Below are 72,089 nucleotides of genomic sequence, written 5' to 3'. Positions count from 1 at the left end.
GTGGTAAGGCGACGGCCGTGGGATTGCTGCGAGGCGGGACTCCTGCATAACAGAAAAAACATTTTTTTATTAGTATTTTCTTAATTATACATGACAAATATATATATTTTTCATTTTTTTTTTTTTATTATAAAATAGATACTTACATATAATCTCGATCTCCTCAAAAAATTCTCGAAGACGGAAAATATCCGTCCACCACACCTCATTTAGATACGCCCATTCGCGGTCCTCCTCCCTATCTCCCCACAATTCATCCAAGTTTTGGCGATTCCGTCGCCGCAACATTCGAACTTTTTTCATTTTCGACACATTTATAAAGCCATGGATTTCGATGAATCCATTTATCGACTCGTTGTCGCCTGGGAATTCCTCTCTCATGTTCTAAAATTAACAAATTTATTAGATTCATTAGATAAAAATTGAATAATATAATCAAATAATAAAAAACTTACCGACAACGCACACGTTAAAAACAGAGCCCTTATGATGCTGACAATAAATGAGACCTTCCATGATTTTGGTTTCCTGTAATCTAATACTCTTTGCAGTTCTAAGAAGGGCATATTTCCAATTAATTCTGTTATTAGGGTCTCTAAAAAGTTGGAGCCCAATATGCCTCCTAATTCAAATGGCATTTTTCACTTTTATTCACAACACTTTATTCTAGCACTTACACTGGCACTTCGCTCGGCGACTGTTCGAGACTTTTTGATGTGGAGACAGACTCTCTCCAACCCCCATCCCTCTCAAAATTATCGCAATTCTTCCTTAAAAAATATTAAGGAAAATGTTTCGCTCTCGTTTACGACCGATTTTCTGCTAGAGTACAAAACTGCCGAACGTTGGCGTCGATACGTTGCATTCTTCCTTAAAAAAATATTAAGAAAAAATGTTTCGCTCTCGTTTACGATCGATTTTCCGCGAGGGTACAAAGCTGCCGAACGTCAACGCTTTTACATTTGCACCCCTATAAATAACATTTGACGTGTTCGTCGCAGCGTCGGCCCTAAAATCTTCATTCCTTTCCTAAAGATAAAATGTCCATAAAATGAAAAACATAGTTTTATGGCTTCAGGTAGCCATAAATCACAAAGATAATCAGTTGCCGAACATGCTTAGACCCCCCCCTTCTTTGCCGAAACATCCCCTCCACCCGCGTGACGTCAGCCCCGCACCATCGAGTACCCCCACCCCGCGTGACGTCATATCCCTCGCCCCGGAGAACGCCCCGCACCCCCCTCAGAGGACCCGGGTTAGAATCGGCATAGTATATCTACTTTGGGTCTTTTATAATACATTATATATATATATATATATATATATATATATAAATTATATTTTTCTATAAATTATATTTTTCTATAAATATTCTGATTTATTATGTAAAAACGCGCGCGTCAGATCTTTTATATTCGCGCGGTATCAGTAGTATGTATGTACCGCAGCACCGACGAGTCGGTGACCGCAGTAATCCGTGTGTGTAATGCGTTGATATGATCTACTGCACGACTCCTCGCCGCGCGTAACAACGAAGCAGCGTATACAAGAAGTCACGTTAGAACGTGTCGTAACTGTGTAAAGTGAAAACGTGAAAAGTTTCCACATTATATATATATTTAGTTTTTTTTTTAGTTTTAGTGTGTTAGTTTTAGTTTCTTGTCCACACAATGGGAAAGAAATATAACGCAAAACGTTTGCCTCTCACTAAACGTAGAGTTTCCTTCAAGAAAGGCTGAATGCTAAGGTTAGTATATTTCTTTGGAATAAAAAACATGAGATAATACAAATACATATTCATATATAAACATATATTCATATAATTCATATTCATATATATTTACATTCATATAAATACATATTCATATATATTCATATTCATATAAATACATATTCATATATATACATATTCATATATATTTATATATACAGGGTGTCCCATAATTCGCGAACCACCCGTCAGGTAGAGCATGTTGAACTGAATAGAAAAGTCCTCTACCATTTTGCAATTTTCGCAATAATTAATGAGAAATAAATTAAAGAAGATCAGCCAATTCGCGTGACGACGGCGAGAAAAGACAGCCCAGTTTCATATCGTTACTAAGCATGCGGCGAAAAGAAACAGTATAATGTTACACGGTTGCTAGGCGCGCGATGAAGCGGGGAGGAGCGCATTACAAAAGACAGTAACTACATACGAGTAGCGCTAACTCTGGACCCCCGAATGGGCTGTCTCTTCTCGCTGCACGCTTATCATCGCTCGAATTGGCTGATTTTCTTTAATTTATTTCTCATTAATTATTGAGAAAATCGCAAAATGGTAGAGGACTTTTTTACTCAGTTTAACCTACTCTACCTGCAACTGATGGGTGGTTCGCGAATTATGGGACACCCTGTATATGGATATATATATATATATATATATATGGATATATATATATGTATATGAATATGTATATATATGAATATGTATATATATGAATATGTATATATATGAATATGAATATACAATATGAATATGAATTATATATGAATATGAATTATATATGAATATGAATATATATGAATATGTATATATATGAATATGTATATATATGAATATGTATATATATGAATATGTATATATATGAATATGTATATATATGAATATGTATATATATGAATATGAATATATATGAATATGAATTATATATGAATATGAATTATATATGAATATGAATATATATGAATATGTATATATATGGATATGTATATATATGAATATGAATATATATGAATATGAATATATATGAATATGTATATATGTATATACATATTCATATATATTTATATTCATATAAATACATATTCATATAAATACATATTCATATATATTCATATTCATATAAATACATATTCATATAAATACATATTCATATAAATACATATTCATATATATTTACATTCATATAAATACATATTCATATAAATACATATTCATATATATTTACATTCATTAAATACATATTCATATATATTCATATTCAAATATATACAGATTCATATATAAACATATTCATATATAAACATTTATATAAATACATATTCATATATATTTACATTCATATATATTTACATTCATATATATTTATATTCATATATATATATAGATATTCATATATATACACATTCATATATATACATATTCATATATATACATATTCATATATATTTATATATATATGGATATATATATATATATATGAAAGCTGTCTAAGTGTCGATAAGTGCCGGATACATGAGAAAGGGCCCCACTGGATGGCACCACTTAATGAGAGAGAGAAGGGGAGAAGGAGCAGATAGAGAGGGCTAGAATACTAGAATACTCCAATCCTCGATTGGAGTTATTAGAGTTATAAATTAAAGGTACAACAATTTGCATTAAAACAATCGTCAAAGATTAATTAAGTGAAATCCTCCACCTCCATCGCAAACTGTGCGACGAGAGAATTTAGGGAAGCACGAACATTTAATTGTCGATTCTCTATATTTTAGGTTAGTATAACACATGTTAGTATAACAATTTTATAATTTAATAAAAGAAAAGTCTCTATATTTTAGACGAATCCACGGGTGTTTTGCTTTCCGAAAGAACCATCAACATATTATAAATCGACAATTAGCACGTTTGTGAAAAGCAGCGCTAAACAGATAATACGGCAATGGAAAGATTAAGGTTCGAGTTGGAGGTTGTCGCGGCCGATGATCCGAAAAATAACGTGATTGCAATTAAATCAATCACTAATGAAGAAAACGTAAGCTTTAGTATACCAGATTGTTTGCAGTCGATGAGATATCATCAGCATCTCGCAAGTCTACCAGATTTCAAAAAAGTAAAGAAGACACTTTTAAAGCGTGGACAAACACGAAAAGTATGGTTTAATTTAGATAAAAATGTGCTAGGCATTTATAAAGATACTGGTAGAAATATGGTTATAGAAGATTATATTTTGGAAGAGATCCCTGACCTCAAACAACAACAACAAAGTACATCACAGAGATTAGATGAAAATTTAATAAAAATTTTAGAAAAACTAGTAGAGAAAGAAGAAAGTCAACAAAAACTAAAGAGCAATCCAAACTTAAGCAAGGTTTCGGAAAAGTTTGTAATTGAAAAGTTTAATGGCAAGAATGTAAGTGTAAATCAATGGATATCAACATATGAAAGTGAATGTGACAGATTGAATATTAAAAGAGATATTGAAAAGATTGAAATTTTAAGATTATTTTTGGAAGATACATGCAAAGACTGGTACAGCTCTATGTTGATTAAACATACATTAGACTCAGTGTGGGACACTTGGAAAGAAATTTTCCTAGAAACCTTTGCAGACAAAGGGTGGTCTCCAATAATTCATGCATTGAATTATAGATTTTTAAATGGCTCATCTTTAGATTATGCATTAAAAAAAGAACGTTTACTACTAGAAACAAACAAAAACATAGATAAGTTAACTCTAATAAATTTGATTGCAGCAGGACTGCCACCATTTGTAAGAGAAAAAATTGATAGACAAGAATTAAAAAATTCAGAAGATTTATTCAACGAAATCAGAAGATATGAAAAGATAGCAAATAAAAAGACAATTTATGAAAATAAATATATAAAAGGAAATATAAAATTAGACACAAAGAGGTATGACAAAAAACCATGTAGAATTTGTGAAGAAAAAGGCAAAAATAATCGTTACCACCCAGAAGAGCAGTGCTGGTACAAAGAAGAAAAAAAAAAATCTGAAAATAAAACTTTATCTACAAACTCAATATTGGAAGTGGAACTAAACACAGAGGACCAAAAAAACTTGAAGTCCCACCATTAATCATGGTAAATGTGCTGCTAAATAATACATTGGAAACCAAAGGAGTATATGACCCCGGTTCAAACGTTACAGTCGTAAACTCTAGAATAATAAAAATAAAGAACAAAAGGAAAAACATACATAATAGCACATTAAAATCGATTAATGGTAAGGGAAAAACTGATGGGATAGTAATGCTTAAAGCTAAAATATTGGATGAAGAAAAGGATATATATGCATTTATCCTAGAAAATGAAAATTTTGAACACGACCTTATATTGGGGTTAGACACAATAAAAAAATTTAAATTAACCCATGATACAAATTTAAAAATTAAGAAAAACATACATACAAATACAAGTAAAGAAGAATATGAAGTAAACTTCAATGAAGGAATTGAGACTGATAAATTTACAATTGATACTGAACAATTAAACTCAGATCAAAAAAAACAAATAAACACCATATTAAAAGAATATAAACAGATTTTTACAAAAGATAAATTCGATGTTGGAAAAGTGAAAAATTATGAAGCATTCATTGACTTACAAACAGATAAATATTGTTATAAAAGACCATACAGATGTTCAATACCGGATAAAATTGAAATAGAAAAACAGATCTCAAAATTATTAAAACATCAATTGATTGAGGAATCATACAGCCCTTTCGCAGCGCCAGTAACTTTAGCATATAAAAGAGATGAAGGGAAAAGAAGTCGGCTATGCATAGATTTCAGAGAATTGAATAAAATAATAGTTCCTCAATCACAGCCTTTCCCTCTAATAGAAGACTTAATGATTGAAACTATAAATTGTAAATATTTTACGACACTGGATGTAAATTCAGCTTTTTGGTCCATTCCATTAAGAGTACGAGATAGACCCAAAACAGGATTTGTGACACAAGAGGGCCATTACCAGTGGACATGTCTACCTTTTGGACTAAAAACATCTCCAGCAATCTTCCAACGAATTTTAAGGAACATCATAAAGAAACATAACTTAGCAAAATTTGCTGTAAACTACATTGATGATATACTAATTTTTTCAAGAACATTCGCTGAACATATAGAACATATAAAAAAATTATTAGATGCGATTCAAGAAGAAGGGCTCAGACTAAAATTCACAAAGTGTAGATTTGCATCAAACTCGGTAAAATACTTAGGACACTTAATAAAAGATAATACGATTACACCGTTGAAAGATAACTTACGATCAATTAAGGATTTTCCAACTCCACAAAGTAGAAAACAAATAAGACAATTTCTAGGAAAAATTAATTTTCATAGTAAATATATTCCAAATGTTACAACAATACTTGATCCTCTACACAATCTACTCCGGAAAAATACAAAATTTTATTGGTCAGAAGAATGCCAGAGTGCATTTCAGGAAATTAAAGGGTATTTATGTTCAAAACCAGTTCTTGCAATTTTTGATCCAAAATTACCAATCTTAATCTACACAGACGCCAGCATAAATGGTTTGGGAGCGGTTTTAAAACAGACCCAATTAAACGGAGAACAGAAACCAGTAGCTTACTTTTCAAAAAAACTAAACGAATCACAAAAAAAGAAAAAAGCTATATTTTTAGAATGCTTAGCTATTAAAGAAAGTCTGAAGTTCTGGCAACATTGGTTAATCGGAAATTTCTTCACTGTATACACAGATCACAAACCACTAGAAAACTTAAATGTTAAAAATAGAACTGATGATGAACTGGGAGATATGACTCATTATTTATCACAATACAACTTTGTAATAAAATACAACCCAGGAAAGACAAATACAGAAACGGACTGTCTCAGCAGAAATCCAGTTTTTGAAACCTACGAAAACAATGAAGAAAACCTAAAAACAGCAAATAATATTAGTCTACAAGATATAAAAACGGATCAAAAACACAATAAACAAATAAAAGAAAGCGAGAAGAATTTAACTATGGAACATGGCGTTTATTACAAAGAGAACAAAAAAAAGAAGAAAAAAATAATTTTAAGTGAAGAATATAGTAAAACATTAATAAAAAAAACTCATGAAAATTACTGTCACATAGGGATAAATCAGATGGAAGCCAAAATAAAACCTTTCTACACAGCACCAAACATATCGAAAAATATTAGACTAATATGTAAAAACTGTGAAATTTGCATAAAAAACAAAACGAGATTAAATAGAAAATATGGTCGAATGTCACAATTAGGTCCAGCTGAAAAACCATTTCAAATAATGTCTTTGGATACGATTGGTGGGTTTGGTGGACAGAGATCAACTAAGAGATATTTACACCTGTTAGTTGACCATTTCACGAGATTTGCATACATCTTATGCTCAAAAAGCCAAAACGCTCAAGATTTCATCAAACTAATAGAGAAAGTCTCTAAAAATAATACGATTGAGATACTGCTTTCGGATCAATACCCAGGTTTAAATTCCAAAGATTTTAAGCATTACCTCAGAGAACGAAATATACAATTGATCTTTACAGCAGTGGATGCACCTTTTACAAATGGATTAAATGAAAGACTAAACCAAACATTGGTAAATAAAATACGTTGTAAAGTGAATGAAAAAGAGAACAAATCAGCATGGTCCAGATTAGCAGAAGAATGTACAAAGAAATATAATGAGACAGACCATTCAGTCACAGGATTTTCACCAAAATACCTGCTAAATGGAGAATCTACTGACTTGCTGCCACCGGAATTAAAAGAGAAAAATAAAAAAATATAAAAGACCTGAAACAAGATAGAGAAATAGCTTTGCTCAGAACAAAAAAATCACATAACTACAATAAATCTCTATTTGATAAAAACAGAATGCAATATGATTTTGAAAAAGGAGACATGGTTTATATAGTCAATGGAAATAAACTGAATAGAAAAAAAATGGATGAAATCAGGATTGGTCCCTTCGAGATAGAAGAAAAGATATCACATTCAATTTATAAGATAAATACTGGCCATGGAAAAAGGTCAATTGGATTATATCACGTCACAAAACTCATTCCGATGTCTATGGATTTCCAGTGATTGATACTTAATTTGCACCTCCAGATGAAAATTAAGCATCCTAAGGGGGGGAGATGAAAGCTGTCTAAGTGTCGATAAGTGCCGGATACATGAGAAAGGGCCCCACTGGATGGCACCACTTAATGAGAGAGAGAAGGGGAGAAGGAGCAGATAGAGAGGGCTAGAATACTAGAATACTCCAATCCTCGATTGGAGTTATTAGAGTTATAAATTAAAGATACAACAATTTGCATTAAAACAATCGTCAAAGATTAATTAAGTGAAATCCTCCACCTCCATCGCAAACTGTGCGACGAGAGAATTTAGGGAAGCACGAACATTTAATTGTCGATTCTCTATATTTTAGGTTAGTATAACACATGTTAGTATAACAATTTTATAATTTAATAAAAGAAAAGTCTCTATATTTTAGACGAATCCACGGGTGTTTTGCTTTCCGAAAGAACCATCAACATATTATATATATATATATATATATATATATATATATATATACGAATGTAAGCGTATTACATATAACTATCTTATTTGCAATACTTCGTACATAATTCTTAATGTAATTATTAATATATTTAAATTAATATCTTTATAAATATGTTTATATATCGTAGTTCGACTGCTAGACATGAATAGTCTAGTGATAATAATATTGAATTAACGTTTAAATATTGAAAAAGGGAAAAGAGCATAAATCGTTTTATTAAGCTATTTGAATTTTCCCGCTGTAATCGAAGAGAGCTTTCTCTCCAAATTCTCTCTCGTTCCATTATGGCCGCCTTGTCGTCTGCTAGTTTTGACAGGCGCGATGTTGTGTGTTCCTTCGATTGTTGTCGGCAGTATTTAGATGCGATTTATTCGTATTACCGCGTTGAGATTAAATGTGATTATAGTGGAATCTCGTGTAAAATATAAGTTAAAGGTCAGTGGCAAGGAAGAAGATAGATAAAATAAAATAATAATTAAAGAAAAAAAAAGAAAATAGTGACGGACGGCGACGGGCGTTAAGACGAGACGCTGGCCGTTACACACTTATCCTCGCTGATATGGTAATGGATGATCTTGAGACACAATGTTTAGAGTCGTTAAGTTTCACGGTACCTATATATTATAGATATGTAGACGATATATTCGCCATAGTACCGCGTAAAAAATTGAGTGAGATATTAGCGACTTTCAATAATTACCACCAACGCCTGAAGTTCACGTATGAAATTGAGGTTGATTCGTCCATCAGTTTTCTAAATACAACGATCACTCGCGTGGATAATATACTTATTACTAATTGGTACAGGAAACCTACTTCGTCTGGAAGATATATTAACTTTTTCTCTAACCATCCTCTAAAATATAAGATCAATACTATTTATAATCTTGTAGATCATGCAATTTTATCATCACATGATAGATTCCACCATAGTAATATTGATTTAGTATACGATATTTTACTTAACAATTGTTTCCCCAAACACATTATTAAACGACACATACAAAAAAGAATTAATTTTTTAAAAAATCGCAATCACAATAACGATATAGATTTGAACCAAGGGAAATTCGATAGGACGTCCTTTTTGTCACTCCCATATGTTAAAGATACGAGTCAAGATTTATGTCGAGTTTTACGTGGAGTTGGTTTGAACGTCGTTTATAAAATTAATAAAAAACTAAATATGTTAATAAAACGCGGCAAAGACAATTTACATAAAGATGACCGAACGAATGTGGTATACAAATTAGATTGTAAAGATTGTAATGCATCATATATTGGACAAACTAAAAGACATTTAAGGACTCGTACGAATGAACATTTTAAAAATATTAAATTACATGAAACAAATCACTCTGTTATAAGTAAACACAAAATAAATTATGGATATGAATTTGATTGGACTAAACTCAATATATTACATAATGAGAAACATGTGCGTAAAAGAGAAATTGCGGAAATGTTCTACATCAAAAAATTTAAGAATACAATTAATCTTCAAAAGGACACTGAGAGCTTAAATAATATTTATGATAAAATAATAAAGGTCGTGTAATAAGTTTTCTAATATTGTTAGTTATTGACAAGGTTTCTTACTGACTTAACGTTCTCGCCTTTAATATTGACAACATGTGTGAGCGAATCTTTTATTTGAACATGCTTGTCTAAGATTCACATTTATAACGTATGTACTCTTTTTATATCTAACTTATTCTATGCATATTACTATCTTTAAACCGTTTAGATTTATAAGTTTAATTTTCAATTGTATTATTTTAGTGTATACTTGAAAAGGACCACAACCATATGGTCGAAACGTCGTAACTTTTAATAAAGTGTAAAAAATTTGTGCTAGTTTGGTCGATTATTTTCAATATTGATCTTTTGAAAATGTATTAAAGTAATAAAAGACAACTAAAATGACGAGAAGTAAAAACTTACTAAAATAAAATCAATTAATTTCAAACTAGCATGCATATCCTTAAGTAGAGTTCTATGTAGAGTATTATTTTACTGTTATTTATATTATTTTTTATTATTTTACTTTTTATTCATGTATATAGATACAAAATTGAGCATGGAATCTTGATGTTCCTGGTAATGATTTGAATGCTATATGATAATTTATAATTTCAATTTGTTGTTTTTTGTGATTCCAGAGTTGTATCTGTCTGCAAATATATACCTAAACAAAGAAAACATTGATTAGTTCTATGCTCATAAAAAATGAATCATACCTGGATAAAAAATAGTGCAATGAGATGCTTAAAAAGATTTGAAACCGCAACGTTGACGTTACGTGTCTGGTACTTAGTCGCTGGACCACGCGCTCTTCGAAAAAACGTTCTATTCCGTTTGCTTATGACGCGCTTAAAATTTTCATTTTCGGTTTTCTCGCAAACGCTTGAGAAGCGCATCTTATCCTTTTACCCAATATTACTCGACATCAATACCTATCGCTACAACGAGTTTCGTTCAAATCGATTGGTATCACGTCGTAGCCTCCCCTTGTGAGTTCGAGAGTGAGATCGTGACAATCGGAAGATACCATCGAATTCTCGGAGACGATGAGTTTATCGTGAAAACTCCATACGCTATCGTTTGCTATCTGCGAATTATTTTCGTCCTCCATCGCCAGCGTGATAGGACTTACGTTTTGATGTAGAGCCGCTTTAATAATCGTATTGATTTTCGTGACTGCAGTCGCAGCGAGAAGAGGCTTTTGAAAGTGCATCTTGTTAAACCGCGGGTCAAGAATGGTTGATATCGCGAGCAGCTCGCGAGACTCATAATCTTTAAATCGACGATGTGATTCCGCTAAAAGTTTTTTTTGGAACAGTTGTCCTATTTCAGTGCACGGATTGCGTGTACTAATAGCGATCATCATACAACGGATAATCGGAATTATCAAACTCGATGTGACGTATGTGTCTCCGCTACACTCGGTTATTACATTTTCTATAGGTTTTAAAACTAATACTATTGTTCGAGAATAGCCACGATTGCGACCCTCGCCGCGATAACACGACGAGCGATCGATTATCCGATCGATGGCGACATCCATGGGCGCCTAACGCGAATTATTCTGTGTAACGACTTCTTGTTCCGCCCACCAGCGCGATATGTCATCCGGCGGGCGCGTGGCGTCAAGTAATTGGTCCGCGAACCTAATTCCACGTAGGAAAGGCGAGTACCACGAATTCATCTGCCGCGTGCTTCCGGAAAAGAAACCGGCCGGCAGATCTCGATCATACAGCACCGTGTAAACATGTCCTGGCACGGTCTTACGTTCGTGTGCGCTCACGGCTCGGCCGTTTTTTAAACGATTAACAATATTAGGCGCCGCGAATATTATGAAACTAGGTGAACGATAATCGAGAGCGGATAGTTCTTCGAATTATGTGCATCTAAACGATAGTTGCGCTCGGTTGTGAGATCGATCTCGCGATATAGTGATTGCAACGCGCGAGCATCTTTCTCGAGACGCGTTTACACCATCTTTAATTCGACAAAAAACTAATCTTGTCACGTCAATAAATGACTCATTGTCATTGCATAAATTTAGAATAAATCTGTGATGGTTGTGCAATAAATGATTTTGTTATTACAACAAAAAAAACCAAGAAAGGATTCGTAACCAGTGGTGCTTACTTTCCGGCTGATTCAACTTCCTACGACACACGCAAGCTTTTCAACACCGAACGCACTTGGATCGTCCGAGTCTTATTCATTCAAAATCCTCTTGAAATTCATACTCAAACATAATTTTGGTCCTTCGAGCTGGATCACCGGTCAGTGAGGCACCCGGTACTCTGCATGTGGGGATAATCTTCACATCTCTATCTCTCTCTCTCTCTCTCTCTCTCTCTCTCTCTCTCTCTCTCTCTCTCTCTCTCTCTCTCTCATCTCTTTCTCATATCGCGACGTGGCGCGGCGAAGCCTCTGGAAGAGGATACACGCCGGCCATTTTGAGAAGAGTTCCGATCGTGCCTGGAAGCGAAATCTAAAGGCTCAACACTTCAAGCTGACTACAAAATGGAGGAACTTCTTGAACAGCAACGAGTTTATGCGTTCGATCGAGCGCGCTGTAGTGAACTTTAAGAAGATTGGAAAAACGAAAGCATCTATTCCAATCATCAAACAGCGCATCTCTGTGCTAAAAGCATCGTTCGCGCAATGCGAGTTGAATCATGCTAAGCTTCTCGCGCCTTCCACTCCAGAATTTCGCGCAGCCGAAAAATACTTCACCGAGGATCATTTTCTGGACTGCGAAGAAGCCTTCTTCGAAGCCTTGGACTACATGATGGACCGCCAAGCGCAATTAACACCTACCGACACGAGACCTCTCAACGCTTCAGATCGCAGCAGCTCGTCGTCACACGGAGGCAGAATCACCCCGTCTCTCCCAAAGATAAGTCTTCCGAAGTTTAGCGGCGAATTTATCGAATGGGGAACCTTTCGCGATCATTTCAATTCAGTTGTCACAGAAAACCCGGATTTATCGGATGTTACGCGCATGCACTACTTATTATCGTGCTTAAAGGGCGAAGCTAGCGATCTCGTAAAAACGCTGCCAATAACCGCTAATTTTCAAGTCGCTTGGACAACTCTTTTCACGCGTTATGATAATCGCAGGAGAATCGTTTACGAACATGTCCACGCGTTACATTCGTTGCCGACCATTCATTCGGAATCTGCGCCCGAATTAACCGTGTTGCGAGATAAAGCATCCATGGCGATACAGGCGTTGCGGAATCTCGGTCGACCAGTCGAACAAACGGATGATTTTCTTGTCTATCTAATTTCTCAACGACTAGATAAGGCGACGAGAAGAGCGTGGGAATTACATTTAGGCGACACCACAGAATGTCCGACCTACGAAGCTCTCGAAAAATTCCTTGCCGCTCGAATTCGCGCTTTCGAGAATATTCTACCGACTATAGCAGTTCATAAAAAACCGACCAATAAATCAGTAGTACAGAGTCACACTGCTAACACTTTCAAATGCCTGGATTGCAAACAAAATCACTCGCTGACCTCCTGTACAGAATTCAAAAGTAAATCGGTTCAACAGCGACGCGAGTTAGTTAATAAATTACATCGCTGCTTTAATTGCCTTAGTCAAAACCATGTACGAAAAGACTGTCAAAGTAAATATTTCTGTAGAGTATGTCAAAAGTCTCATCACTCTCTACTTCATGAAGACTCGGGTACATCAACAGCTTATACGAACAATATAAAAACTTCCGAGTCAAAACCCGCGGAAATTGCTCAACTTTCGTCTCATTTACTCTCACAATCACACGTGATAAAAACGGGTGTTTTGCTTGCAACCGCATGGATACGAGTAAGTTCGCCGGACGGACGGTTCAGTATCTTTCGCGCCATGCTCGACCAAAGTTCCGCGATGACGCTTGTCACAGAACGTCTAGCTCAATGCTTACGTCTGAAGAAACAACGTGTTTCAGTCGCGATATCCGGCGTCGATGGCGCATCCATAGCTGCCCAGTATGCAGTACATGTAAACGTCGCGTCGCGAAGCGGGCAAGGACCGTCGTATTCCACTGCCGCTCTCGTGTTGAAGTCGCTTTCAACTTATATTCCGCCGCGCTCAAGTAATCTTAATTCGTTAGAGTATTTACAAGGCTTGGAGCTCGCGGATAAATCTCCGTCAAGTCATGATAAGATTGATATACTTATCGGTGCAGATCTTTACGGATTTCTCTTGCGTGATGGTGTGCGACGTCGCGCGTCTACTGAACCAATCGCACAACACACCATCTTTGGTTGGATTCTGTCCGGAGTCATCTCTGCCGAATCTCAATCTATTCAGCCGTCAATTACAATTCAGCATTGTTGTACGAATGCCGAATTGATCACTACACTACGGCAGTTCTGGGAGATCGAGAAAGCGCCAGTACGCACGCACCTCTCTGAGGAGGAGATGCGGTGCGAGGAACATTTCCAACAGACCTATAGGCGGGACGACTCCGGCCGATATATCGTTCGACTCCCCTTTAAGAGCGCTCCTCCGATCGACATTGGAGACTCAAAATATTCAGCCCTGTGTCTGTTTCGCAAAACCGAACACCGTTTAACCGCAAATCTTATTCAAGCAGACGAATATAATGCTTTCTTACACGAATATCCGAATCTCGGGCATATGACGCGAGTAGTACCAACCGAATCATTGCCGCCACAAATCGTATACATACCACATCACGCGGTATTCCGAGACGCGAGTTCGACCAGCCGTCTACGCGTAGTCTTCAACGCGTCTCACAAAACGTCAAACGGTCGATCACTAAACGATCATCTAATGGTAGGCCCGAAACTGCAGAAGGATATTGTAGCGGTGCTGTTGCGGTGGCGTCTGTATCGATACTGTTACACCGCAGATATCGCTAAAATGTACAGACAAATTCGAGTCGATACACGCGATGTCGACTATCAAAGAATCTTTTGGAGACCTACGCCTGATAATGATGTTTGCGAATACAGTCTTCAGACAGTAACGTACGGAACTGCCTGTGCGCCATACATGGCTTTGCGCGTTCTCGATCAACTGTCTCGGGACGATGGCAAAGACTTCCCATTAGCAGCTCCTGTTCTGAGTGAAAACGTTTACGTAGACGACTGTCTGTTCGGAGCTGATGATCCGCTACTCGCAAGGCAAACTAGAGATCAACTAATAAAATTGCTCGGTAGAGCCAGTTTTCATTTACGAAAATGGGCGAGTAATTGTGAATCACTAGTTAACGACATAAATCCTGCTGATCACGGGTTAGCAAGCGACTTTTCGCGGAGGATGAAAACCTTAAAATTCTCGGCATCACGTGGAATCCGGAAAGCGATTCATTTCGTTTCCAAACTACGCCGTCGCATCAGCCCGTTACGACAAAGCGGACAATTCTCTCACTGATTGCGCGAATGTATGATCCGTTAGGTTGGATCACTCCAATCATCATAACAGCTAAGATTCTCATACAAAATTTGTGGTTGCACGGTTGTTTATGGGATGACGCATTGCCCGAGGAATTACAATTACAATGGGACAAATACTATCGCGAGATTCCATTATTACGCTCCATCTGCATTCCTCGTTGGGTAGGACGAGGCTGAAACCCTCCACTGCGAGATACACGGCTTTTCGGACGCCTCGACATTAGCATACGGAGCTGTCGTATATCGGGTGTTAAAAAAGTGGCGGATACGCTGTATAGGGGTGAATTCCTGAGGTTATTTGGAGACGATTTTTCTTCAACGAAAATGTCGAGAGAAGTCATCATTTTTTGCAAGCTCCCAATTTTTGCCATCATATATCTTGGTAACTAAGCCTTAAATTAAAATTCTATTAAATTAAAGTCGACTTGAAATTAATTGAAGAATGTAGTTTTGTTAATATTTTAATTCCACAATACTTAGTTTACGAAAAGCCCTTTATTTTCAATTACTTATAACTCGAAAATTATTGGTGCCTCGACATTTTCACTGAGGAAAAATCGTCTCCAAATAACCTCAGGAATTCACCCCAATACAGCGTATCCGCCACTTTTTTAACACCCTGTATATCCGAATTTGCAATCTCGATGGAACAATCCGCATAGCACTGTTGCTCGCTAAATCAAAAGTTGCTCCTCTTAAACCAATGAGCATCCCACGGTTGGAACTGCAAGCGACTCTGCTCTTGGTCAAGTGTATCAACGTCGTGCAGGAATCAATCTCAATCACGACTACTTCGGTTCATTGCTGGACGGATTCAACCGTCGCTCTTACGTGGATACGCCACCATCCTTCAAAGTGGAAGTCATTTGTCGCCAATCGCGTTTGCGAGGTACAAACACGGCTGTCTCAAGCTATCTGGCATCACGTTCCGACGACGATGAACCCCGCCGACTTAGCTTCGAGGACAATCCGCCGCGAAATTCGGAAGGTGTGCGCTTTGGTGGAACGGACCAGACTGGCTGCTGCTGTCGCCTGAGCATTGGCCGATGACGACGAAAAAACTATTTTTTGAAACAGCGGTCGAAGAAAAATCTTCAATATCACATCATGTAGTTTCCACCCTCAATTGGGATCTCTCTCAGCGGTATTCAGCATGGAAAAAATTATTGCGAGTTACCGCATATGTGATCCGGTTTTGTGATCTGTTAAGATTAGCAAACAAGGAAGTCAAAATTAACCTGCCAGTCCCTTGCACTTTCAGCTCATGAAATAAATCGCTCGTTCGTCTACTGGATACGCTTCATTCAGACGACGCTATTTCCCGACGAACAACGGCAGTTGCAAAATAAATCTGCGATATCAAACCGCAGCAAGTTGTCGGCCCTTAATCCTTTTCTCGATCAGGACGGATTAATCCGAGTCGGTGGTCGCTTAAAGCATTCGAAGTTGCCGGAACTCGCAAAACATCCGATCGTCACATCCTCTCGTTAAGCTCATTATTAAAGAGATTCATTCGCAAGCTCAACATTCAGGCCCTACTCTAACGTTACATTTGTTGCGCGAAACTTATTGGTTATTGCGTGCACGACAACTTGTTCGCTCGGTTCTGCATACGTGCGTTACGTGCGCTCGATACAAAGCAGAAACGGCGACCGAATTGATGGCCGATCTCCCACAATTTCGCGTCCGTCCCTCATTACGCGCATTCATACATTGCGGAGTGGATTACGCAGGACCTTTGCTTATCCGTTATGCACCGGGACGAGGACATAAAGGTCACAAGGCCTATATCGCGTTATTTATCTGTATGGTGACTCGAGCAATACACCTCGAACTAGTCAGTGATTGTTCCTCCGCGGCATTTCTTGCGACGTATAATCGTTTTTGCGCGCGACGCGGAGTACCAAGTTTCATGTACTCGGACAACGCAACAAATTTTCGAAGTGCTCAACGCGAGCTTGCGCTGGCTTGGCAAGCGACCACGACGGATCCGAATATAATAACGAGAATGTCTGAAGCTGGAATAATCTGGCACTTTCTGCCTCCGTCTGCTCCGCACTTTGGCGGCTTGTGGGAGGCAGGAGTGCGCAGCTTAAAACACCATCTCAAACGAGTTGTCGGTTCGCACACTTTGACTTTTGAAGAAATGACCACTCTGCTCTGTAAAATCGAAGCTTGTTTGAACTCGCGTCCGATCGCTCCGATCTCGGATGATATATAAGATTACTCAGCATTGACGCCGGGTCATTTTCTGATTGGTTCTGCGATAAATGCCATTCCTGAGCCTACGCTCTTCGATGAGAAAGACAATCGGTTAACACGATGGCAGTTATTAAGTAAGTTACGCGACCAATTTTGGAATTCGTGGCTCAATGATTATTTGCATTCATTACAGCAGAGACCGAAGTGGCGAACCGTACACGTTGCTAGCGCGGATCGGAAAAATTGTCTTAATTCGGAATCCTTTAGCTCCGCCAAGCCAGTGGGAGCTCGGTCGAATGACCGAGTGTCACCCGGGACCAGACGGTTATATTAGAGTGGTGACTGTCAAAACCGCAAAATCTGTTTACAAACGCCCGATTACTAAGTTGTGTTTTCTGCCAGTCGAGATCAACGAACAAAGCGACCCTATCTCGGACGAGAGCCCGAATGTCAGTGAAACTTCGGCGTAAATAATCACTATAGCCTTGCTACTGCGTTCCGAAACTTCAACTCTCAGTGTCAAATGAGTTTGTTGTGCTTCAAGTTATCAATACTAGATTTAATAGTCTAACTTTTCCTTAGTATTTCATTCTAAAATAAGTGCTTATTGAGTTCCGTTTCTCTCTTTTTTTTAATGTAATTAGTTTATAAGACAATTAACTCTAAGATCTGTTATATCTCTTCACCTCTTTAATGTTATAAGATTTCTCCGCCAGTGTGTCATGGCGGGCGGCGCAACATTGATATCAAATCAAATCGCGAGTTCAGTTCCTGTAGTTTTGTTTTTGTCGGATGAAAATCCGAAGCGGGCGGTTATGTTCGAGAATAGCCACGATTGCGACCCTCGCCGCGATAACACGACGAGCGATCGATTATCCGATCGATGGCGACATCCATGGGCGCCTAACGCGAATTATTCTCTGTAACGACTTCTTGTTCCGCCCACCAGCGCGATGTCATCCGGCGGGCGCGTGGCGTCAAGTAATTCCGCGAACCTAATTCCACGTAGGAAAGGCGAATACCACGAATTCACCTGCCGCGTGCTTCCGGAAAAGAAACCGGCCGGCAGATCTCGATCATACAGCACCGTGTAAACACGTCCTGGCACGGTCTTACGTTCGTGTGCGCTCACGGCTCGGCCGTTTTTTAAACGATTAACAATATTAGGCGCTGCGAGTATTACGATACTAGGTGAGCGATAATCGAGAGCGGATAGTTCTTCGAATTATGTGCATCTAAACGATAGTTGCGCTCGGTTGTGAGATCGATCTCGCGATATAGTGATTGCAACGCGCGAGCATCTTTCTCGAGACGCGTTTACACCGTCTTTAATTCGACAAAAAACTAATCTTGTCACGTCAATAAATGACTCATTGTCATTGCATAAATTTAGAAAAATCTGTGATGGTTGTGCAATAAATGATTTTGTTATTACAACAAAAAAAACCAAGAAAGGATTCGTAACCAGTGGTGCTTACTTTCCGGCTGATTCAACTTCCTACGACACACGCAAGTTTTTCAACACCGAACACACTTGGATCGTCCGAGTCTTATTCACTCAAAATCCTCTTGAAATTCATACTCAAACTATATCCCGCAATAAATCGAGTTCTTTGCGCGTAAGCATTTCTATGGGCCCTTTGCACTTAAGAGAGATCGGGTATACATACTCGTGGAGTTCCAGAAATCGCTCGATCATAATTAGAGTGGAATTCCACCTCGTGGGAACGTCTTGTTTAAACTTAAGAAGTGTTGCTTCCGTTTTTCCGTCTCGTTTTTGCAGACGCCGCAATTCGTCCGAAACGACAACGCTGCGTTTCATTAGCGTTACAATGGACTTTACTTTCGCGATTGCTTGTTCGACCCCAAGCGTAGCATTTATTGCATCGGGTACAATATGCGATACGGCGTGAGTAAAACACTCAATATGTTTGGAAGCACCGAAACAATCTATTGTTGCTTTTTTAATATTCGCGCCGTTGTCAGTCACCAGATCGCTGTCACGGTTTCTCAATTAATCCCGAAGGACTGAATTCCTTGCATAAGAATTTCCGAAATGTAATGTGCTGTGTGGCTTTCTTCTAATGGCAATACGCCCAAACATCCACTTTTCATTTTATTATCATGTAAGTAGTGCACCGTTATCCCTAAATACCCACGATTTGAAATATCCGACCAGATATCACATGTGAGAGTTAATGAAGTAACTTGAGCAATCTCGCGTTTGAACATGCCATGCAGATATTCGTACTTATCATCCATATAACGAGTGATAGTGCGTCTTGATGGGATCTTATATCGCGGAGCTATCGTCTTCATGAGAGTGCGGAATCCTTCGTTTTCCACGGTAGAGAGAGGACAGTGGTCCGTAGCGAGCACATATAGTATGGCGTTAGTTATATTGTTGAACGATGTTCCTCCATCTGGCAATTAAAAATATATATATAAAATAATTATATATATAAAATATAAAATATAATTAATAAGGGTAGAGTAAGGCTTTATTGACGAGCAGTAGTAGTTGAAGATTAAATTAAATGTATTCTAATAGATTTGATACATAATATACAAATATTCAAGACGAATTTGATACATAATATACAAATATTCAAGACGAATTTGATACATAATATACAAATATTCAAAACGATACGTTTCGACACTCACTTGTGTCTTTTCAATCGTTGGAAAAAATTTAATGTGTTACAATTTGTTCATGTTCTTCGTATTATTTAGCGGTTGTAGTCGGAAATTATTTAGTCAATCTATATATAGATTTCCATATATTAAGAGTCTCTTTGAACATCTTATTAAAGCATTCAAACAAACAGAATATTCACCAGGTTACAAATGTTTTAATAAATTAAACAGGTTCATTAAATTACACAAAGACCTAACAGAACATATCTAATAATAATATTATATACAAAATAAAATTTGATCAATAAGAATTACTTAAGGCTCTTCCGTATTAAATACAAATATAAGTAATAGGCCTTAAAATTTGATTGTTTTATATTTCTTTTATGTTTGTTTATTCTTGTGTTTAATTTTCTCTTCGTTTGACCTACATATGAGACGTCGCAATCATTGCAATTTATTTTGTATATAATATTATTATTAGATATATGTTCTGTTGGGTCTTTGTGTAATTTAATGAACCTGTTTAATTTATTAAAACATTTGTAACCTGGTGAATATTCTGTTTGTTTAAATGCTTTAATAATATGTTCAGAGAGACTCTTAATATATGGAAATCTATATATAGATTGACTAAATAATTTCCGACTACAACCGCTAAATAATACTAAGAACATGAACAAATTGTAACACATTAAATTTTTTCCAACGATTGAAAAGACACAAGTGAGTGTCGAAACGTATTGTCTTGAATATTTGTATATTATGTATCAAATCTATTAGAATATTTAATTTAATCTTCAACTACTACTGCTCGTCAATAAAGCCTTACTGTACCCTTATTAATTTTACCAATTTGTTACGAGCAATATTTACAATTATAAAATATTATATAAAATATATATATATAAATAATAAAACTGTGTGTGTGCGTGCATGCGTGCGTGCGTGTGTGTGTGCGTGTGTGTGTGTGTGTGAAAGATCACAATAATTATAGTGGTAACTATTAGCGTTTTCGAATGGACTGGATTAAACCATCTTGCATTGGATTAATAACATCATTGACCAATCAACTATTCCTCAGAAGAATAGAATGACTGTGATTAGTCAATGACGTTATTAACTCAACTCAAAACGGATCAACCCAGTCTACTCGTAAACGCTAATGGTCAATCACTTGAACTCAACTATGTATATATCATTACCTGCGAATGAGTGGACTCGTCGAAAGACAATATCGATTTTTTGATCGCTGCCGACTAACTGAACCTGAGAAAAATTTAATTTATTAAAATGTATGGATGATTGTAAAATTCGTCCAATCTCAAATGGATTTATGTACTTACAGGCTTTAGAACATTCTTTTGCATCTCTGTGTCTCTGTCTGCGTTTTCTGAAGGATCATCTTTACTTTCCGATAATTTCTTTCTTTTACTTGCCACGATGTCTAAATAGGAAATGGTCTTTTGCTTGCTTCCAGTGGCAATGAGTGAGTTGTTGAGTTGCCTTATTGTAGGGTGCTTTCGAGCCAGATGCTACGTTAAATTTGTAGTGTTTCCACTGTGTTTAAGAATCTTCATACAGATTAGACATTGAGCAGTTGTTGCGTCTTTTTTTTTAAAACTATCCCAAACATGACTTTTCAATTTAGAGCGATTCTTAAGTACGTCCTCCCTGTGAACAGTACATATTGGTAAGTATATCGAAGTGGTATCCAAATATATATTATATATATATATATATATATACATTTTTACTTACGACATCGTAATGCAAGTTGCAGTTTTGATTGTGGACGTGCTGGGCTCAGTAGACAATGACGTTACTGAAGATGAAGGAGCTATCGAACTTTGGGCAGAAAGAGCTATAGGATATAATAATAGACATAGATTCACGGAAATGAACGATTATATTTAATTATACTTCATAATATGAATTACCGTTTACAGATGTTCGTAAGGGTCCGTGAAGAGATCTAGTTTCGTTTCGAAAATGCTGCTTAATGTCAGTCTGTGCGAATGCAGTCAATTTTGTTTTATCAGTCTTGGTATTTTTATATTTATTTTTAATATTTGATGACTTCTTCGAGCAATCTGATGGTGGCATGTCCATTACAGACGATTGTGGTGACAACTGAAATATCCAACTTGACGAATTCATTTTGTGTGCTTGAGGTAGGAGGATCCGCTATTGTACAAAATATATATGCATTATTAATACATTCCCTTATAATTTAATTTTGGACGAGTTTTTTAATTCATCGATTGATAATCGCATGATGATGCAGCAAAATGCTGCATTTGTGCATCATGCAATTGATCAATCGATGAATTAAACTCGCTCTTTTTATATGAATCTTGAGAATACAAACCATTGACATTGGTATCCGGAAAAGCCTCAAGTTCTTTTAAGAGTATCATACCCTGAGATATTTGGTTTTCTTCCAAATGTAACAATGACAAGTCGATAGACTCACTGGAAGAGAAACATGAACAAATATTACGTCATGCAGCATTACGATTCTCAATTCTCAGAAAATCGACACAATAACATTACATACAAATTCACGTCGTCCTTTGACCGTGAAATAATATTGATGTTTTCATCCGGATTCTTTATCGCGCCCGATGTGATTAAAGCTCGAATTTAATTCACTGTGTGTTCATCATTATCGGTAAAATTATATTCGTATATTACATCTAAAAAGAACTATTCAAAACATCCAATTAACAGTATAATAGTAGTTTACTTACGTGTTACGTCCTGTGGACTCCACGATTCTTTTCTTTCAAAGAATGCAAGGCGATGATTGAAAAATCACAGGCGTGGGAATAAGACTATGATCTGGCAGGCGAAGCAGCTGACCGGAGACGGTTAATCATAAAAATAAAAATAAAAAAAGGAGAGATACATACCAGATGTAACTCGCGGTGTCTGAAATTCTCGCTTTGACTAGTTGACAACTCGCGCTTGAAAAGCAATAAAAATCTTTTTTTTAAAGGAAAATTTTACTTAAAAAGTAATAAAAACTTTTTAGAAGGAAATCTCCACTTGAAAATCAATAAAAATTTAGAAGAAAACTTCCACTTGAAAACGAATAAAATTTTACCAGACTAACAACGATAACCGAATCCAAACAAATGCCGCCTGACAGATCACCGAGATAATCTCGAGAGGATAATAAAAATATAAACCTCAACAAATTCTCCATTGGTCAAAACCTAGGGCCTTAAACAAAACCCCTGACCAATCCCGGTAAACTTTTAAAATCAAGAGACGCCTCCGGGACTGAAAGGGCGTTATTGAAAAATTCCCTATTCGTCAGAAAATATTAACAAACTAACGGCAAGGAGGAGCAAGAAGGTATATATACCCGTGACATCTCTCAGAGAATCTCAATCTTTTTCTCAAAACCTATGCACGCGGATCATTCGCGAAAAGTTATACTACCATCCTTCGAGCCCGTAAAATTGTTCGAATCTCGAACTCGTGAGTGACACTTGTGAGATCATTGTGTGCTCAGTGCTCACCGATTACGACAATTTTCGCGAGTGAACAACCGTGAGTGGAACACCATCCTCACGGAGGAGTCCTTAGCCAGATTCACACCTGGGATAATCGGAATAGTTAACACCTACCTGCGCACTCCATAAGTAGTAAGTTTATCAAGCGTGCTACATCTCCACCCTTATACTTAAAAATAATTCTGGGACTTCAATTAAATTATTTTCCTTTTTGATTTATTAATTTATTATCATTGTTTAATTCTAACTCTGTAAAACTGTCCTTTCTCCCTCCATCCTTACCCCCCCACTCTCTCTCTCTCTCTCTTGAAATCACTTCGGATTTCCCGCGATAGCGGAGCAATCCGTGATTCCTTCAATTCTCTTTCTCTCTCTTGAAATCACTCAGGATTTTCCGCGTTAGCGGAGCAATCCGTGATTTCTTCCATCTTCTCTCCCTCTCTCGAAATCACTCTGGATTTCCCGCGATAGCGGAGCAATCCGTGATTTATTCTCTCTCTCTCTCTCTCTCTCTCTCTCTCTCTCTCTCTCTCTCTCTCTCTCTCTCTCTCTCTCTCTCTCTCTCTCTCTCTCTCTCTCTCTCTCTCTCTCTCTCTCTCTCTCTCTCTCTCTCTCTCTCTCTCTCTCTCTCTCTCTCTCTCTCTCTCTCTCTCTCTCTCTCTCTCTCTCTCTCTCTCTCTCGAACGAACGAACGAACGAACGAACGAACGAACGAACGAACGAACGAACGAACGAACGAACGAACGAACAAATAAGTAATAAAATAACTAACTAAATTATTAAATAATTAAAATATCAAAATTATATAAAAATAAATATATATATTCTTAGTGTTTAAATATATATATATATCCCCTTTTTTTCTCTACAAGAACTCCCAGAGTTATTTTTCAGTAAGAACTCTTCTTGTCCGGTTATTTTATTGTACGCTCTCGTAGTGGAAAATCCAAGGAGACGACCCTCGCGAACCGCTGCTAAATTGGCGCGAAACCGGCGTAATAGGCGGTTAAGGAAAGCGTTGGCACGGAGTCTGGCTGCGGGCGAAACCTTCGGCTCCTTAAATAAAATTAACACACCGATTCACACTGAGACAACTAATACATATCACCCTACGGTCTCTCCTATTTCCTCACCCGAACGTACAGAAACCCCGCTGATACCGTCTCCCGCTACCTCTGCTTCTGCAGAACTTTTCGATTCCCCGCGAACTCCTTCTCCTCTTTCTCCCGAACCCGCTATACCTCAGCGGGCCCCTTCCCCTCACTCCTCTGTTTCCTCTGAGGACGCCGATTCTCTGCGGACCCCTTCTCCCTTTCTTCCCTCTGCTTCTCCCGAACGCCCTGATCCACCTAGATCTCCGTCTCCGGCTCCCTCAACAATCATCCTCGAGGATTCTCCTCCCTCATCCCCAACGTCCTCTGTAAATAGGGAACATCCGGAGGAGTTCGAAGTAATAGATATCGGCGACGACGATTCCGAAGAATCAGAATCGCCTGCCAAGCTCTCATACGAGCAATTTAGAGCTTGGTTGATAAATCAGCTCCCAGGGATACGAGAAGTCCCTGAGTGAGCTTTCACAATTGGTCCAGGCCCTGTAGACCACGAGGCCTTACGAGAATTTTTAGAGACCACTGATAGGAATAACATCATCCCCTGGTATGTTCCCGGGCGCAGATGTCCTTTAGCCGTCCCTGCACACCTTCTCCTACGAACTTATCCCCCCTCCACTGCCAAAATTACCGAACTCTCATAAACTGGCATTCTTACTCACACGCACACACATGGACACAATTTTTATATATCTATTATCGTTTAAATTATTGTAACCACCAATCGGAACCCTAAAATTTAAACAATAACTCTTACCCCTTTCTGCCCTGATTGAAGACCTCCGTACTAATGTATCACCCGCGACCCATACCCATACACTCACACTTTCATTAGCAACTAAGTCCGTCGATTATATTATTATGTATATAATCTCTTTCGTCACTACATTAGGAATAAACTTATAAATTTCAACACAAATGATTTTCATTTATTAACAACCCCGTTCCCACTCATTCCCGTAAACCGAGATCGCACAAGGTCCCATCCTGCGCAAAAGAGATTAAATTCTCTTGCCGAAAAGGGACCACCGAGCGAACGGCCCTTTAAATAGAGTAAGAGCGACCCTTGCGGTCGTTGACCTATTTGGGCCCAGACGTTCGTTCGGGTCGAACAGACGGATAGTCTGCCGTCGTTCGAAATATAAATTTAGTTACGTCCTTCCTTTCGACTCTTCCTTCCTTGAGTCTGGACGTAACATACGTATTAACGATAAATAGTCGGATAAGGAGAGATTGCGAACGCAAAACGATTCTTGATTATTTATGCGAAAATGAACGGCATACGGATGATTAAACTTAATTTTTTTAGGCTTCTCTAATGAAGGATCCATATCTTCATGTGTAACAGATTCGTACGTAATTAACATACGTAAAAAACACACATAAAAAAATACACTTTGGACACTGGCGAAGAGCATTATCCATTATCCGGCTTTTTCCGTTGTGCGTTGCTGCTTGTTGCGTTGTACAATTGTCTGAAGGCCGATGTCCACAATGCTAGAAGTTGGTCCGAGTTCTCGGACCGAAAAGTTTGTAGCCAATTAATTTGCAGCTTTTACGGAAAAGTGGCAATTTTATTGGCTACAAACTTCTCAGTCCGAGAACTTGGACCGAGTTCTAGCATCGTGGACATCGGGCTTCAGACCTAGATTACATACTACATAGAGTTTTCGCGAAGCAAAGTTAGGTCAAGAAACATCGATATTATTCTTTAATAATCGATTGTTACTCGATGCATCGATTAGCAAAAACATCGATTAAAAATGATCGATGTTGTGATGAAAAATATCGATTTTCCAAACATCGAGTGAACATCGCCCACCACTGATTCATGACCAAGGGCGTCCGCAGGATTTTTTCCAGGGGGGGCATCATTTATTGTTAGAATATTACTTCCAGAATACTTATATGATTTAAAATATATACACCTTTTGGTAAAAGCTTTCTCACCGCGACAAGATAGATGTATGTTGAAAAAGATTTTCTTTTTGTTAATTTTTTAGTTTTGTTTTTCAATTTTTAAAAAAATTTTTTTTAATTTTTAATTTTTTTTGTTATTTTGTTATTTTAATATTTTTTTGTTTTTATATTCTTGTATTTTTTTGTATTTTATTAATTTTATTTCTTACTAACTGTTTTTATTTGATTCCAGATATTTTTTTCAATTTTGGTCAAACAAAAAAACTAATCTTGTGTCATCTTGACCAAATTTGTCTATCACTTGAGTAATAAAGCTTTCTTCATTATTTGCAATTCTTTGTCTATGAACGCTTAACATGCAAAGACCACTGAGTCTGGATTCAGACATTGTTGAGCGCAACCATGTCTTAACTCGCCGTAAGGTGCTGAACGATCTTTCTATAGTTGCTGTCGTAACAGGCAACGATAGTAATTTAAGAAGCACAGCTTGAATTGTAGGCACAAATTTGGCAGCAGTAAGCATGTCGTCCAGAGTAGATATCTCAGAGTCCTTTACTATCTTGTGCCATATAAGACCCTCATTAAGTAAGTCACCACTTTCATTAATTTTTGACAACAACTGCTTGCTCTGCTCGCGGGTCATAGTTTTGAAAGTGGAAGGATATAAACGAAAAAGATTAAAAATACTTGAATTTTCTTCAGAAAATCTAACGCTTAAAGAACTTATAAGCGAATCTATATACGGTAAAAACAGGCTTAGTTTATAGTATTCTTTGGGATCTTCTGTGGCATAATTCGCTCTTTTAGTGCTTTTTGATACAATCCGTGGCATTTTTATCTCAATACCAATCGAGCAGCTGAATTTCTCGCATTCCGTAAAAATACTATCAAATTCATCCTGTTCTTCATAAAAAATAGAGATTAAACGTTTTATATGATTTTGACATTCAAGCAAATTTATTTGTTTATTTTGCAGTAGTACAGAAATTGGCTCTAATATTTCGGAATATTTTGACATTATAAATAGGCATAATAGAAATATCGGGCTAGTTGCGGCACACTACAAACAATTAGCTTTTTGCTTACCATTAGTGAACCCTTCAGAAATTTCAAGCAATTTTTTCAATATTGTTCCGAAATTCTTTTTAAATAAACGAATAGATTTGTGCTTCTCGGTCCAGCGTGTTTCGTAAAGCATAGGGATTGAAGGAACCAGTTGCCTTCGAATATTACTTTCCCTGAAAAATTTTATAATTTCTTTTATTGTACCTATAGTGTTTCTGACTTCACTTAATTCATCCAAATCATGGACAACTAGATTTAATCTGTGTGACGAGCAATGGACATAATGAATATTTGGGTATTTTCGTTGTATTATACTCTTCACGCCATTTTCTTTTCCCGCCATTGCAGAGCATCCATCATACCCCTGCCCTACACAATATGCCATGTTTAAATTTAAGCTTTCGCATTTCATTAAAATAGCATCAGAAATAGATTAAGCATCAAATTTTTTAAGTTTAACAAAACGAAGAAACTCTTCTTGTACAGTTAATTTGCCATCTTCAAAATTGGCAAATCTAACGCCTAAAGACAGCTGTTCTACCCCAGCAATGTCACTGGTTTCATCTGCTAGAATTGAAAAGCATTTGGAGGCATTAGCTTTTGAAATAATATCATTTACTATTATGCTTTCACAAATTTCAATTATTTCATGTTCGGTTCTAACAGATGTATATTGCGCATTCCGTCCGCTTTTTTCCAAATGCTGTTTTAAAACCAAATCACCAGCTTGAATTCGGAACTTTAAAAGATCTTTGAAATTACCTTCATTTGACATTTTGCCACGAAGAGCCAAGTCATGAGTTCCGCAGAAAACTATTGTTCGTACAATCGAACCTAACTTTTCGTGGTTCTTTGTAATTAAATCTACTCTAGACTGGGAAATTACATTAGAAATGCCCTGTTTCTTGTTTTCTTTTATGGCCATCAAATTGGTTCCATCCGAAGCAGCTTGTTTATGCTACTCAGACTGAATATGATTTCGTGCTGCTTCATTAAAATCATTATATTTCTTATATCCTTTTAAAATAAAAGAACCTTGAAATCCTCGACGAACCTTTTGCTTAAATAGGACACAAAATTTACACAAGGCACCGTCGGCAACTTCAGAATATGCCAGCCAAGGAGCATATGTCTGTAGCCATTCGAATCAAAAGTTTCTTTTTTCACCGATTTTTTTAAAATTGAAATTTTTTTCCGGAACCCATTTATTCATAAAAACTTCAAGTTTTTCTTTACAAGATAAGTCTAAAGTAGCGCTAATATATCGTTCGATATCAAAAACGTTATTGTTAATGGCAACGTTGGATGAAACTGAAGAAATAATTGAAGCAGTAGAAGTAGAGGGAACCGATGAATCAGTAGAAGTAGAGGGAAGCGAAGATTCAATTTGACTCATCGCTTGTCTCTATCCTCGGTTTTTTAAAAAAGTTTCGTATATCCATATCCGCGAATATTTTATAATATATAATAATATTTAATATTTAAAAAAAAAGCTATCAAGAAAACTTTCAAAAAGGTTTCTTCTTCTTAATAATATATAATATATTTTCTTTATTTGCTCAATTTATTATAATCTTATTTCTAAAAATAAGATAGGCGTTGATTAAATAAAACTAAAATTTTTTATTTTATTTTTGAAAAGCAATAAATTTGAAAAGCGAAATGAATTAAATTCGAGCAAGATAGAGAGAAAAGCATTGAAAAACTAAAATTCTATTGAAATCAGAAAAAGTATTTTCTTATGGATTAGAGCAGAGATCTCAGCAAGGCTGGTATAAATTTATCCTTTCTTTATTCCAGTACTGACAATTGAACTCTTCGGTCCGATTCTGTGACTCACGCCTCACGCCTATTGCACCCCACTCACCTCTCGCACGTTAGCAACGAGTGTCCCCTACTCACCGCTCGCGATACGCGTAACTAAGGAGCACAGCGCTTCGTCTTTTGTCGGGAACGTCCGCATGTAAGAATACCTATATGTATATAAGCGCTGTGCTCTTTACGATTAGTTACGCGTATCTGGCGACTCGTTGCTAATATGCGAGCAATGAGTTGGGGGCAATAAGCGTGAATCACTGAATCGGATCGAAATGTGGAAGTAAATCCCAGCACGTTTATTCAAAGAAAGAGTACAAACTTTTTGCTGATTCGAAATTCCAGGGGGGGGGGCAAATGCCCCATCTTGCCCTTCCTCCCTCCGGACGCCCATGTTCATAGCACAAAGCGATTCCTCAATTGGTGACGAAATTGGTGATGAATCACCAAGTACATCAAGTAGTGTAAGTGAAGTAAGTACTAATAGTACTAAGAGAAGAATTTATGAAGATCTATCAAAATCACACGAATTGAGTAAAAATAAACAAGCTATCGAAAAGGTGACATTGTCAAATACAGAAACTGTATGTTCTATATCCGTAAGCAACACACAAAAGAGCAAACGCCCTCAATATGGCTCAGGGAGCAGAACAGCGGCAAATAAAATAGAATTAGAAAAACAATGGTTACAACATTTAAAGAATTTAACAGATAGAGATAAGATAAAAAAAGAAAAACAGAAAGCTTATGATAAAAGAAAAGCAGAAGTGCAAATGAAAAGAAAATTGATATCATTAAAAGAAAGACAGTTAGATATAAAACAAAATATTGCTAAACGTAAGCAGGAAGAAGCTGAAGAATGGCATCGAGAGAAATTAAACATAGAAAAACAAAAATGTCGGTTGCTTAGTTGCTTAGAGAGTTATTGGAAACTCGTACTTTGTCTCATAGTAAGCGATTCAAGATTGATAGAGATAGTTCATATGAAGGTTGAAGAATGTGATAGTTACGTGCAATTTTTATTGTTGTTTTTGTTTTTTAAGTAAATTTTATTAAATATGTATGAAATTAGTTTTTCATTTGTTTCTAAGTCCCTTGCACAATATCAGGCAACAGGCAATAGGAACAGGAAATAGAAAATATCCACCAATAAGAGCAGGGAATAACATCTATGCCCTATTTCTTGTTCCTATTGCCTGTTGCCTGGCATTGTGCAAGAGGCTATAGTCAGTTTCAAGCTAATATTTAACGTTATAGTTTTACGTAATAGTTTTATAATGAAGTCAGATAAACATACACCATTATCTGTTAGATACATACCTAATTTAAAAAAGTTCGGTTTTAACAAATTGTTTAATATGGCGGTTTTAATTTGTTCCCGGAGGATTTTGATTAATTCTATTTGACAGTATGCAACAATGATGTTTTTATTTCATTTATATTATTTTTAAAAAATTTTCTAACTTAAGAAATAAATATTTTTATATGCTAAAAAGTATTTCGTTGAAAAATGAGTACATGTATATATGGGCTTTTTGTTGCTATGAAGATTTTTATTTTTTGTCTGCTTTGAAGATTTTAATTTTTTGTTGTATAAAATGTACTCATTTATATTGTACCTCATAAATAATACAATAAAAGAATTCCTAAATAATTGAAAATAACTTTAAATATTTAGATTAATATAAATACTGCAACTTGTTTACTACATCATTTATTACAATAAGTATAATAAAAAAATTAATAAATTTAAGAAATATTATTATCGGCTCTCAGTATTTAATAAATAAATAAATATGATTTTTTTAAAACGACCAATAGAGCCAAACACGAAAATTAATTCTAATTTTTAGAACTGTATCTCTTGGTTTGAGATTACTAAGTTCCATCAATTCATAATCCTCGAACTTTTACAACGGAAAAAAATTAATGTTATAAAAATGAAAGTCATTAGACATCTAAGAAGTATTTAATTTTATATAGAGACATTTTGTAAAGGTTAGAAATGATAGAAATAAATAAAAATACGTTTATCAAAATATATAAATTTTTCTTTGGTTTTATTTTAAAACTAAAAAGTAAATAGAAAAATTATAAATATGCAAAATCTTTAGAACTATTCTGGAAACAGCTCGCGGAACATCTGCATTCTTCGATCTATTTCATTTCTATGTCTATTAACATGTTGTAAATTGTTAATTTCATAATTGTCAATCGCGGCATTATCTTCAGGAAAGTCATTAATATCATTAGCAAAGAATTCGTTTTCATCATTTGTTTTTATAACAATATTATGCATAATACAAACGGCTGTTATTAATTTTGGTATGAACTGAATATCAAGTAATTCTAAAAATTACAAATGACGGAAACGTCCTTTCAAGTACCCGAACGCTCTCTCTACTGCCATCCGTGTTGAAGAACGCAAGAAATTGAATTCCGACTGTTGTGCAGTCAAATGTTCGTTGTCTCTAAAAGGTGGTACAAGCCATGATAGCGATGGATAGGCTGAATCTCCTATTATATTATGCACGTTTCATTAGGAAAAATGTTTTCCGTGTCGTTTTGAGCAGTATCATAGCATAACGACCTTCTTAAAACACGTGCATCGTGCAACGAACCTGGTTCTCCACAGTAAATATTTGTAAATTTCATATCTGCATCTACAACACCTTGTAACACGATAGAGAAAAATATTTTCCGATTGCAATAGTCTCTAGGATGATCAACAGGCTGTCGAATTGCGATATGTGTACAGTCTATTGCTCCGATACACTTTTTTATACCTCGTTTTGCTTCAAATTTTTGGGAAGTCATGAGGATAGCGTCATTTCCCTCTGGCCACTTTATCTCTTCGTCCAGTCTTGATAATAGCCATTTTACAACACGATGTATTACACGAAAAATCGAGGATACAGATCCATCAAATCTATCTCCCAAAGTTCGTAACGGCTCAGTATATACGATATACCAAAGAAATATAAGAAAACTCCACTCAGCAGAGATTTTACGCATAGACAGAAGAATGAGATGGGATAAAACCACTTTGCCGCAACATGTCTATAATAATGGCGAGATAGCCAAGATGGTAAACATCTCAAACGAACGTGTTTTTAATATCTTGCATAAACATTTGGGCATGAAGAAGCTGTCGGCCAGATGGGTGCCGCGCTTGCTCACAATCGACCAAAAACCACAACGAAATTCAGTGAACCACTTGTGAACCATTCCATGCGACGGAGCAGAGTCCCCATAATACTTTTTTAGCTTTTCTTCAGTTTCCTTAATGGTTTTTCCACGCAAAAAGTAATGTTTTATTAGCACACGAAATTTACTTTTTTCCATTTTAGCAAAAAACACAAACTTATCCGCTTTAGAACGCTGTCAAAAAATTTCTATTTGACAGATCTACTTGAAACTTGGTGTGTATACTTAAATAAGATGGTAAATATCAGAAATAAAATTAGATTGCGATTTGAGTGCCATATCTTGTAAAAGTCACTGACTTATCGAACTGCCCTCGTACATGTCTTTTGCCGTCGTACATGTCGTTAGTCCTCTCAACTACTCTCTCTCCAACGATAACGCGATCAAGCTCATAGCCTTCGCGTTTTCTTTTATCCATGCCTTGACTGCTGCGTTGGCTTCGTCTCCCGCCGGTCTCTCTCTCGTGCCGTCTACCACATCCTCCAAGTCGTGAGCGACGAGTAATTGTTTAATTTCAAATTTCCATGTTTGAAAGTCTAAGCCATCGAATTTTGCAATCCCTTTCGCAAGAATTTCCAATGCCATTGCACCACTCACTCACACGTGTCTCACCACAGGAAATAAAATTATCTCGTTCTTTTAAGTCTAATTGTCCAAGTCACTTTTTGCGTACCTTTGTAACCTTCTGTTATTTTATTCGCGCACTGTTGCGATGATCTGGGCCCATAAACTGTTGTTATTTAATAAAGTAGAGACGGCGGATTGTAATTATCAAGTGATTTTTATTTGGAACACAAGATTACACGTATGCTGTACGATGGCTCAAGTGTCAGTGAGCTCGCTTTTGGGCGGAACGATACCGGAATACGAGATTAGCGCATCAGATCGATCAGTCGGTCGATCTAGATTATTCGGGAATAATCGGTGGCTTTCGATAGCTTTCGTCACGTCCATCGAACCTGCCGTCGTAAGGCATATTATAATAGGATTATTCGTATCTTTATTTTTCTTGCTCAAGCTCTCTCTTTCTCACTCGCTCACTTTATCACGCGTATTTACATACATTCGTTCGACCTACATGCTAACGGTCCTGAAGCACGAATAAACGAACTTATTTAACATATATATATATATATATATATATATATTTTATGACTTATATTCCAAGTAAATGCCTGTTACACAGAACAGCTATAATATAAACAAATCTTAAATACGAAATTCTGGGAAGAAAAAAAAAGATAAAAAATCGCTGAGTCATGTGGAGACAGAAGACCGAAGGTTATTTAAATATTATGTTTTCGTTAATTTTCTATTTTAATCTCCGATATATATACGTGTCTGAAGTTATTACGTTCGCGTAATTAGCCGAACACACGCATTTTTAAAATTTTAATCTTTAATAATAAATCTATTATCGTTGATACAAGTCGTTGATTCGAACGATTATATATATTCCTGACAATCCGGATATAATATTAAATAAAACTTTACAATACAGTGAAAGACACGTGAGAAGCATTTAGCTTTCTGTTTATATGTTGTCGAATTCATATAAACGCGGAAAAGAATGGCGATATATGCAGAAGAAAAGGAAATCAAAGTCGATGTCAAGTAAGTGTAATGATGAGGAGAATAATGATGAGATAAACAGAACACCAAATGTTGAAAATGAGGATAGGATTAACTTTGAACAACATGAGTTGAATATCAGTGCGCAATTTTTGAGTTCTCATAATTTAAAACTCCATCGAAAATAAATTTATATGCGAATCAATAATCAGTGATTGTGACATAAGCAGCGATGATAATAATATCATCCCTACTGATTCGCCAATTGTTAATCAACCATCTGTGCTACTTGGAATGGAACAGAAGATCCGCGACTGGACAGTACGTAATCGAATCAATATAACACTCACTGCAGTGACCGATTTACTGAATGTATTAAGAAATGAAGGCTACACGTTATTACCGAAGACTGCTGAAATCTTATTGGGGACAATGCATAGCAGGTCACTTAAAAAAATGCCAGGCATTAACAATATTGTTGGAGAATATACATATTTAGATATCAAAAAAGGCTTTAAAAATATTATCTCCCCGGATGTATATACTGAAGAAACTATTTTTCTCTTAATACATGTTGACGGAATGCAAGTTTATCACAGCTCTTCAAAACAAGTTTGGTCTATTGCTATGAAAGTTTATCATCCAAATTATATTGCCAAACCTTTTGTAGCAGCAATTTATTGTGGAGATTCTAAAGCTCTTTCTGTTGAAAATTATTTTTCTGATTTTGTAGTAGAAATAAATGACTTAATTGAAAATGGAATAGAATTATACGGCAAAAAATACTCAATTAAAATCATGGCCATAGTGGCTGATTCTTCTGCCAGAGCATTTCTGAAGTGTTGTAAAGCACCTGGAATATTTTATGCTTGCGAAAGATGTACAACAAAAGGTACATTAGTAGGAATTGGAAGATCCAAGACACGAGTATATCCTCAAATTGATGCTGAATTGCGTACGCGGTAATCGTTTGAAGAAAAACTTCAACGCGAGTATCACTATGAAAGTTGTAATTTGCCGATACTTTTAATGAAGAACGTTGATCCAATCAAGCAAGTTGTTTTTGAAAATTATGCATTTATTTTATTTGAATAACATGAAATGGCTTTTGAATAAGTGGACATTAAATGAAGCAACACGCATGAAATTGGCTGATCTTACACATCTTCAAACTACAATGACACAATTGATCAGTGATATTCCGTGTGAATTTCAAAGAAAGAAATTTGATATGTATCATATCTCTCGATGGAAGGCATCACAGTTGAAGTTTATGCTCAATTATTGTGGAGCTGTAGTATTGAAAAACATCCTATCGAGCCATCATTATCGTCATTTTTTGCTGTTCGTGTGTGCAAGTCGCATTTTAAACAATAAAGAACTTATTGCGGATTCAACTGACTATGCCAATGACTTATTGAGAAAATTTTTTGATTTGTTACCTTCTTTGTATGGAAGAGATAGTCAAGTTTTGAGTTGGTATAACATTATTCACGTTGCTGATGATGCCAAGCATTTTAAAATATCACTGAATGATCTCTCGGGTTTTAGGGGCGAAAGTTACATAGGTTACATAGGTTTATTCAAAAAATTCATTAAATCATCTAATAAACCACTAACACAAATTGTGAACCGACTTGATGAGCTTGAGTCCGACGAACGGATGATAATTAAAAAATAATACTTATTGAATGATTGGATCATCTCCAAGAATCCTGAAGTGATATTTTACCATAAAAAATTATATAACAGCAAGCCAAATCAACATATGTAACATTATTTTAAAAACTAAGCATCCTGATAATACAGTTCAATTACACAATGGTAAAATTTTCATTATCTCAAAAATATTAATCAAAGAGGGAACGCCAATAATACCAATAATAATCTTGATATTCATATTGTGGAACAGAAAGAGTGTAGCAGAAGCGAAGTTTTTGATTTTCCAGATTCTTTAATGGGAATACTTTTAATCAAAGAATTTTCAACTACAATAAAATACGGTGTTGCAACAAACATCAAATACAAATGTGCTTTGTTACACGTGAATGGAAAAAAATATTCAGTTACTCTTTTTCATAAATATAAATCGTCAATGAAATGCAATAATAATAAAAAAAATGTAGAATTTTCTGTTTTTATTTTTTTATGTAATGACATTTTATTTTATTAATTTATTTTTTACTTTATTAATTTACATGTTAATTTTACGTTGACTCAGACAGTCTTTTCGTAATATATCGACAGAGTATATACTAACATTGCATAAATTTAAATATATAAATTGTGAAGAGATGCAAGTATAAAAAGTTAAACTATATAGAATTTTCTGTTTTTATTTTTTTATGTAATGACATTTTATTTTATTAATTTATTTTTTACTTTATTAATTTACATGTTAATTTTACGTTGACTCAGACAGTCTTTTCGTAATATATCGACAGAGTATATACTAACATTGCATAAATTTAAATATATATTTGTGATATAAATTGTGAAGAGATGCAAGTATAAAAAGTTAAACTATATTGTGTGTATAACCATGATGCCTTGTGTGGCGCTACTGAAGACCCCCCTCTCTTTCTCAGCAAGTTCTGGTCATCGCGCGGAAAGACTAGCGTGCAACGTCTCTACAGTAACGACAATATCATTCATTAATTAAAAAGTTGATAGCAAAAATTACAGTAAATGCTAATGGTTGTCGATGTTATTGGTGTATGATTATTGGTGTATGGAATAAATAGCTTTTTCAGTGCATTCGAAAATGTTAACCGAACCTTGCAACCGGTCTTGCAGATGACTTCGACGCCCAGCTAACGTCCTCCAACGCCTGGAGCAGATATCCAGCTTGTGGTGAGGCTGGAGAGAGCCGGAGCTGCTAAGCTGAGAGAGGGAGCTCGTTCCAGCAGAGGATCGTTTCCAGGGTCCTCTAATAAGTGAAGTTCGTGCGATCCTGTCTGTGGAGTCTGGTGGTTGTTCCCTCAACACAAAAGACTGATCGCAGTTGATGCAAGTTTTATATTGTATCTTTATTCGGCGTCCCCTAAGGGTTTGCCTAGGAGCTTTAGGGTAGCTCCAACCCATTACAATCTCCCTTCTTCCTTCCTCCTATACAGTTTCCTTCATTACAAAATACCATCCATATTTTACTATCTCACACTCGTTCCTCCCTTCTTCGTTCTCTTCCTTCTCCCTTGTCTCCTATTCCTCTCTTTCAGTTTCCTCTCTCTCTTTGCCCTTTCACCCACGTCCTGTCTTGTCTCCTCTCTTGCGTCCCTTCCTCTCTTTCCCTCCTGATTTCTCCTGCTCTTTCCTTATGACCCTCATCTCTCGTCCTTTTCCCTTCCTCTTCCTCCTTCCAGTGCCTCGCTCATCTAAACAGAAACTTCTTCGGACAAACACACACATAAATACATCATTCCCCTGTATCCTGGCCTTAGGCGACCTTACAATCATTCTACTCCACCCCTCCCTACCCCCTTTCCCGTCCACCTTTCCTTTTCCCTCTTCATTTTCCCATGCCCTCTTACCCTTAAAACCTCCCCCCTTTCACCTCTTCTACCTTTTACCTTCTGCTTCCTCCGATTCCGCTCTTACGCTTCTACCTCCGCTTTGCCCTCCCCGTTTCCCGTCTCCTTCCCTTCCTTCTCCCATTTTCCTCTTTCCTCCCTTTTGTACCAACCCCCCCTTCCATTATCCCATAACCATTCCCTCCCCTCTATCCAAATCCTTCTGTTCGCCGCTACCACGCATCTCCCTTTTGCCCTCTCCTTTCTTGCCTTTTCCACTATCCTCCACCTTTCCCTCCTCTCCTCCATCGTTAAATCTTCATCTATCCCTACTCCCCATTTTCTTCTAATTTCCCACCCTTTCTCTATCAACTCTTTTTTATCCTCCTCTTCCCCCATCTCCACTATCAACACCCAAGACCCTGATTCCCCTTCTCTTTCCTTCGCCCCCTTTATCTCAAACTCCCTCCCTAACACTCTATCTACTATTCCCTCCATAAATCTTTTCCTTTCTAACCTCCCATCTCCCTCTATTCCCCTCCATATTACATTCTTCCTTCTTCTTGTTACGACCGTCGACTCCACTTGACGTCCACCGCCGCTCGTCACGTAAAATTTTCTTTTCTTCTTCCCGAACCACTGGCAACGCGCATGATTGTCTTATCACTTGGATATAATATTTTCCTTCACTCAACGCGCACCTGCAGCACACAGAATTAATTATCCGAGACAATTATCAAACGTAAACACAACGCTGCACGTAAACAGATTTAAAGAGACAGTCAGTGGCGCCCTGTCACTGCACGTATATCAGCGCCGCCGCAATAATGCACAGCTGTACGATTCTCTCCTGAGATCTCGAAACTCTCTCTCTCTCGCGCGGGAAATCCAAAACCGCTCAAGGAACATTTACGTTCCACGTTTCCTTTTTTTTAACAATACTTAAATATATATACATATATATTAAGAGAAGCAATTATATTATGTTAAATTAAGATAATTCTAAGTATTATATTATCTTTAATACTAACACTAGCATTAAGTCAATTGCAAGATTGAAACCTTAAAATAAAACTTGATAGGTATTAAATTAATTAAACACTAAAGTATAAATATATATATAATGAAAATATGTAATAAGCATATATTATTTTAACAAACAGTCTTGCAATAGTAATATTATTATTAAATACAGATATAAGTATTATAAGCATCAAAAGGGCTATATAATTATATATACACATATGTAATTATTAATTCTATATTATATTTTACCGAATACACTCGCGTACATACACACTCATATAAAAAGGCACACATACGTATATATGTATATACATATATATATATATATATACATATATTCCCTATTAAATTCTATAATAATAATTACATATATACATATATATATCTTTTCGCAACTATATGAAAACAAGGGCTTAAAATAACAACACCAAAACACAGGAACATTTGAAATCAACGTATTCTTTATTTACTCAATATAAAAACACTTATTGTTTGACAAATACAAATATTAAAAGAACATACATTATAAAAACAGCGATAATAACATCACGACTAAAAATAGATATACAAATGTTGCTGTGCAAATATAATACAACGGTTATTATATTCAAACTCTCTCGCGAGACCCTATCATTCGGAGACACATGGAAATATTGTAACCGCCTGTTTCCATAATCTGGGGGTAGCCCAGAGGTATATATACGCCGCTCGCAAGGGATGATCATCATTATTATCAGTATAAATCTTTAAGATACAGATAGAGCAGAACAAATCATAATTATATATAGAATATACATTCACTTTGTATCTACTTATTCTACTTCTAATTACACACATCTACTTAATATTCTTACACTTATATTAGGGTGTATAAAATAAATATTCATTATTCTTAACTATCTTACAAATTTATTCTACAAGTAACTTGCTGGAAACCTACAATCTATAATAAGTATTAATCAAACTTATTATTATAATTATTCTCGAGCGCTACCTAACCGTCTCTTAACTAATTACATTATAAATTAATTCATTATAATTAATTAACGCAACGCTTTAACTATCAAATAACCAAAGTATCGCGACGGTACTAACAATTGTTTCACGATTCAAAAATAATATATATTCAACTCGACACAGAGTTTCACTACTTTTCGCTCTTCTCTCCATAATCTTCTTCATCGACCGCATAGTAGTAAAACAACGATCCCCCATTGGCACAGGTTTTCGAATCTGTAAAATAACCACAAGCTCAGACTGATATATAAGAAAAATAATTATTACTTAAGGAATTTTTATACTTATCTAATTATAATTCTGTCTTCTATCAAAAATTCATTCGTTACCGCGCGCCTCTCACAGGGTGTCGCACCGCTCCTATCCATTAGAGCGCCTCCGACAGGGCGAGCGATCCTTGACAATTCTTCCAGCTCTATACCCAATTCTCGAGGAGCGCCTCTACAAGGGTGAACTTCTGCCTATAGCCTCAAGGTCACGCCTCTCTCAGGGCGATAACCGCTTCCTTCTCTACCTATAAATTAATAAAAGACAGAATTAGTTCATCTTATTGAAAATAAATAAATTATTAATAAATAAAATCAACTGATATAAGTAACCTAAGCAGTCTAAGTAATAAGGTAACTGGGGAAATAATTAATGTAAACGCGCAACACTCAAGAAACTCCAAAATAACGTTAACAACCACCATTAATTAACTAACAACAGGATATTAACAAATCACATTACAAAAAATGGAATTTATTGATACTCACACGTTAATTAATTACTTATTAGTAAAATGGAACGCATAAGGAAATCCAGACGAACTCGATTATTAAAGCGACTATTTCGCTCAATTGATAACGGGGAGCTCCCTCAAAGTTGGCTCACCCTCACGTTCCCTGAACAACTCCGAAGCTTTTCAGAGTACTTAGCAGCCCGTCGCCCAGCACCCGACGATTCGATTCCGGAAGTAGTATATGAAGCTATACGACGAGAAACCCCTTTGTATACTATTGATATTGTTAGGCAGCCACGTAACGTTAGGTTAACTATACAACGACGAGAACCAGAAGTTATAACCCTGGAATAAAATAAACATATATATATATATTATTGAATATCGAGTTAGCATTATTTATTATCTCAAGCAATAATATAGTACTTAAGATTCACTACTTACATTTCCTTCCTTACGCACACATACGTAAGCATACATGTTTATGTCGTCCTGCGACGTCGCGTTCTCTTCATAAGTCCTGACCACGCGTGTTCTACCGCTCGGCCCGCGCGCCAGGCTTTCTATTGCGTACCTTCATAGGTCACGCCAAAACGCGTCAAAATCTCCCTCCAGGACGTAACAATTGTGAAAAACGCATGAAAATGATTTTAGCATCGAATTTATAGCGGTAGTACCGTATATAACCTCCGTATCATCATGTCATACAGAAACCAATATTATATGTGGTTAAGCGAGTGTACAAAAATAATATCAGAACAAAATGAACAACGTAAAAAACTTTTAGCAGCAGTTCTGATAAATGAATTACAAAAACAAAAAAGAAGAAAGTACCGAAAAAAACGTTATTGGGTAAATCCAATATTCGTAGAACGATATAATCATGGATTTTACTACGCAATCTTTCCTGTCATTATTTTGGAAGAAGCGAAATTCAAGAATTATTTTCGTATGACTGCTACACAATTTGAGGAATTACTCAATTTAATAGCACCATTTATTATAAAACAGACAGTGATTAGAGAGCCTATATCTGCAGCAGAACGATTATGTCTCACAATAAGGTTAATATTTCCAATGATTTTGTTAAATACTTTTTATTTATCTATTTATCTATACATAAAATTTGTTCTGTAAATATCAAATTTTAAACTCAATTTCTTTGCACACTCCACAGCAGGTTTGGACCAGTTCATAATCCTAACAATAAAAAATAATATAGTTATTAATCAATTCTTTTTTATTATATGTAATATTTTTTATTATATTTACAAACTTAAAATTATCATGTTACTTTTATTTCGGTAAATATGTAGAATGTATATATTTCTTCGAACAAAGCTTGATGTTATTGCAAACTTTGATGAGTAGAAAATGGTATTTACAATAGTTGCTCATCACTATTTATAAAATTTCTAATGTTATAATATTTAAGCATTTTTCAAAGCTAGAAAATTCATTGTATTGATAGAATAAAAATGCACAGTATTTTAATATAATATATTTATTTAACGAAATTACTATTTATCTAACTGAATTTAAACATAACATAAAAAAACATAAACATAACATAAATATAGGATAATTAAAAGTAGATCTTACATTAAATAAATACAATAATACTGATTCTCTAAACTTCCTAACCTCAAAAAGTATCATTTCTAATTTATTACTCGATTCACTTTTTTTATTCTTTTTGTAATATTGGATAACAAATTTAATTATATTATTTTTGTATTTTACTCATCACAATATATAATAATATGAGGTTTCAACCAAATAAATGAGGAAATATATGTATACATTCTGCATTCTTATTTTGCTTTTTAATAATAAAAAATTAACTAATGAATTCAAAATAAAAGTTTCAATTAATTAAATAACTAATATTTTACTTACATGTTGAGATTCTATTTTTATTTTTTGACACGATCACACGACACAATTTGTACTGCTAAACACACACACAGTATGACGGCTTGACGCTAAAAGCTGAGAAAATCCAGCTTTTTGTTCGCTAGCATCAAGTCAAAGTCACGTGATCACGTGCAACGCTGAAACGAGCGTCCCATGAATTCGCACCTTTACTGAAAGGTGTAATATTTCAAATGAAATATTGCAGCAATGTTTCAAAAATATTACATGCCGAGTAGGGCAATTATTTATCAACACCAATCAGCATACACTCGATCGTGTCAAGACTTTTACTTGAGGGTATCTAATTCTTTCCAATTTACGTAATTTAAAAGATGTTTGATGAAACTATTGATGAGACAACGCCTTAAGGTAACGCTTTTTAACTCAATTTTGTTGCAGTATCAGAATGTACCGCAATAAAAAGAGGGAACAAATAGTTGTTGACTGTTTCGCATTGAATACATCCGCAATATGAATATGGTAAGTTTAAAACATTTTTAATTATATAAATGAATGTTTATTTTACATTTTAAATTTAGCAAAAACAAATTTTTTAAATTAAAATATTTTCTTTATATTTAAATATGTTATATATATACATATATTGTATACATATATATATCTTAATAACATGTGAGTCAATAAAATTTCTAATAGATTTAATCAAAAGTTCGCTTTGTATTATTTACATGTTTTATGAATATAAAAAGACAGAAATCGGAGAAGAGCGAGAAAGAATGAGACAGCGAGCGAGCAAGCGAGCAAATAAGGGAGAGAGAAAGACAAAGAATTTTTTTTTATTGAGCAAAAGGTAGGCTTTGGCTCTAGGGCCATACAGCTCAGACTATGTCTAGTAACTTATTCTTATCTTTTGTTGGTAATTGCATGCTGTCTTACAGTAAAAAAGATATAAGTATATATGGGGCATTTCACGCCAAATCAACGGCTTTTTCCCCCGACCATTTTTGATTTGCTTCATTTTTTTGTTTTTATATCTATTGAAAGTAGCTTCCATGAATTTTTTTAGATTTTTATCTTTATCGATTTCCGAGTTACACATTAAAAAAAAAAATTAATTTTAACAATTTTCGAAGATTTCAAATATTTATAATTTGAAAAAAAATAAAAATATTGTCATTGATAAGGTGCTCATTTTTTTGTCTTTGAATGTATTTTTCGAAAAAAATATTTAAAAAATTTAATAGTGTTTTAATCAATTTTAACGGAAATTATTTTTTTTCCTCAATGAAACCCCTTCGATTTTTTTAAAAAAAATATATATCATTCTAGATTTAAAAACAAAATTTTTGAGCTATTGGCGAAGAGGGGATTCAAATATTTTCGATTTTTTAAGACTACTTTCCGATTTTTTTTCAATTTTTTTTTCAGAAAACGCACTTTTTGGTGTTTTACACAACTCTGATTTAAAAAATAAGTCTTTACAAAATTAACAGGCACTTATTATAAAGTTTTAAGGGTTTTAGGTGTCAGGAAAAAAGAAAATTCCAATATTTTTAATTTTTTTAACATATTGGAATTTTCGTTTTTCTTGACCCTTTAATACTTCAAATCAGATGCGACTTATTGTTCTTGAAGCTAATGTTTTTAAGAGATGTTAGGACAGATTTTGAATCGGAGAAGATAGTGACTTTGGTAAGTCAAAATTCTATTTTTTAAATAGCTTCCAGGATAGCCATGGCCTCTAAAGAGAAGATTGAGGCATATGATTTGGTTCTATATCTATGTCTGAAGGTGTTATCTAAAGAGGTTATTACAAACCCTGTAAATTCAAGGTCCTTGGTTTTTGAACCATCTGTAAAAATACTGAAAGTCTCCCTGAGCTCAGTTTTGAATAGATCGCAGAAAAGTTGTTGGTTAAAGTTTGAGGATTTGTCAAAGATACCATCTTCTAAATTAATTTGTGGGTGGAAGCAAATGGAATCATACGGCTTTGAAAAACATAAGGGGCGGGAGTCTGTTTCTATTAAGTGAGATATATTTGACAATTCCATAAATTCCTCTAATATATTAGGCGTTTTAATTTTATTTATGATAGTTGGATTTTCCTTAAGTAATTGTAATTCAGTTAGGGTTGGAATAATTGGCTGTTCTTTTTGCGAGATTGTGACAAAGTTTCTGCACAGATAAGTTGAGCGCAGGTTTATTGGAGGCTCTTTAATTTCTGCCAACACAAAGTTTTCAGTTCCATCACGAGCCTTAACGCTTTATATTGGATCCTTTTTAATTTGTTTTTCAGTCTGCCGTTGAGGTCATGGAGAATAAAGATTCCATAGTCAATACGAGCCCTAATTAGAGCAATATATATATTTCTTAATAGCCTTGGGTCAGCTCCCCACTAGGTATATGTAAGACAATTGATAATTTTTAAAGGACATTGACAGCTCTGCCACGTTTTGGAGATCTGTGGCTTCCAATCTAAACTTGGAGTAAATATTAATCCCAGGAAACTTAATTTTGATGAGGGGTCTATTTTTACTTTGTTAATTTCAACGGAGAGGCCGCAAGTGGTCTCAGTTGTCCTGCCCCTTTTGAAAACATAAAATTTAGTCTTTTCCGTAGATAATTCTAGCCCAAGATGAAAGAGGGAGCCATAGATATTGCTTAATGTATCTTCAATATCAAGTTTACTACGAAGCGGCTCTTTTGAGGAGCTGAAAATGGCGATATCATCTGTATATTGTATTATTTTGCATTCTCTAGAAACTCTGTTATCCAGTTCCGCTACGTAGATGTTATATAAAAGTGGGCTCAAGACGCTGCCTTGCGGAAGGCTCTTGAAGGCCCATAGGATTTCATCCAGATCTTCATATCGGCAGTGTACTTGTCTAGAGTGAATCACATTTTAAATAAAGGCCAGAATTCTGTTAGGTAAACCTAAATCAATCATTTTACGCATCAGGATATCTGGGAGGACGTTGTCATAAGCGACTTTTATGTCTAAGAACGCCGCTAGTAATGGTTAGTTTTTTTGGAACGCTAAGAGAATGTTTGTTTGCAAAATAGCAAGATTATGGAACTCTAAGAACCAGTTTAACCTATTCACTAGCATTCTCTCTAGCAGTTTACATAAACAGGAAGTCAGTGAAATCGGGCGGAATTTCAAAGTGTCCCCCTTCTCTTGGGGATAAAGAACACCAAATATTTATTCCATTCTGCTGGAAAAGTGTGGGACTAAAAAATTCTGTTGAATATTTCTAGCAGTAGCCTACTGGCTGAGTAAGGTAATTTAGTAATTATTTTGTAGTCTATCCCATCGAGTCCGGGGCAGGACTTTATTTTTAAATTTTGTGACGCGATCTCCAATTCTAATTCTGAGAAAGGTACATTCAGAGACGACTCACCCTCTTCCCTGGAAAACTCCGTGCGAGCGCCTGGGACCCATGGGGGAAATAAAGACATTTGTTCATTGGTCGTATTTATTGTCTCCCGATTATATTTATTACCCGTTTCAGTGTGATTAAATCTATTTTAAATGCTTTGACTTTTCTCCAAACATATGAGGGATATCCTTTCTCAGACTTTCGCAGAAGTTACGGAAACTTTTTTTAAAAATGTTTCTTAGTCCTATCCTTGTTTTCGCTACATGTTTTTTGTATAATAAAAAATTTTCTCTAGACTTTATCGTTTTGAAGCGATCGAGAGCTTTTTTGCGTTTCGTCACCGCATATATCGCATATATCGCATATATCGCATATATCGCATTCATCATTCTACCACAGACATGGATTGCAGAGCTTGCGATTAGATTTTGTATTTTTATTTTGTTCATTGTTGGAGGTTGATGCCCGATGAAAAGAAACTTGAGAGTTAAGTTTTGAATTAGTGGAGTTTTTTGTCCCTGAAGCTTTTTAAAGATTTTCAATTATTAACGAGGTAAATGATCTGTATAAAGTTTGAATGTCCGGAATGGATAGTAGTTCCTGATTAAGAGTATTAATATCTCTATCTAGCGATGCTGAGAAAGAATTCTAGTCCGTTTTCGTAGAATATAGTTTTCGGAGCCTCTTATGTTTGATTTTCTCCTTTAATACATTTATATTGATAAAGATTGGGAAGTGATCACTCCCCTACGAATCGTTGCCCACAGACCATGCTGTACTTAAACTTAGCGTGGAGCTAACTAAAGACAAATCTAGGATTGAAAAGTAATCCCGCACCCAGTCAAAATAAGTACTAGAGCCGTCATTTAATAATATAATATCCAAATCTGTTATACCCTCCAGAAGGAGATCTATTAAATCATTATACAGATTGAAATCTCCCCCGATAATAACGTTTCCCTTAAAACTAGCAAAGAAACTATTCCATGATCGAGGGTCAATTGTTGAATTATCCGGGAACCTATAGACTGATAAAATCAGAATCTTACCTATATCCGCAAAGACCTCAACTCCACAGATTTCCAGACCACCCTGCATGTCCGGAATATTTTCTACCACCGTATATTTGATGTCTGACCTCACCATAATGAGCACTCCTCCACCCCTACTCCCAATACGGTCGCCTCGAATTACATCAAACCCCCTGAACACAATTTCGTCGCGAAAGTCCAACCAGGTCTCTGAAATAAGAAAAATATCAGTTTCTTTCGAATTCGACAGCAATTCGTTCATTTTGTGTTTGAAGCTCCTTGCATTCCATTGTACTATTCTAAGATTTTTAGTCATAGTTAAGATTAGCAATACCTGTCTTCGGAGAAACTTTTACCCTCGAATCTAAATGTAGCTTAATAGTATTTGATATTCTCTGCACAAGAGTGTCCTGGTCCGGAGCGTCCACAATTTTTCTTAGTAAGTTTTCTAGGTTTTTTGGTATAGGGTGTAACGACGAAGTCATACCGAGGTTTGGTCCCAGCACGCTTCCACGTAGGAAGTCGAACCATTACCCATATTGTCGTCTTGCGTCCGTCGACTGAGTGATGGAAAATTTCTCTGATCCTTGTACGGTAGATTCTTCTGGCTTTCATTTCGTCGTGCTTTTAGTATCGTTCTACGAGCTTCAATATAGGAAATGTTGTCTAGCGCCATAATTTTGTTGATTTCGTTGTTTTCTTTGAACTTCGCGCATTCTCTACTCAGAGTATGGTAATTTTCATTGCAATTTATACTTTGCTTGCAATCTACACGGCTCACTTGTTGAGATAGGGTAATGCGTTCCGCAGTCCAGGGATGACTCTTGTTTTACTTCGCAGCCTTTGCTGGTGTGGCCCAATTTTCCGCACTTGAAACATCTCCTCACTGGAGGAATGTATGGAGTTACGTGTAAGTTTACTCTCCATATCTTTATGCTCCTGGGGAGTTCCTGGCCTTTGAATTCCACAAATCGCCTGCGAATCGATCCATTTTTTGAGCGAGACGGATCTTTTCTTTTCAGCCTGAAGACGTTTACTATCCTCAGTTGCGGGTTTGTCCTTCTCAATGGTGGATGCAATTTCTTTCACAAAAATATCCCCTAGGACGCCTCTTATAACTCCTGTCCGATATATCTTAAATTTTGGAATATGTAATGTTAGGCCTTATTCTTGGCAAAATTTATTGCGAATGGCTGCATTGGCCTCTTGGAATGTGTCGAAGGTGATCTTCCATGTGTTCCAGGAATGATACTCTGCTGTGATCAATTTTACATTCGCTTTAGAGAGGAGCCTTGCTGCCTCTATAACAGTTACCGCCTTAGCTGTTTTCCTGTCGCCTAATTTTCTAGCGTAAACTATAAAGGATCCTTTGTTAAATCGATCATACCAATGGGTATTATCAGAGGATGTATTTCCTGAGTCCGCCTGAGGATTGATAGTGTTCTGGGTTGTGTCTTTCGCAGAGTTTCCTTGTTTCTTAGCCTTTGTTAATAGCTTATGAGACTGCTCGGCTGGAGGCTCTGTACTGGGTTTATCCTTTTGCTTAGCTCTTATTTTCTTTTTTATTTGAACTGTCAGGAGTTTACGTATTAGACGAGTCTTCGGATGTTTCTGATCTTGTCCTTTTAAGGTTACCTGGGCTTTCCATGATGAAGTCCATAATTTTTTCCTAAGACATGTTCGCTGGGAGATTTAACTTAGGTTTCTGTTGACCTTTGTGTAATACTTCATCTTCACTGTATATTAGATCTGAGTCCGAGGACGGGAGAGGAACATCTCTCCCGCCCCGCTGCGTAAAAGTAGGGTTATCTATTACACTGGTCAACAAAATATGATCAATTTCAATTTGTTTTTAAGGAATGAGTATTTTTTTACTAAATTTGGTTGCGCTGAACAAGAATCTGGCCTTGAAAATACTAAATTGGCTCTAGTTTTTAAGCAAAACAGGTTTAAAGGTGCAAAAAACGTGTTTTTGGTCATTTTTGAACACCTGTAGAAAAACAATGGGAGCTCATAGAACCTTCTGCTTGGGATGAAATAAAAGCTTAAATCTTGCCCTTTTAGGCTACGGATCGAAATATTAAGTGCCATTAACTTGAACTACGAGCTATTCATATTTATACAAACTAAATTAAATCGTATTTATAAATAATTCCGATGCTTATACGCGATGTTAAAATAAGTTCCCCTCATATTCACTATAACTACTAGAATGTGTGATACACTGTAAATACAAATCGAAATATTAGGTGCCATTAACTTGAAATACGCGCTACTCGCGTACCACGTGCTATGTGGCACGTGGTACATGGCACGTGGTACGCGAGTAGCGCGTACTTCAAGTTAATGGCACCTAATATTTCAATTTGTATTTACAATGTATCATACATTCTAGTAGTTATAGTGAATATGAGGGGAACTTATTTTAACATCGCGTATAAGGATCGGAATTTTATAAATACGATTTAATTTAGTTTGTATAAATATGAGTTCGTTACGAAAATCTTGTCTTAATCATCCAGATGTATTCTGCTACATTTGTGGTGAATATACTGTAGAAAAACAAAGGCAAAACATTACTGATTTTGTTAAAGAAGCATATCTTACTTATTTTGGTTTCGCGATTAAAAAACAAGATAAGTTTTGGGTTCCCCATAAAGTTTGTAAAATCTGTGTGGAGTCTCTGTGGCATTGGACAACAGGAAAAATACGTAGCTTAAAATTTGGTAAACCTATGATTTGGAAAGAACCGAAAAACCACCACGACGATTGTTATTTTTGCGTTACAAGTGTAAAAGGCATTAATCGCTATAAAAAACGTATATGGAACTATCCTAATTTGGAGTCAGCAAGGCGATCTTTACCACACAGCGAAGACATACCTGTACCACTTTTTACCTCACAACCTGAGCTTCCATTGTCACATTCCGAAGTACTGGAGAACCTACAGTGTACCACGCATGCTAGTGAAGATGAAGGGAACTTATCGACACCACAAAAGTTCACTCAAGAGGAGTTAAATGATTTGGTGAGGGATCTAAATCTGTCAAAAGCAGCGTTTGACTTCTCGCATCCAGATTGAAAGAAAAGAACTGTTTACACCCTCAAGTTAAAGTAACTGCTTATAGAAAAAGAGAGCAAGCGATTCTTCCGTGCTTCAGCGAAAATGAAGAGCTTATTTATTGTAATGACATTTCAGGACTTCTCTTAAAAATGGGTTTGCCTGAATATCGACAAGAAGATTGGCGACTTTTTATTGACAGTAGTAAAAGAAGCTTAAAATGTGTTCTACTGCACAATGGAAATCGCTATGCATCCATTCCAATTGGCCACTCAACGAAACTTCAGGAAAAATATGAAAATATAAAAAAGGTTCTGCAGAAAATTCGTTATCAAGAGCACCAGTGGTCTGTCTGCGTTGATTTAAAGATGGTTAATTTCTTGCTTGGGCAGCAAGGTGGATATACGAAGTATCCTTGTTTCATCTGTCTGTGGGACAGCAGAGCAAAGCAGAATCATTGGACGAAGAAGACATGGCCATTAAGAAAAAACTTGACTGTGGGTACAGCAAACGTCGTGAATGAGCCATTGCTTGATAGAAAAAAAATCATTCTCCCACCACTTCATATTAAGCTAGGGCTCATGAAACAATTTGTGAAAGCCCTAGATAAAAACGGTGAATGTTTTAAATACATTTGTAGATCGTTCCCTGCATTGAATTTGAAAAAATTAATGGCAGGAATTTTTGATGGTCCTCAAATTCGTAAACTGATTAACGATCTGCATTTCACAGAATCTATGACTAATGTTGAAGCTTCTGCCTGGCACAGTTTTGTCTCAGTTGTTAAGAATTTCTTAGGCAACTGTAAAGCAGAAAATTATGAAGAATTGGTGCAAAATATGCTCGTTAATTTTAAAAATTTGGATGCTGCTATGAGCATTAAAGTACACTATCTTCATAGTCACTTAGATAAATTTCCGGAAAACCTTGGTGATTTTAGTGAAGAACAAGGAGAACGATTTCACCAGGACATAAAGTGTAGGGAGCAAAGGTATCAAGGTAGATGGGATAGACACATGATGGCAGACTATTGTTGGAGTCTTCAACGTGATTGCTCTAAAGAGCACAAAAGAAAATCATATAAACGACATTTTTTCGAAACTTAAATTGTTTTATAATAAAATAATTTTCTATCCCTTACACGTTCTTTACTAAAACTAAATACTTTTCAATGCTTTGTTCGTTTAATTTTGTGAAAAAAATTAAATAAAAAATTGTTGCACACAGTAAGCTAACATATTTTAATTTCTAGTTTTCTTGTACTTTTCCTTCCTTTTCTAAGAGAGAGCTTCATCTTGAAAACTAGAGCTAATTTAATAAAACTTTTACTAAATTTAGAATCAACAACAGTAAGTCACTCTCAAATTAATTTGATATCAATGATAAAATAGTTAAAGAGCAGAGAGAACAATGCGCGCGGCCAGAAAAGCATGTGGCGGAATTGGTGTGCACTCGTATAAAAAACTGTTACTGAGTACTCCACATTAATGGCACCTAATATTTCGATCCGTAGCCTAAAAGGTCAAGGTTTAAGCTTTCATTTCATCCTAAGCAGAAGGTTCTACGAGCTCCCGTTGTTTTTCTACATGTGTTCAAAAATGACCAAAAACACGTTTTTTTGCACCTTTAAACCCGTTTTGCTTAAAAACTAGAGCCAATTCATTATTTTCTTTTTCAGATTCGGATTCTATGGGAAAAAACCTATCAGAATCAGTTGCTATTGCCCCGACAAAAAATCCTTGTTGCCCAGTATTATTCTTTTTGTTGTCTTATATTTTCTTACATCAGATTTGAGAGCGGGAAAATATATTTCCGACCTTTCCGAAGTGGAAAACTAAAATCTCTCTCTCACTCTTTAATGACGTGGAACAGTCGAATTTTGAAAATTTTCTAATTAACAAGGGCATTTCTCTTTAAGTGCTTTTTGTTTGCCCGCCAGAACCGCTTTAAAACACAAAGAATGTCAGAATTGTCGGCGCGTTATTAATAAAATTACTAGACTATATATTTTTAATTAAATAACATTTAATTAAGCAAAACAAAATGTACAATACAACAATAGATAAACGAATGAATGTTTTATAGTTAACAATAGGTTTTTGTTTTGTTGTCATGTAAATGTTTAATCAATAAATTAATAAATGAAATGAATAAAAACAGAAGTGAATTTAAATTCTTGAAGTTGGTAAAATGCTGGTAGTTCGTAGAACTGACACAGGAACTCCACAGTACTCTCCTCCCAGCGACGTATAACTACTGTGTGCTACGTTGCGAACTTGACCTTCCTTGGACCAGAGTACGTCCTGAGTCGTTTTTCAAACGTGGTCGAAGTAGCAGGTGTATTCGAAGAAGGAGGAGGTGAAGTGACATCAAGATTAATCTCTTTGGGCATAAATGATGGTTTAAGGGCGTTCCGTAGTGATGTTAACAATTTTACCTGAAAAATGGACAGAGAACAAGTGATCATTAATTCGATTAACAACACGGAAAGGACCCAATACGGAGACTGTAGAGATTTCCTAACAGAATCATCTCGAACCCAAACGTGAGTGCAATCATATAAATTTTTGTGAAAGAAAGATGTCTTCTTATGTTAATGTGCAACGGGTCTTGATTTTATTTGTCTCATGTGAATTCTGTTTTTCAATCAAAATTTCAGGGTCAGAAGGTAAATCCTCTTCAATGAAAAATTCTCCTGGAATTCTCAACGTCGATCCATAAAGCAATTCCGCCGGAGAAGCATTCAAATCTTCCTTGAAGCAGGTGCGAAGTCCAAGCAGAACAGTAGGTAAGATATCAATCCAATTTTTATTTGCATGACACATGATAGCACTTTTTAATGTCCGATGCCATCGTTCCAGAATGCCATTAGAAGCAGGATGATAGGCTGAAGTCCTTATTCGCTCGCAACCTATTAAGTTCGTGAGAGCTTTAAAAAGTGTGGCTTCAAACTGAGGACCTTGATCAATAGTAATAGTATGAGGAGCACCATATCTCGCAACCCAATGTGAATAAAATGCTGTAGATACAGTCTCAGCTGAAATTTCTTTTAAAGGAATTGCTTCGGGCCACCTGGAAAATCTGTCAATCATCGTCAAACAGTAACGAAAATTTTGACGAGGAAGAAGACCAATTAAATCAAGATGTACATGCTGAAATCGTTGCTCTGGAACAGGAATCTTCTGAGGAGCATTCTTGGTATATCTTTGTATCTTAGAACGTTGACAGGGAAAACAAGATCTGGCCCATTCCTTAATATCTTTTCTCATCGATGGGGCATGACGTAAAAATTAATGTAATAAATTTGAACGTGTCCAATCGAGCGGTGTCCAATCGTGCGGTGTCCAATCGTGCCGTGTCCAATCGTGCGGTGTCCAATCCTGCTGTGTCCAATCGTGCAATATGCGTGTCCAATCGTGCAGTGTCCAATCGTGCGGTGTCCAATCGAGCAGTGTCCAATCAAGCAGTGTCCAATAAAACGTGTCCAATAATGCGTGTCCAATCGAGCAGTGTCCAATCGTTACGTGTCCAAACGGGATACGCCCAAGCAATAGTGGCGTTTGTTAGAGAAGGACGAACAAATGTTCATTTCGAAGAGCGTAGCGGTCGTCCAACAATGATAACAAAAGGTTTAATAGAAGAAGTAAATACAAAAATTATTGAAAATCAGCGGTTTACGGTTTCAGAATTGTCTATTCAATTTCTTAAAGCAAACTAAAGAACGAACAGAAAAGCGTACAAAACAACGGTATTACTAACTGGTTGAAGACACAGGCGGCAGACTCTTAAAACAATGGAATTAGGAAGCTGTGGACGATATCAAAAATGAATAAAAGTCGTGGGTTGTACATCTTTTAATATGTTTGAGAGCTTTTTGTTAATGAAATATAGTTCACGATACACGAAGACGCGATTAAATTTATTGGACTAGATCCGTTAATTGTGCATTATTAGACTAGAAAACAATTTGCTTTGTACGAAAAATATTATATGACATGTATTGATGCCACTGGGTCTTTAATAAAAAAAATTAAACTACCAAATGGCGAATTATGTTCACACATATATTTATATCAAGCAGTTGCACAAATTGGTGAAAACACCAATTTTTCAAATAATTTCCGCATCACCAAATACAAATACAATAATATTTTGGTTGCAAGAATTTTTACGGACCGGTGCTATGTAAAACTCGTCATTTCCACCTCCTAAAGAAGTAGTTACCGACTTTGACAAAACCTTGCTTGGAGCTAATGCAAGAGCATTTGCGAAATCTAGTACATTGCATGATTATTTATCTACGTGTTTTGCTTTAATAACTGGTGCAAAATTAACTATATCATCCTGTCTTTTACGGCTAGATGTATATCATTTTATGAATATGATTGCTAGGTGGAACTGTTTTTCTGGTAAATCGTCTATAGTAAGATCATTTTTTATACGTGCAATGGCAGTTTTAAGAATGCAAAAGACATTTCACGAATTTGAAGAAGTTGCCCGTAATATTTTAACTATCGCGATAAGTCCTTATCAAACGTCTAACAGTTTGACAGCGAGAGCACGAAACAGTTTAACGTTACTCATACAAGGTGATACAGATGCAGGATTGGGTAGTGTCTAGTTAAAAAAATAAAAGTTAAGTTAAAAAGTAAATAATTTTAACTTAACTTATTGTTAGTTATAGAAGGAGGTTTGTATTGACGACCAAAAACTGGACTAATTTGAATTCATTTATTTGGATAAAATTCATAACGTTTCGACCTTAGGTTTAGGTCATTATCAAATGTGAACTGAAACAGTTATTACAATATTTTAAACATACAATATTATGGCATGGTTCGACATCACTTCGTGTATCACTTTACCTTATATAAAGCACTTCAGTGAAAACATAAAATATTCCCTTCTTAAAGTAGGCTTAAATGTAGTATATTCGATCCCGAAGAAATTAAATTCTATTATTAAACGCGGTAAAGATAAGATCCCAAAATTAAAGAAAACTGAAGTCGTATACAAGATCAATTGTAAAGAGTGTGAAGTTTCATATATTGGACAAACTAAGAGACATCTCAATACCCGCCTAAAAGAACATAAAAATAATATAAAATTGCATGAGAGCAATTATTCAGTAGTGAGTAAACATAGAGTTGAATTTAATCACGATTTCGATTGGGATAACCCGATTATTTTGCATAATGAAAAACACACCAGAAAAAGAGAAATAGCTGAGATGTTTTATATAAAAAAGTTTAATAATACCCTTAACCTACATAGAGACACAGAGAATTTAAACATTATATACGATAAGGTTATTAAAGTCGTTTAATGTTTGTTGCTTTAGGACTTAAATATTCACAGTTACGGATTAGTCACATGTCATAAGACACACGTATTATATTTATTATTAACCATCCTTACATCGCATATACCATTTATATAATGGCATTTCATTTGACACCGTAATTAATACATCTGACTGTAAGTTCGTCTATACTTTTGTATCCAATCATAACCATGCCATAATATTGTATGTTTAAAATATTGTAATAACTGTTTTAGTTCACATTTGATAATAACCTAAACCTTTTTTTTTTTATTTTTTTTTCATTTTTTTATTTTGCGCTGGGAAAACCTCATGGTACCACTCACTCCCCGGGTAGGGGATGAGGGTTATGTGGGACTCCTTGTCCCCCATCGTCGATCCACGTATGGATCGGCGGTGGGGTCCAAGACCTACCGCACTAAAACCACAGCGGGTGCCTTCGCTGGCGCTTATGGGGATGGTAAGGAACTGCCGTAGCATTACTTCTTACCATCCCCTGGCTCTACCTTCTTAGGGGAGCATCCTCCCCGAAAGGAAGATACTCCCCCCCGCGAATGTTCTTGCGGTCCTTCCCGGTTGCGGCGCAGGGGGGCACCACTCCCACGCCGCGCCCTCCCACAGAGTTTGGGGGGCGGGGTCACGGCTCGAGTCGCCACCCCGCGCTCCCGGAACGGGGCTCCCTCTCCCTCCCTAAAGGGAGATTCGGCCGACGTTCCGGGAGCTCTTCTCCTGAGAGTTCCCCCCAGAAGAGGGGGAACCCTCCCGCAGGCAGTGGTGCCCTCCCACCGGCGCTCTAAGGCACCGGTGAGAGGACCGCCCCTGCCGCGTCCCTTCCAGGGAAGGATCACGTGCAATGGGGCTCGGTGTATCTGAGCCCCTGTGATCCCCCCGTGCCCCCAGGCCGTGGTTCCCTCCCTTTACGGGATTCGACCATCGGCCCGGGGGCACTGCCGAGGCCCTTTCCTAGGGGAGGAACTCGGCAGGGGCGGGGGCGGATGCCACCCGACTCCCGGCCGCAAGGCTTACGCCGTGCGGCCGCCAGCCAGGCGACACCCGTCCCCGCCCTCCTCCTAGGGCTGCTTTCTTCATAATCCCGGGCGAGGGGGGGCACCGCGCCCCTCGACCAACCGCTCCGCCCCAGAGGGGCCACCCTCTCTCACTTCACGGGCGAGGGGGGCACCGCGCCCCTCGCCCGTCTTCCCACCGAGTCAGTTCCCCCAAGGGGGGACTTATCTGGGCGGACGCCTCCTTCTCCTTCTGTTGGGTCTTGGGGGACGTCCGCCCACTCCTCCTCCGTTTCCGCCGTTTTGAGAGTCTTGCCTCTCTCTCTCGTTCCCTCTCCGCCACCTCCTTTGTCAACATTACAGCGTTGCAAAAGGAGGTGACGGAGTCCCAATTTTCCTTGCTCTCCAGCATCGCTTTCACGATGCTTGGCGATAATTTGTCGCTCTCCAGCATCGTGAAAGCGATGCTGGAGAGCGACAAATTATCGCCAACCTTATTCTTTAGGACACGGCGCTCACCCTCGAACGCGCTACAATGTTCGAGGGTGTGTTGCGCCGTGTCCTCCTCCTCTTCACAATGGCAGCAGCCCGCCGTGCGCGCCCTTCTTATCCTACACAGGTACTCTTGAAAGCATCCATGGCCTGTGAGCACCTGTGTAGTTCTGAATGACGTCTCGCCGTGAGCCCTCTCCACCCATTTTTCTAAGTATGGGCCCACGGCCCCGACGACGCGTGCCCCCGAGTGCGTTGGGGGCACATTGGAGAGGTAGTTCTTCCACCTCTCCGTCATGCGTCGTCGGGCCCAGAGTTTCACCTTGTCTCTCGCCCCAGCTGAGAGTCTAACGCCCCTCCCACGGAGCTCCCTTCCTCGGATGTACGCCTCTTCGTACATCTTTGCTTTGAGCTCCATGGGCGGCATCCCAGCCAGGGTGATTGCCGCCGCATGGGACACCGTCCGATAGCCGCGGATGGCCACCTTCCTCTGGGTACGCCTGAGCGTATCCCGAATTTTTTTGTGGCCATCGCCGCATCCGCCCAAACCGGGGCCCCGTACAGGGCCACCGAATTCACGATGCCCGCATACAGGCGGCGCACTTGACCGTCCGGCCCTCCCAAGTTGGGCAGCAGGTGACAAAGCGCGCCTGCTACCCCTTCTACTTTTTTCGCTAGACGGTCGAAGTGCCCGGTAAAACTCCAGGTACCGTCCAGATATAGACCCAAGTACTTAAGGTCTTTTCCTAGCTGGACGGAGACATCGTTTACTACGACATGGGCTCTTGGCGGTACTCCTTTTTTTGTTTTTCGAGTGCCGTCATGGATGAATAGCGCCTCCGTTTTTTGAGGCGCTATTTTTAAGCCCATGTCGCTTATCGCGCGCACGGCGCATGCCACTGCCACGTTCGCGATATTTATCGCTTCCTGCCAGCCCTTCCCCCCGGCTAGTACTAGTGTGTCGTCTGCTATGCAGACGACACTACAGCCGGGGGGAAGTGCCGACCGGAGGACTCTGTCATAGGCGAGGTCCCACAGCAGGGGGCCAAGAACAGACCCCTGTGGGACCCCGCAAAACATCTCCCTCCTGTATTCCGTGCCATTCCTGTCCCGGAACATTATTCGCCTATGTGCGAAATAACTCCTAATTACCCCCATGAAGTAACCGGGGACGCGATGGTGAATCATCGCGTCCCCGATCCTGTCCCAGGGCAGGGTGTTGAACGCATTTACAATGTCTAACGATACCGCGACAACAACCCTGCCCTCTTCTATCTGGGATTCCGCGAGGGACCTCACCCGACGTATGGCGTCGATGGTGGATCTTCCCTCGCGGAACCCGTATTGTTCCTCATGGAGGTATATTCCGTCCCGGGACAGATGCCCGACGAGGCGGTCTACTATTATTCTTTCGAACAGTTTACCCGCCTCGTCTAACAGGCATATCGGTCTAAATGCAGGAGGGGAACCCTCCGGTCTTCCGCCCTTGGGAATCAGCACTAACCGTGCTGATTCCTATTCCTCGGGGAATTTCCCCTCTCTGAGGCAGTTATTAAATAACTGCCTCATGAACCCAGACAGGTGGGCCTCGACCAGACCCCAGATCCGGCCGGGTATTCCATCAGGACCAGGGGCTTTATTTCCCCTGGCCCTCAGTCTCTTGAATATCCCGGCCATCTCTCGTTGCGTGACCTCCAACTCCTGGTCCCACCTGATAGGCTCCTCCGGGATTGGAGGAGCCCGGGTTGTGGGGAACAACTTATCTATCGTTTCCTCCAGGAGCTGGGGGTCCATACTTTCCGTCGCGGGGGGCGCCCACGGTTTTAACTTGTTCATGACAAGTTTATATGGGCGCCCCCAGGGGTCTGCGTTGAGGGCGAACAGCTGCTCGCCCCACGCTTTGGTCTTGGCCTTCCTGATGGCCGCGCTGAGAGATTTCCTCGCTTCTCGGTATCTCTCCAGCGCGTCTGCCGTCTCCTCTTCGTTGCCGCGCCTCCTCCTCTCTCTCATGAAGCGGCGCCTTGCATGGACGGAGGTCTTGCGGAGTTCCGCTATCTCCTCCGTCCACCAATACGCCGCACGGTGCGACAACGATCTGGCATGGCGAAATCACACGCGTCTGCCATTATGCCCCGGAGCCAGCTCACCTGTCCCGGCACATCCTCCTCTGGTACCTGGATGCCAGGCCAGATGGCTGAGGAGACGGCTGCCATCAGTCTGTCTGGGTCCATCTTCTTCAGGGCCCATCTCTTGGGGCGGGTGTTCTCTCCACCGTTTCCGCGGCTGAGCACCCGCTGGCGGGTCACCTCTACATCATATTCGATGTAGAGGTGGTCGGACAAGGTCTCCTGTTCCGACACTCGCCAGTTTTTTATTTTGTCAGCCACAGAGGGCGTGGACCATGTTAGGTCCACGATTGATTCCCCCTGCGGCCGAACAAGGGTGCTCCTCGATCCTGTGTTGATAAGACACAGGTCGAGTGCCGCGGCCCAAGTCTCTAGGACCCTGCCTCTCTGGTTCGTGGCACGGGAACCCCAACGCGTTGACTTCGCGTTGTAGTCCCCGGCCAGGATCACTGGACGAGGGAGCTTCCCGCGAACGTACTCCGTTATTTCGTCCAGCGCTCCCTCGTACCTGGCAGAGTCCCAGCTGGGTGGGATATACACCCCCACCACTGTGATGGGCCCCCAATCCGCCGCCACGAACGCGTCTCCCTCCCCTGCCTTGCTGCAGGGGGGGCGACCCTCCTCATGTTTCCAGTGAATCGCGACCGAGCCAGTTGCGTTTAGCGCCCAGCAGGGATGGCCAGAGGGCACCCCCGGGACGTATGGCTCGGCCGCGATTCCCATGCCGCAACCACGCTCGCTAAGGGTTTGGACAAATAAGTCTTGTGCCCTACGAGCGTGGTTGAGGTTGGCCTGGAGGACTCTGCAGGACATCTTAGTTGATGGTCCTGGTGTCCTCCTCAACCTCCATACTTATTGGAGCGTCTGGTTGTTGCTCCTTTGCTTCTGAGGGCTTGACTATCTTGGGGCCATCCGCCCGGGAGGTATCCTCCTTGGGCGAATTCCCCTTCTTCTTCAGTGATGGAGGGGACACCTTGTTGCACCTCTGTTTCGGCGGGGTGCATTTAGTACTGCCCACCCTGTGGTCCGCCCGTAGACCGAAGTCCGCGCAGATGGGGCATTTAACTTGACCTCTGCAATCCCGTGCCAAATGTCCAGGGGCTCCGCAGTTGTAACACAGGTTACGTCTGTCGGCCTGGCTTTGGCATTGCCCCTGGACATGTCCCTTACCGAGGCACCGGTGACACTGCAGGGGCCTCGCGTCCAATAACTGAACCCCCGCTCGGACCCACCCCAGGGTGAGCTTTCCCTCCTTTGCCACACTGTTGGCAGCAGTCAGGGGGCATTGGACCCATGCTGTCCCCATTGCCCCTCTCTGGAACTTGATGTTCCCAACCTTTACTTCTGAGGGGTCGCATCCCCCCACTCTGGCCACCTCGGAGCGAATTTCGTCCGCGAGGTGACCGAGTCGTCGACCCCTCTGATCCGCAGCTCTCCTTTTTGCACCGGCCGAGAGATCCTCACGCCCTCTATATTGGACAGGACATCCCTCAGCCGGCGCGCGAATGTGTCGGCCTTCTCCGCCCGTCTCTCTCCTGATACTTCGTATTTGAGGCCACCAGTAACCGCTCTGGTGGCCCTCATCTCGGAGATCCCAATCTCCGAGACATTAATCTTGGATCTCGCGAGATCCACAACCTCCTTGTACTTACCCTCCGGGCAGATAAGGACGACCGCCGCCGTCCTTTGTATCCTCCTCTTCCCCTTCTTCTTTGCCGCCTTCTCAGCGCTCCCCTTCTGCCCTCCACTGCTGGAGGGGGGAGACTTTGGCGGCTTTCACTCCCGCCTGTTGGAGGTCTTTGTGGGTGCCGGATGTTCGGGCTTCCTTGTCGCTGTCGCTTTCCTTTTTCCCTTCCTCCCCACCTCCGTCACCCAGGTTTCGTCCTGGGTGTCGGCTTGCGGCGGAGATGGGGAACCGGTATGGACAGCTGTGTCCACAGGTTTGGGATTTCGGGGGGCACGCGTGGTGTCCTTCCTGGATGGAGGGGGGTTGCTCGGGGATTTCCCCTTGCTGACCCCCTCCTTTTTCTGGGAGTACTTCGCGCTCTTCCCTTCCACGGCGCTGGTGCCGGGGCTTGGTCCTTTAGGGCCTTGCCCAACGGTAACTTTCGCCGCCCTGGGGGGAGTGATACGTCTGATGTCGTCCCCGACCTTTCCTTGGGGCCTGGTGGCGGGTTTCTTCGCATTAACCCCTTTCAGGGTTTTTAGGGTGTTGCCCGCCCCGGTCAGTCCTGCCTGCGGGGGGAGGGTCTGTTCTTAGACCTAAGTCCCTGGACAAATTCCTCCCTAATCTGCAGGAGGTTTTGTATGCCTTCCGACATTTCGTCGTAGGCATCTTTGTCCTCGCCTTTCTCTATTCCTTGGGGGTATTCTTTCCCCAAGGCCTTTTTTACCCCTTTAATCGGGGGTCTCTGTGGGAGCGGCTGGGCCTGCGTGATCGGGAGGTCGATCTCCATGGGGTTCGGTCCTCTCGGAGGCTGTGGCTCACTCTTACCAGCGTCCGCGCCTTTATCTCTGGTTGGAGCAATGTTGCCCCAACCGGTGCAGCCGCAGTCCTTGTCGGCTCCTGCCTTGGTCTTCACCCTGGCATGAGCCGCCTCCCTCTGCAGCCTGGAATTTTCAGCCTGCAGAGCTTTTATCTTTTTGCGGAGGGTTTCCGCCTCCCCTTCCTCATTTTCCCTCGCCACGGGCTGCGCCTTAACGGCCAGTGGAGTGACGGCGGCCTCTAGGAAGCAAGCCGCTTCCTTTAACTGCTTCTGGACCGAGCCCTTCAAATTTTTGGACATGAGAGCCGCCTTCTTGACCGCGAGCACCTTCTCCATGCTCGCGGCCGAAATGTCGAGTGTTGGAGCGTTCCTAATGCGCTCCATTTTCTCCTCTACCATCTCTCCCATCTCTCCCATCTTCGCCTCCGCGGCCGTGCTGCGGAGAGGCTTGCCGAGGTCGAGCATTTCCGCCTCGTGTTCCTCCTCCCTCCTTTTTACCTCTTCGGCCTTTTTGGCCTGGAGGGTGTAATATGCGCCTGTTGAGGCAGGGCGCCACCTCTTCCTCTTCTTGGGATTGGGCTCGTCGAGGGTGTACATAATATCGACCTCCTCGTCTGTCGATGTTACCGTCCCTGCCTGGCTGGCCGATGTCGCCTGTGTTCCCGCTCACGGAGAACAGCGGACGATCGCCTTTATCAGGCCTTCCTGCGCTGGGCGGACGACTCGTCGTCCCTTGCTTCGAGCGGCTCAGGCGTTCCACCTTCACCGAAACCCTCTTCATCCCAGTGACTTTGGGCTTTGATGACACCAGCCCTGGTCGAGCACAGAATGTCATTACTCCCTCCTCCTTCCCAACGGCGTTTATCGCCGTCTCGTCTACCTCCTGTCTTACGTCGTGTGTGCTTAAGATCTCCATTTCGTTTAATCCCACTATTCCGCTGCGGCTCCGTCCCCCAGGGTATACCCCCACCGACCAAGGGGTGCCCCGAAACATGACCAGCCACACCCCAAGGCCGGGCCCCAAGTTCCCCCGGGGAGGGGACATACGCCATAGGCCGGGGGGATACCACACTCCGGCCAGGCCCCGAGCCCCTTACTCCCCCATGTGGGTTTTGACTCCCCCATGGGGTTTCAGGGGTCCCACACCTCCGACTGTGTGGGTACCGCAACGAGTGGCGCCACCCGGGGAGCCCCACGGACGCTTTGGTCAGGGTCGCCGCTCCCCGGCCCTGCCCTACACGCCGTGGCGACCAGCCGTCCCCCCGCCGGTTACATCACTTCCGGCGAAAGGGAGACACCTCTCCCGGCCGGCCGGTTCGGAAGGGGAGACGGTTCCGACCGGCCAGGAGTACGTACTCTCGCCGCTGGGCCCCGCCTCGGAAACGACCGAGCGGCCCCAGCGGCAGACCCGCGTGGCACCCTCCGGGCGATGCCCCCTCGGTAACCCCTCCGGGCAAAGCCCCTCGGGTAACCACGCGTGGCCTTCGCCGCCGCCACCGGCCAGAGTCCGGAATAAGTCCGGGTGGCCCGGGTGCGGCCCGCCACAGGGACGCTGGGACGAGGGCGAGCGCTCCACCAGCACCCTGTGGCTCCTCTCTCGTCGCCGGGCCCCGCCTCGGAAACGTCCGAGCGGCCCCGGCGACTGACCGCCGTGACTCCCTCCGGGCATTGCCCCTCGGGTAGTCACGGCGGGTCACCCACCCCGCGGCCCCCGCCGCACAGAAACCCCACCCCGGAACCCCAGGGGGAACACCCCCGGGAGAAACCCCCGAAAATACTCCCCCACCCCCAGACCACAAAGCAGAATCCCCGGCGGCCAAGGGCGCAAGACTGCATGGTGGGAGGACAAGCGCCGAGGCGCCATGCAACGTCCTCTCCTAACGGTGCCATGCCACCGGGCGTTTGAATTCCGGGTCACCATCCCTTACCACCTACGAGCCGAAGCTCTAACGGGGAAGTAGGCCCCGTATAATGACCTAAACCTAAGGTCGAAACGTTATGAATTTTATCCAATAAATGAATTCAAATTAATCCAGTTTTTGGTCGTCAATACAAATCTCCTTCTATATTCTTTACGACTGGCGAATTTTTAAAAAATATATATATTATTATTTTTTAAAAAATATATATTAATATTAATATGTAAGATGTGTGGAAGAATATATTAATATTATTTAACTTAGTTACATTTTAGACTCTTAACTTTTAACTTAATTTAGTTATATTTTATCGGTAACTATTAACTTTTAATTGGGGCCATGATTCTCGAACTCACGTGAATTTGTTTGCATACGAAACGGACCATATATTCCGTGTAGTGTGATTAGTTGTATGCTTCTAGCATAGACCTATATAAAGACTGCGCGCTCTAATGGACGAGCTGATGACAAGACCTGAAGGACAGAAATAGTCAGTCCGGTATGCTTTCTCTCTCGCACATGTAAAGAGAAGAGGAAAGATGTGCGTGCGCGCACATGTAGGGGAGATACGAGCGATAGCTTCGAAATTACCGATATAAATGTCGCGGGCCTGGTTCGACTCTTATCAGAGGCAACATTTTTATTTAAATAAAATTTAGAAAATAAAATAATATAAAAATAAACATTGAAATCTTATTATAATTTTTTTTGTAAACATTTATTCGAAAAAAATAATATTCACTATAAGATGCAGAATCTCCAAATTGTTTGTAATAAAAATCTTTCTCTTCGAAATGTCTACTACATATTACGCCTCGTTTACTCACTTCTCGTCCTATGTTTTTAATCCAATTCGCTCTTGATGTTTCGTTTTTAGGAATACTAAAAAAGAAATTAATTATAATTTAAATATTATATTACTTTATATTATATTACTTTAATAGTTATAAAGGGTGTCCCAGAATTCGCGGACACGGAATGCACAGCGTGATTCTCCGTGCCAAAAGAAACAACTTTTTCCTCTGACAAAATTGTGTCTGAACACTATTTTTTAAATGAGAGCAACTTAAAGCTAACGAATAAGCGTTCCAGATTATGCATGATTCAAGTGCGGCGCACCACGACATGTGTGAACGTGTATGCTATTTTACTAAAAATTTTACAAGAACTATTATTAAGTAAGTTATTCAAGATAGCGACATTTAAATATCATACATAATTCTTATAAAAGCTTTAGTGAAATAAAATAGCATACACGTTCACGCGTCACGCATGCCGTGTGCGCGCCGCTCCTGATTCATGCGTAATCAGGAGTGCTTATTCGTTAGGTTTAAGTTGCTCTCATTTAAAAAATAGTGTTCAGACGCAATTTCGTCAGAGGAAAAAGTTGTTTCTTTTGGCACGGAAAATCACGCTGTGCATTCCGTGTCCGCGAATTCTGAGACACCTGTATATTATTTTAATAATTAATTAATAATATAATACATTATAATAAATAATATAAATTAATTTTTACAAATATTGAAGAACTAACATAACCTGCAACTAACATTAACTCAAGTAAACTCAACTTAATCTCACCAATATAATTTTTCAAATTACTTACGGATGAAAAGAAACATCTATACAATAGTTCCTTACTCTGTTTTGCATAAGCAACAATATTCAACCTTTTTTTTGTATATACGCGTTGGGCCATGTTATAACTGACAGGCGCGAACTGTCAAAACAGTCGGAGAGCCTCCCCCTCCAATGCGTTCATCAAATTTCCCACCAACTAACATATTAGAAAGAGACAGCATTTCGGACACTGTTGGTCTCTTTTTCTAATGTAGTATTCAGCTCCTCTTACGGAATGCGCAGTCTATTATATAAGTCTATGGCTTGTAGAAGAATTCGACCAATCACAAAGCTCAGAATGGCCCATTTCGTATGCGCTAGTCGCAGCACTAGTCGATCTGGCTCCCTCTTTACGTTACGGTTACGATTACATGTTTCTAAATAAAATGTATAAGTATAATAAAGTGATGTTTGTTATTTCCGTTATTTGTAAGACTGTGAAACTCTGAAATCATGAAATAAAACAAATTTAATTTTTAACTTTTTAATTAATTGTTATTATTAACTTAACTTTTAATTCAATTAATTTCATTAGGGGTTAACTTGTGTATCTTAAGTTAAATTTTCAAGGCTGTTAAACTTTAACTTAACTTAGTTAAAAAAAATTAACTTACGCAATCCTATACAGATGTATCATCAATAAATGATAAAAATCTGTCAATATCTGACGAACATAAAAAACTATTAGGGATATATTAAACGAAGTAGGTACAGTCGAAACAAATATACATCGTTGGATTGAGTCAATATATAATGATTGTGTTTCTCAAACAAATAAATTAAAAGAAATATTTACAATATTAATGGACTTTATTGCATAGATTTTGCAAAAAAGTTTAAAGTTTTATTAAAATACTTTCCACTATATAGCGAAATTATGCATGAAATATTCGGTTACGGCTCTATTAATGCAACGTCGGCGGCAGTAAAATCAGAATTTAATGACTTAAAAAGTCGTACATTAAGAGATGTGACTCTTCCTATGAGAGCCGATAAGTTTGTCAGTAAACATATTTCTTGTTTATCAGGCAAAATTAAATTGGCAACGGTGGGGAAGTTAAAAAAAGAGTTTATAAACGTGGAGTTTATAAACGATGACAAAATTGAAATTAATAAAAATAATAACTTACTTGCATCCACTGATACTCCCGATTATGATTCTATAGACGATTATGACAATTCAACAGAATTAATAGAGTTACAAGCCGTACAAAATTGGCGTAACAAAAACACAAAGAAGAAAGCTGTTTGTTGCTATGCTGATGCATGCCCCAATTTTGATGAAACTAGCGTTAAACACGTAACGTTGCCTGCAATACCAAATGCAAATTACTGCAAAAATGTAAAAAATGGAAAAGTTACATTAATAGTAACAAATACTTGTGGTTTTGACAGTTTATGTTATAGTATCTATAAATGGTAAATAACGAAACATATAATAATGCATTATTAGAAACATCTTCAAACATTATATCATGAGCTAAAATATTTACAAAAGAAGGATTAAATGCACATTTTTTTAGAGAACGCGCTAAAGTATTGTGTGATTTAAGTCAATTAAAGCCAGATATTAAACAAAATTCTATAATAAAAGTAAGCGCTATTTCTAACATATCTAATCTCACAGCTTGGGTGCTCGAATGTTCCAAGCTATATCGAAATGAATACGTGTGACACATGCAATCATGTAATAATACGTAGAAATGTTCTATACATTAATATCAATTATATTATTATACGCAAAAAAGGAATGCGATTTCTACAAGAAGCATTAAATGAAGGACTTAACATATACCGAATATGTTACGGAAAGTCTCAACAATCAAATACGGACCGCATTTAGTTATGAAAACTGAATGTGGTGATTAAAAAGATCGACAATGCTATCCGAATATCCCGTAGAACTACATATAACTTGCGATAACAAGTACATCTTATGTGGTATAATTGCATGTGAAGGTAGTAATGATGTAGCGTCTATAGGTCATTACATTGCTTATATTAAAACAGGTAAGAAATGATTTTACTACAATGACAATTCGCGTAAAGGTAAATAAAAAATTATTGACGAACAAACATTGATCAAAGGCCACTTATGCATTTATACTCTATTATGAAATCATAATTAAAAAAAAAACATTTTAATATCTTTAAATATATGTATTTAACATGTATAACATACTTTTAAAAAAGGTTTTATGTTTCAAACAAATAATTACGATTTTTTATTTTTGGTGCATGTAAATATCGTATATTGATTCGCTTTGTCCAACCAAAAAAATATTTAAAAAGTTTTAAAAAATTAAAATATATATAAAAAAATGTTTTCCATAAATAAGTAAAACATAAATTAAACTTCATAAGATAACCATAAACTATGTTATATATACTTCTTTATTTAAAAAATATTTATTATAGAAATTAAATAGATAGATTAAATACTCTGATAATATAGTAATCAAGTAACTCACATGTTAAAAAAAATTAATTAATATTTTAGTTCCTATAAACTTATTAGTTATGGCTATAACGCAGTACAATACATTTACATTAATTTCATTATGTCTATTTTATTTAGTTTTGTTTCATTTATTTACATTAATAGCAAAACAAGATAAAGATTCAAATGGAGTCGACTGTATAATTTTTTAGTTTCTCTAAGCTTATTATTCATGGCTATAACGCAGTACAATATACATATTTGCATTAATTTCATTATGTCTATTTTATTTAGAGTTTTGTTTTATTTATTCACATTATTAACAAAACAAGATAGAGATTAGATTGAAGTCGACTGTATAATTTTTTAGTTTTTATAAGCTTATTACTCTTATTAGTTATGGCTAAAACCACGCAGTGCAATATTTTTGCATTAATTTCATTATGTCTATTTTATTTAGTTTTGTTTCCTTTATTTACATTTGATTGCACTCGAATGTATCCATTGCAAAATTGGTGGGACCGCGAGACAAAACACATGTTTCTGTAAATTAGCAAAGTAAAAAAATTGACTAGAGAACAAAACAGTATGAATACTGTGAATTGATGTATGTCTTTTTATTTCTATATATTCCTCTTAATTGGTATTAGTTTCAAAATTCATTTTTCAGCCACAGCACGTTATTGTGTGTGTGTGTGTGTGTCAGATTTGTATCTGAAAAATCGACGTTTAATGTACTGCAAATTTTAATGATCTGACGTCATATTGCCATTAAAAATAGTTGTGCTCGACTAGCACGATTCGGCACAAGTGGAGAAAATGTGAAAAAGTTAAATTTTTTTTCAGCCCCACCCTTTTTGAATAATCTTTTGCTAACTATCGAGGCTAGTAAGATTTCTTTTGTACGATTTTTATTCGTCTTGACTAGCACGACTCAGCACAAGTTGAAAAATCGGATTACCTGTTACGGTTTGAAAGTTATAAGATTATAAAGTTTTACATTTGAAAAATCAACATTTAAATTTTGGTTGTACTGCGAATTCTAATGGTCTGACGTCATTTTGCCATTAGAAAAAGTTGCTGTGCTCGACTAGCACAATTCGGCATAAGTGGAGAAAATGTGGAAAAGTTAAATTTTTCTTTCATTCTCACCCTTTTTAAATGATCTTTGGCTAACCATCGAGGGTAATAAGACTTCTCTTGTACGGTTTTCATTCATCTTGACTAGCACAAGTTGAGAAATTGGATTATCTGTTACGGTTTGAAAGTATTAAGACTATAAAATTTTATATTTGAAAAATTAATATAATTTTTTTTCTGAAACGAGAAGAAATACATTTATAATGTTTGCGGCACATTGTATAGTAGTTAAAGCTCTATCCAGCACAATTTTTATTTTATCGATAAAACAAAATGGCGGTGTTGGCAAAAATATTATTTTTGTGATCTATTGCTTTGTTTTTTTAATAATATTATTAATTTTTGCGGCACAATGTAGCACAAATCTAGCACAATACAGCACAATTTTTTTTAAACAAAATGGCGGTGCTAACTTTACACACATGTAAACATGTCAAATCTTGTCCAGAGACTCAATGGCCCGTATTCTGAGCTCACATTTATCTGCACATTTAAAGAGCCACATTTTGAGGCGCAGATAAATGTACTAGTAATATTACTAAAGTCGGTCATATTCTCATCGCACATTTAAAGCGCCTCTAACTTAGAGGTACATTTATGATTAGCCCCGCTAAAAAATTTTTTATATGCAATCATATATAACAATATAAAATTATATAAAAATATATAAAATTCTGTATAAGTTATGTATAATTATATATAATTTTATATGGCTTATTATATAATCATATATAATTTTATAATAATGTTGGCTGACTCTTGTGTGCTGTGTGTGTATGTATGTGTGTATGTGTGTATGTATGTATGTGTGTATGTATGTGTGTGTATGTATGTGTGTGTATGTGTGTATGTATGTGTGTATGTATGTATGTATATATGTATAATATGTATGTATGTATGTATGTATGTATGTATGTATGTATGTATGTATGTATGTATGTATGTAGGTAGGTAGGTATGTAGGTATGTATGTATGTAGGTATGTATGTATGTATGTAGGTAGATATGTATGTATGTATGTATGTATGTATGTATGTATGTATGTATGTATGTATGTATGTATGTATGTATGTATGTATGTATGTATGTATGTATGTATGTATGTATGTATGTATGTATGTATGTATGATGTATGTATGTATGCATGTAGGTATGAATGTATGTATGTAGGTATGTATGTATGTAGGTATGTAGGTATGTAGGTATGTATGTATGTATGTATGTATGTATATATGTATGTATGTATGTATGTATGTATGTATGTATGTGTGTAGCTTATGCAGAATTTTATATATTTCTATATAATTTTATATTATTATATATGAATTATATATAAAAAAATGTTACCGGAGTATGTTGTATATCATTCTTATTTTGCGCTTACAGCACTGTGATTGGCCGTCAAACAGTTTATTTTACTAACAGTTCTGCCAGCATATCATCTTGTTCACCGGAAGTAAGACAAGAATGATGACATGTTGGCAGTATTGCCAGTGAGTTTCGTGCTATGTGTGGTGGTGTTCCACGCGCCATAAGTTAAATTTGCAAACTTCACTTCGATATCTCTTTCGACGCTACTGCAATACAAAACGCAAAGTAAGTATATAAAAATTCAATAATTGCACTGAAAATATTAATATAAAAAATAAAAGTTAATTATAATTTATTATATTATGCATTAGATGTCTGAGAAATGGAGAAAACGTGAAAACTTCACGCAAGAAGAAAAAAATATAATCATAAATTATGTAAAAGAGAATTGCGCAGTAATGGAAGATAAGAGTGGCAATCCAAGAATACAAATTGCAAAAAAACAGAAATGGTAAGAATTGGAAGAACAGCTGAAAGCATCAGGATCTACAAGAAAGTGGACAGAATTACGATCAGCATACCAACGCTGGAAGGTGATGGCGAAGAAAAATGTTACGACATACAGAAAATATTTGAAGAGCACTGGCGGTGGACCATCTATGCTTCAGCCATCGGAGATGGATCAGCATCGCTGAAAAAAAAAAATTTCAGCATCGCTGAAATTTGTCCCGAGGATTTTGAAATGGATGAAAATATTCACGACAGTGATGGCCAAGTAAGTTTTATATAAAAGTTATACATGTTATTATATATATAAAAATAAAACTAAAAAATTTTAATTTGATTATTTACATTTAAAATTTTATATATCCGTCTGTCTATGTGTGTGTGTGTGTATGTACACATATACATATAACAATTATATATTTTAATAAGTTTCACTTAAACATATTTATATATTTAAATATATATTTTAACTTACGACACAAATATAATAAAATATTTTAATACATATAATTTTATTATGATAAATTGATTTTTGATTCTGCGACAGGGTAAGATTTACAAAAAATTTTACACACGCACACGCACATATATTATATATATATATATATATAAATTTAAATATAAAATAGAAAAATATTAATTTTTATTATTAAATAAATATTAATCCTTTTTAGAACTTTTATACTTTGGAGGATAGCAGTTTGCAGCCTATAGACGACACTGCTGATGAAAAGCCGGTAGCAAGACCTTCTTCTTTGGTCAGGCCATTGGAAGACAAATATAATGAGCCTGTACCAAAGAAAAGAAAGAAAGAACTGACTGCCTATGAAGAGGCTCTATTAGAATTCCAGAAAGATAAATACGATGAGAAAGCCATGGAGTTCATGAAACTCGAACATGAAGCAAAGATAAAATCCATACTGGCAGAACAAAAACAAAAACAAGAATTACACAAATTACAGATGAAAGAATTATTATTACGAATTAAAAAATATCAAGACAATAGTAGTACTGACTTTTAGGCCTCTAAATTGATAAGAAATGATTATTATAAAATATAATGCTTCATGGTCGATTTGTTTCACAACTCCCTCTTCAAAATATTTTTTTGCCATCACATTTGCTGTTCTTCTTATTCTTCCATTTCTACTTTTTCTAATTGTGGGTTTTCTAATTGTATTGTCACTTGTTGAACTGTGTAATTCTCTTTTCTGATATATATTTTTTTCTTCTTGCGTGAGTTAAGTGAATGAAATATATTAATTATTAATAATTAAGTAAATTATAAATATAATATATGTATATTATATTAAAAAAAAAAAAAATTTATATTTTAATAAAAAAATGTATTTAAATACATATTTATTGATATATATGTATATATAAATATAATGCTTTTATTGTTTTTTGTCCTTTTAGTATTTATTAATAATAATTATTAAATTTTATTACTTATTAATTAAATTATTATGTTTGCGCATTTAAAAATACATAATTTAATACATAAAAAAGTTAATGTTTTAAAATTTTTATTTTAATTAATCCTAATGTTAACATAGAAAAAGTAATTTTTTAAAAATTATCTTTAGTTAATTTTTATTATATATAAATAAAAAAATATATATAAAATTGAAATTGCGATCCTAAATTGAAAATCCTAATAAAATTTGAATTATATATTATTAATACTGATAAAATATTAATAATAATCTAAACTAAAATTCTAAATTAATACAA

The 72,089-nt window shown here is 37.6% G+C and overlaps 3 protein-coding genes and 1 pseudogene across 3 annotated transcripts; 1 reads left to right on the top strand and 3 right to left on the bottom strand.

Moving 5' to 3' along the window:
• Nucleotides 1–12,428: 12,428 nt before the first annotated feature.
• On the top strand, nt 12,429–16,343 carry LOC145943218 (uncharacterized). The gene is made up of 2 exons (XM_083050697.1): nt 12,429–15,099; nt 15,970–16,343. The coding sequence occupies exons 1-2, from the start codon at nt 12,429–12,431 to the stop codon at nt 16,341–16,343; spliced, it is 3,045 nt and encodes a 1,014-aa protein (XP_082906823.1).
• A 2,079-nt stretch (nt 16,344–18,422) lies between these two features.
• LOC145943217 (uncharacterized) lies at nt 18,423–26,149 on the bottom strand (annotated as a pseudogene).
• Nucleotides 26,150–52,247: 26,098 nt separating this feature from the next.
• Nucleotides 52,248–57,673, bottom strand: LOC145943216 (uncharacterized). The gene is made up of 3 exons (XM_083050695.1): nt 57,366–57,673; nt 56,673–57,303; nt 52,248–52,421 (listed from the first exon to the last, which is right to left on the bottom strand). Exons 1-3 carry the CDS (start codon nt 57,671–57,673, stop codon nt 52,248–52,250), a joined length of 1,113 nt encoding a protein of 370 aa, XP_082906821.1.
• A 1,181-nt stretch (nt 57,674–58,854) lies between these two features.
• On the bottom strand, nt 58,855–59,742 carry LOC145943214 (uncharacterized). The gene has a single exon (XM_083050694.1). The coding sequence runs from the start codon at nt 59,740–59,742 to the stop codon at nt 58,855–58,857; it is 888 nt and encodes a 295-aa protein (XP_082906820.1).
• Nucleotides 59,743–72,089: the final 12,347 nt, after the last annotated feature.

The sequence above is a fragment of the Prenolepis imparis genome, unplaced genomic scaffold (assembly GCF_030444845.1).
Source record: "Prenolepis imparis isolate NDT839.2.m4 unplaced genomic scaffold, iyPreImpa1.0 SCAF_11, whole genome shotgun sequence".
In the NCBI taxonomy this organism is placed as follows: Eukaryota; Metazoa; Arthropoda; class Insecta; order Hymenoptera; family Formicidae; genus Prenolepis; species Prenolepis imparis.
This window is presented reverse-complemented; position numbering and strand designations above follow the sequence as displayed.

What these genes read in the sequence shown, in the direction of transcription:
- LOC145943218 (XM_083050697.1), top strand. Translation starts at nt 12,429, where the DNA reads ATGCGTTCGATCGAGCGCGCTGTAGTGAACTTTAAGAAGATTGGAAAA. An exon ending in TCATTTACGAAAATGGGCGA is followed by an intron (nt 15,100 to 15,969) that starts GTAATTGTGAAT and finishes CAATCCGCATAG; the next exon opens with CACTGTTGCTCGCTAAATCA.
- LOC145943216 (XM_083050695.1), bottom strand. Translation starts at nt 57,673, where the DNA reads ATGGGCTTAAAAATAGCGCCTCAAAAAACGGAGGCGCTATTCATCCAT. An exon ending in ATCGTGAATTCGGTGGCCCT is followed by an intron (nt 57,304 to 57,365) that starts GTACGGGGCCCC and finishes GGATACGCTCAG; the next exon opens with GCGTACCCAGAGGAAGGTGG. An exon ending in TCACCTCCTTTTGCAACGCT is followed by an intron (nt 52,422 to 56,672) that starts GTAATGTTGACA and finishes TCCATTTTTCAG; the next exon opens with GTAAAATTGTTAACATCACT.
- LOC145943214 (XM_083050694.1), bottom strand. Translation starts at nt 59,742, where the DNA reads ATGTCCTGCAGAGTCCTCCAGGCCAACCTCAACCACGCTCGTAGGGCA.